General features: G+C 32.7%; 1 protein-coding gene across 3 annotated transcripts; it reads left to right on the forward strand.

The window, feature by feature from the left end:
- The first annotated feature begins 15,600 nt into the window (after positions 1 to 15,600).
- On the forward strand, positions 15,601 to 60,267 carry LOC139511665 (sodium-dependent proline transporter-like). 3 transcript variants are annotated; one of them, XM_071298658.1, is made up of 14 exons: positions 15,601 to 15,694; positions 23,588 to 23,755; positions 40,568 to 40,699; positions 41,427 to 41,679; positions 42,817 to 42,949; positions 47,611 to 47,745; positions 48,268 to 48,371; positions 52,368 to 52,492; positions 53,190 to 53,302; positions 54,293 to 54,421; positions 55,322 to 55,421; positions 55,877 to 55,977; positions 57,953 to 58,123; positions 60,007 to 60,267. In XM_071298658.1, the coding sequence occupies exons 2-14, from the start codon at positions 23,599 to 23,601 to the stop codon at positions 60,145 to 60,147; spliced, it is 1,794 nt and encodes a 597-aa protein (XP_071154759.1). In that variant the 5' UTR covers positions 15,601 to 15,694; positions 23,588 to 23,598; the 3' UTR covers positions 60,148 to 60,267. The 3 variants fall into 3 exon arrangements, with proteins under 3 accessions (XP_071154759.1, XP_071154757.1, XP_071154758.1); XM_071298656.1 differs by lacking the exon at positions 15,601 to 15,694 and adding an exon at positions 23,294 to 23,388; XM_071298657.1 differs by lacking the exon at positions 15,601 to 15,694 and having other exon boundaries at positions 23,477 to 23,755.
- Positions 60,268 to 60,948: the final 681 nt, after the last annotated feature.

Here is a 60,948-nt window from a genome sequence, read left to right on the forward strand (position 1 = left end):
ATATTTTGTGATTTCTGACCATTCATGTCAGTATTTTCATTATTTTTGTTTTCATTCTTATTTGTGTACAAGGTGAAACATGGCTTTAGGTGAGCCCTGTAACTTAAATAGCTTTTACATTTTGTTTAGTATAAATCAACGTGCTTTGATTACTGTTTGGCCGTTGGGGTTTTGGTGCTGAACATTGATTGAATTAACTTTAACGTCTATTATTGTTTTTTTCATATGAAATTGTAATCATTTGCCAAAATTAAATGTTTTATTTTAATTCGTTTTAATTCTTACTTAGCATTTATTTAGTATTGCTTTGCTTCAGTCGTCTCATATGGTTTATATATCTGCGTCTATTTACTTCGAAAGAGCAAATTGTGCTATTTTTAATTAATTAAATAATTGGCGACTGGAGATAAAAGAAATAGACTTGCTGGTACTACTATAACAGATAGTATCCTCAGGATAAACATAGTTTTGTTATTAATTTATTTTATTGAGTATTACGAAGGAGAAATTTCAACAGAACTAAAATTGAGTGGAAATGTGAAGAGAACTATCTCAAGATGTATAAAAAGCAAACGAGTATCCGAGTACTAAAACTGTACTCGAGTACTCGGTCTTCCGAGCGAGTACCCGAGTACTCGAGTACTCGTTGCCATCCCTACTTTATACTGTTCGAATTATTTCAGTTCTTTACATACAGCTAATGATACAACTTGTTATGAATATTATAACGTATCAACTTTACTAAATACTATTTCTAGACATATCAATAAATACTAAAATACTATATATAGCCGATAGCTTAGCAATACTGGTGGGCCCCATATTTTATTAATATAAATATAATAGATATACACAATATACATGAAGCATAAGTATCAATGCACTATAAATAAACTTTCATAAGGAATTCCAAGGGAGGGAATCTACGTCATCGCGCAGGTTGTCGGCGACTGAAATTCGACCACCATCTTGTCGCTTCAAGGTAAGAATTTTACTTATTATGCCAGTTATATGAGGGTTATGATTATACAAAATAGTCCACCAAAGACTATATAAAGTAGGAAAATAAATGAGCCATCGCTCAATATTATTGGTTATCTCAATTTTGCAAACACTTCGATACTAGTTTTAGGAATTAGGTCAAACATGCAGGATATCGGAAAAAAATTTCATAACAACATCTTGATTATCAAGAACCGCCTACTTTATCAACAAATGAACATGTCCAAATTCTGTATTGTACTCGGGAAAATACTTGTTACTCACAAATATCCGTCATTATGGTCGAAAAACGTCTTATTTTTAAAAAATGGAAAAAGGATGTCGGCAACACATCGAATATCAAAGGATGTCGGGGACACATCATATACTATTTTTAACACATTATGTTATTCAACATGTGACTAGATCTAATTTCTTATTTTTTTCAGATAAAACTAATGGTCATGACAATACGAAAATCAAACTTAAACTTGTGCAGGCGGAAACGATCGCGAGTACAACCAATGTTGACCAGCCGACCAGATCGCCCACTTAACCGCCATCCGAAAAAAAAACCCAAACCATGCAAATCCTCATTTGTCATCAAAATAAAAACACCTGCCAATATTATTAAGTTTCACCCATTGTCAATTACTGAAGAAATTTCAACAAAACCACCAGTAGACTTGAGCAAAGGTCACGATAAAGGACCAACAGGGCCATGTATACGATTGTTCAATCCACCATTTTTTTTTCTTAAAATGTCCTGTACCAAGTCAGGAAAAATTGCCATTGTTATATAATAGTTCGTTTCTGTGTTTGTTACATATTAATGTTGTATTTCTGTTGTGTCGTAGTTTTCCTCTTATATTTAGTGCGTTTCCCTCAGTTTTATTTGTAACCCGGATTTGTTTTTATTTTTCGATTTAAGAATTTCGAACAGCGGTATTTTACTGTTGCCTTTATTAAACACCCGGTAGATGTAGTGCCAGATGAAATGTCATCTATATATATAGTATCAAAAAGACTTGGTCCAATAAATGACCTCTGTGGAACCCCTGGCTTAACTGAAACGAAATCAGATTTTCACCTAAAACTTTTTTTTCTCTCGAATATTTACAAAAATTGAATCCTGAAATTGAGTGCATGAAATGGAAGCAAGTAAGGAAAACTAATCCCCCTTTTTTATCGTATCTTCATAATGGTTGATAAAATCAAAGGACAATTACATTAATAATTTATTAGTGTGTCCCCGACATCCTTCGCTATTCGATGTGTTGCCGACATCCTTTTTCCAATTTTAAAAAATAAGACGTTTTTCGACCATAATGACGGATATTTGTGAGTAACAAGTATTTTCCCGAGTACAATAATGAATTCGGACATGTTCATTTGTTGATAAAGTAGGCGGTTCTTGATAATCAAGATGTTGTTATGAAATTTTTGCCGATATCCTGCATGTTTGACCTAATTCCTAAAACTAGTATCGAAGTGTTTGCAAAATTGAGATAACCAATAATATTGAGCGATGGCTCATTTATTTTCCTACTTTATATAATCTTTGATGGACTATTTTGTATAATCATAACCCTCATATAACTGGCATAATAAGTAAAATTCTTACATTGAAGCGACAAGATGGTGGTCCAATTTCAATCGCCGACACCCTGCGTGATGACGTAGATTCCCCCCTTGAATTCTTTAGAAAAACGAGTAAATTATGTTCAAAAATATGGGCTCTGTCATAAACGATCCCGCCGGCTAGGAAAAACCAACAAAAACGAGTTACCTCGGTTCAAGCTCCATTTAAACTGCAGTCAAAAGACTACATTTTAAATAAAGTGGAAAATTTTGGAAACCTGTGTCCAAACCCAAATGCTCGGAAGACCGTCTCGAGAGGTACACTTGGACTGTGTATAACTGAATAAATATACTATATGGAATAAATAATAAATCAAGTTACTTTATAAATCCCTATTAAATACAAATTAGAATAACAATTCAATTGAAAATGAAATTTATTTCACTGTTGTCCAGTCTGATGTTTGGCTAGAAGTGACCAACAAGGGAAATATTCCCGCTAAATATCAGTATCACGTGATAAATGTATGTATATACGTGTACATAAGAAGTACCCGTATCAATAGTATTCACTAGTACCGTTATTACAATAATTTCCCACTATACTATCGAACCGTTGGAAATTATAAATAACAATGCATTTTGATCGGTTCCTTTATATACTTGTGATTTAAAGAATTTTAAGTTTTTCATTCTGCCGTCGATAGCCGAAAACTATTCCTCCCATTATTTATCCCATCCAATATTTATAATCAGTAGTTTCAGTCTCATTTTTTGTGGAAGTTTTATTTTTCAGCGTATGTTCCTTGCTGATGTTACTGTTGATATACGAATTTACAATATAATTGACTGATTAAAGGACGTTGGAGCAACATAGTTTATAACCGATAATTTGGATTCGGATTAATTCGTAATGGTTGAGACGATTAGCATAGATGTCTGGATATAGACGTGCGATCAAAGTGTGGTTGATAAATTGAATTGTCTTTAACGTCTAGTATTGTTTTTTTCATATGAAATTGTAATAATTTGCCAAAATTATTAGTTTTATTTAAATTCGTTTTAATTCTTACTTAGCATTTATTTAGTATTGCTTTGCATCCAGTCGTCTCATATGGTTTATATATCTGCGTCTATTTACTTCGAAAGAGCAAATTTAGATTAACGTAAAATTTTGTAAATAGTCCAAGTATGCGAACAGTGTATGTAATCAATGGATGTCGATGGAATATTGTATACCAAAAGAAGAAAAAGAAACTTCTGCACAGTTTACAAGCTAACTTTGTGTTTAGGTTGGTTTGAAGGGTTCCACTTATTGTATTGGTTTACATTTTGTACGCGATCGTATTTCTCATTTGCATAGAATTTATTTGGCCTTACCTTCAGCAGTGGTTCATTGACTTTGTTTATTTTGCATAGTTTACATGTTTGGATTATAATATTGAAATTATAAAATAACGAGACATGTCATATCTCTTTGTCACCAGTTTATGTTTTATTTCTTACTGTGTTTTGTTGTCTCATAAACCAGTTTAATACGGCGACGTGCCTTTTTCTGTCTATATTTTTTAAACTTTAGCAACGAGTAAAATTATCAGGTCTAATTTCCGGATGAGAAATTTTGAGGTCTAAGGGTAAAATTTACTAAAGTAAAATCCTTACGATAGGACCTGTTTCGAATTGATTTTAGTCTCTGATGCATGATTTTTTTATTTATTGTTAATTGTTTTTAACTAGATTTCAGTGACTGTGAGTACTCTCAAATCGTTCTGTTGTGTTAATTGACACAATTTGTAATGAATTTCTGTAATTCAATGTCTACCTTTTGGATTATTCAGGGAAGATGAGTTTTTAAGTGACTTGCTGCAAGACAGATTTTTGGCTCCATTCATATGTGTTACTATCTGAGTGAACAGTGTGTCAGTTCTTTAAGCAGGGGTTACTTACATAATCAGTTGCTTAATCGTTATGCAATATTGCAATGCTTATTGTAATATAGCTGAGTGCAAAAATGGGTATAATTAAAAGTGATAGGATTGGTGCAACATGGTGCATGTAATAACAATATAACAAAATACCTATACGTAATGAAAGTTTAATAAACAAACTTTTAAAGTATAACTTAAAGAGGCTTGTGAATAAAAAATCACATTGGACTTTCTTGAAAATACTTTCCCAAACTCTGTCGTCTGCTAAACAGGTTACAAAAAACCTCAGGTACGAATCCGGGATTTTGAAAAAAGGAGCCCCCTGGCATGCAAAAGTGTGGAGTGAGACGTGTAAACGTTCTAAGCATTTATCAACTAGATGAAGCTTCTCAAGAGGCGTTTCCTGGCCTCATCCCCTCTCATAAGTCAGCTCTATCGTTTACAATTACGTTTTCATATTATTATATTTTAATTTGGGGTCTTCGATTATAACACACGTATATAAGTTCATTTTTTTTCTTCAATTGTCACGGTGGGTAAGGTTGTCCTTCGAGAGTACATTCTGTGCTGGTGATTCGGTCCTGACGGGTGCTGGTGATCGTTCAAAAAATGTAAACAAAGACGAAAATTATGGTTTTTGACGTTTTCTCTCATAAAAAATGGGGGGAAATAGTTGAAATTTTTTGATAATATTTTTTATAGGTTCATAGGCAAACCATTACAATTGTGACCCTCTGAACTGTTTCAGTAATGCCCGCGTCACACTGTCCCGATTTTTATATACGATGGACACCCGAATGCGAAAATTGTAAGTTCGTACGAAGTTGGTCCCGATCTCGTTAAAATACAAAAAAGTGACCGAAGCAAGTACGATGAATAACGAAGTCTATACGATGGTGCCGAAATTATATACGATAGCAAAAGATGGACATACGAAGGTTAACCGAAGACGGGTATTTAAGCATTAATTCTCAGCCGAAGCCTACACGATGGATCCCGATGCCTACACGATGGATCACGAAGGCTACACGATGGGTTACGAAGGCTACACGATGGATTACGATGTCTAAAAGACGTCGTGTACAGCTTACGATGCATTTAAATTATATGCCGAAGGTATCACGCGTTTTAAATTGTTTGATCAATATTGAATATATATTATATTGTACATTTAATTTCTGGTTTAATCATAAGACGGAAGATCGTGGGCTTGAAGGGGTAAAACAGAATTTCGACAACATATCGTTTCTGTACAAGTCTGCCATGCATGGCGGGAAATCGATCTTTTTGTCTAATTCTTATAAAACTTAGTTTATTATCCCCTCGCCTACTACATGTAAGTTGCGTGTAGATAAAATTGTTATGGACACTCTAGAACCAAAATGCTGAAAACTTGGTATGGTGCTACTCGTTAATAATGTTTTAAGCGCTATTGACTTTAAAGTTCAAAGGTCAAGGTCACAGTGGCAGTTGTAATACAAGGCAATATCACTCTTGTGGACACTCTAAAACCAATATGCTTCAAAAGATTTTAACCACATTTAGTATATTGTTCCTCCTTGTAATGATCTGACCTTTTTTACGTTCAAGGCCAAAGGTCAAGGTCATGCAGATGGACTTGTTTTTTCTCCTTGAAATAGCATAATACACAGGAAATTGGTTGCTCATTTTTTTTACCTGCTTGTTCTAAAGACAATATTAAAGGTATTTCCAGTTACTGAATGTTTTTGTTGATTTCTAAAAAAATAGTTTATGTATCAAATATGCATATTCAATTTACCATTTTCTGCATGTGTCATATACAAATATAGTGTCCATATTTGTCCCCAATATGTTACGTACGAGGGGATGCCACGCTCGGCATTGCCTTGTTTGAACTGTAAAATGTGTGCACTAGTCTGAATAATCACCCATAATTATGCCCATATTTACTGATCTATCTTAAAGGTAAGGTAATGGGTTCGTTGATCCCTTTTATTTAAAAAAGAGCTCTTTCCAGGAGAATATCATAATAATATAGACAAAAGGAAGGATGTTGGGGAAAGCAACAAATGCGGCAAAATATGACATATAGAAAACGAAACGGTTATGGAGTAAACATTCGTGTGACGACAACTCAGACGATACATAAAAAATCAGAATAATGAAGAAAAAGTTGGTTTCCCTATATACGTGTACCTGTAGTGTTGGTGTACGAGGCGCGTTTATGATTTTCATTATGTTACTTGATATGAAAAATTGACAAAAAAATAATAGTTTACTTGTAAAAGTAAATCCTGAGCCTGTAATAGCTGCTCTTCTTGTTCCATTTGAATAAATAGAAACAACGCTGTCGCCTTTCTTGTTCTCATAGAATCATATGATATGAGCTCCATGTTTTGTGAACGTCTTTCTTAACTGTCGTATAAGACTGACCAGTGCATATCGCGCATGGCACTTTAAATGTATTTTAGTGCGAAAATTACCTTACATTTAGCTGAATTCATTGCCGTCGTAGTTCCATCTTGTCGCCTTCGTACTTTTATTCGATGGCAACACGACGGGATTACGAGGTCTTTACGAAGTCGTGTTGCCATTGTAAGACCTTCGGGTAGCTTCGTGATTCATTCGTGTAGACATCGTAATGTCAGAACTGTCCGATGGAAACGATGGAAACACGAATGCAATACGATGTTCAAAGATGCATTCCCGGTGACATTACGATGGTGAGGATGGTGATACGAACTGAATACGAACCCTCAACATCGGACGCACCTTCGGGAATTTTTTAACATGTTAAAAAATTTAGAACCCTTCCCGAAGTTGTCCCCGAAGGCTAGAAAAAGTGGCCGATGGTTCTACGATGGTTAAAGATGACACTACGAATAGCCCGATCTGGATACGATCAGTCCCGATTTTGAAAATTTCCATAATCGTGTTGCCATCGGCGTAAAAATCGGGACAATGTGACGCGGGCATAAGCGTAACACAAAAATTCTCATATTCAGAAAATCGAAAACTGAAAAAATACTCCTGGAGTCCGCTTTCTATACCCAAATCTACACGACAAAATTATTTTGTGAAAAACCAGTGCAATTTATCAAAATTTTGTATTTTCTCAGTTTATTCATGTCCTTATACTGTGCTGGTGTGTCCTGTCATTGTGCTGTAGGGTCCTGATACGGTGCTGGTAATTTTGGATAAAAAGTTGGTCATGTTTGAAACAAATGTTGCAAAATCAATAAAATTGGGCAGATATTGTATTTAATTGGATGTGTGACTCCTATTTTTACTTTTATGCTTTTTTTTATTTGACTGTTTAATAAGCGTTTTCAAAATGATCGTAACTTATATAACATAAAAGGCCAATATCTTCCGTCCAATATCAGATCAGATTAGAAATAGTTTTATTTGAGATATTGAATGCCCATAAATTGATGAGTCTCTAAATAATATACCGACTATATAAAACAGTTTTAAAAGGTGCTTTAAGTTAAGTGACATTTATAACGACAATAAAGGTTTGACTGTTTTATTTCAGTTAAGTATACGAGGTAAGACGATCTTATTTATACTGGTACCACTAATTTCTTCCTAAGTATATGCACTGTCTCCAATAAATTTCGACTGGATAAAAAAAACCAACCTAGATTTGCTTTTCAAACATGACTGATGAAAACGAACTAGAATGGAACAAGATGTGAAAAATTGCAATTCAAAGTATGACCTTCAAAAACAAGCAAAAACCATAACGAATACTAGCTATGAAAATATAAACGATTAAAAAATGAATACCTTCGGCCGGATTTTACCTACAAATTTTGAACAAACTACAAATATGACAGAAAGCAACCATCGCAACCACTTGTTTTGGGCACTCTCGACAGGGTTTAACATATAAAAAAAGAAGATGTGGTATGATTGCCAATGAGACAACTCTCCACAAAAGACAAAAATGACACAGACATTAACAACTATAGGTCACCGTACGGCCTTCAACAATAAACAAAGCCAATACCGCTTAGTCACTAACATGTTCGTTTGCGCTCCACACATCCCTCCCCACCTCCACCCAACCAAACCCTCCTCCTTTCCTCCTTTTTTGGTATAGTGGTGTAACAACACAGCCATTTAGCACATACAATAATAACGAAAAGACACAAATTATTGAACAACAAATACTCGCAGCTACTGAAACCTAGTTCAAAGCCGCATTTTCAACTTATAGATAAACCAAGTTCTCTTAGATAAAATCTCAATCGTACCGATCAAAACATTTCGCAAAACTTCAATTTACATTTTAATGTTTGATAAAGCAGAACTTAAAAGTGTGCAGTGAATTCTGTGCTCACAGTTGTTATTGTCATAATTATGTATACATTAGACATTATAAAGGCAATTGGAAGATACCAAGAAGAATTTTATTGTTCAATTTAATGATCATTTAATTTAAGAGAAATTGATAGTATTTTTTGGCGAAAGACTGTTAACCTTCTTGGCATTAAATTCTAAAAAGTTTTCTTGTTGCCGTAAATGGTTAAATCCTCAACAAAATCTCAATAACTTTGTTGGGACGAATAAACGTTTTAAATCAAATTTTCATGGACTTTGATCCACTTTTTAGCTCCCACCCTGACGAGCCATGAGAGCTGTCGGTATCCTGTTGCACCTAACACACGTAAACTTTCACATTTCCGTCTTCTTTTCTGAAATATTTTACCCAATTCATTCGTGACAGGATTATTATCCTAGTAACTGGTGGTACCAATGTATTGAACATTATTTTAAAAATTTCACAGTACTATATTGTTCTGTGTGTCAATATGTTTAGGGAAAACAAAACTGCAAAATCTTCGAATAAAATAGAGATCTTTCAAATTATATTCATATACATATATAAATTAACAAACTAAAGGTCCATGCAAGCTCCCTGATGAAGACCGTACCTTGACCTATTATGGTTTACTTTTATAAATTGTTGCTTGGATGGAGAGTTGTCTCATAAGAACTCATACCACATCTTCCTATATCCATATAAAGGCTGCTCTGGTATGTTTGAATTAAAAATGATTCGTTGTAACAAGATTAATATTTGTGCTGAATGGTAACTGTGTGGGTCAAAATCTTATATTGCTTATAAATGTTGCTGGGCTACGTTTCGTTTTCTGATCTGAATTTTCTGAAAAGTGCAAGGTAGATAGACATTGGCCTTTTGAATATTTTTACTCAGTAAGTTTTGCTCTAACTGCTTGAACTTTTGCGATATAAACTAAAAACTCGAATACATTTTAACAGACAGTGGTCATGTTTGTAGATGAATATTGGTTTTTTTTCTTGATTCACTCTTGAAAATTCATTTGATAACATTTGGAAAGTTATTTCAGAAAAAGATCTGTTTGTAATTACGAACCCAAGTCAATGTATGTAGCTCACACGGCCCCTCAACACAGGTGAGCTTATAGCGAAACGGGTTGATAACCAGTTGAAATTAACCAGTTTTGTAAAGTGTGTAACTATGGATTGTTTTAATCTTTTATGGCTTTTAAAAGTTAAATGAAGGTGTATTATTCAAGATTTTTTTTCAACCTATAGACATGTTTATACTCAATTGGTAGTATGAAACTACGAGATATTTTAATTTTTCAAAATAAAGGCACATTTAACAAAACAACCGATTTCGGTAGGATTGATCTTAATTTGCATCTCTGAACACCCCCCCCCCCCCTTTCCGGCAACTTTTATTTATGTGGGGATGGGTCTTAAAATGGACAATTGTCTTATCGTCAAGAGACAGTCGAGTACGCAACTTACTTTCAAGGCGTGTTTGAGTTGATTGTTTTGTCCTGAAAACGCATGAATAAAAAAAAATGTTTGAAATATCTGGCTTTAGATTTGATTTTTTTAATAGATATAAAGGCTACATGTTTATATAATAATACTAATAATTAACAGTATCAAAAAATGAAATAAATGGGTGAAGTGAAATACCTTCTAAATTGTATTTTGATTTTTCGGGTCATTGTTGAAGGTCGTACGACGACGTTTGGTTGTTCACACATACTTCATTTGGTTTCTGATAGCAATTTGTCCATTGAAAGACATACCACATCATCTTTTTTATATACTAGGTATTGTATATTTTACACCATTTTTTGGTGATCATGCAAAAGAATCGTATTCCCGAAAATAGTTAACACATTTTCTTATTTTCTTAAAAGGGGACAAGAGGGGTTCCATTAACAGGTCAATAAATAAGATAACAGTTAATTTGAAATACTGATAAACGATAATAGCATTTTAAATCATCTTGAATGAGAAAACAGAAAACAGTAAAACAAAAAATAGGGGCATTTTTTTCATAATAACAGTTAACAGATTCAAAACAATGTCAATTTTAAGAAAACAGATAACACCCAATTAGTCAATAACAGATAAGCATCAATGATCTTGAATATTTGCCACTTTTAACTAAAATATAAAGACACAGAACCAGGACATAGGAGCACAGAACCAGGACCGTTTTTCTAATCACCAGCACATCGACAGGACAATTTCATTTGGCGAACTTGCATGACTTTTACAATAAAAAATTGTTGTACATAATATTCTTGGCATGGTACTTATGACGTATCAGAGAAAAATTAAGCATCAAGACGGTTGTTTTATTGCCATTCTGATACAATGTAAACAAACCAACCAGCACAGAATCAGGACCCACCAGCACCCGTGAGGACCGAATCACCAGCACAGAACGTTCTCTCGCAGGACAACCTTACCCATCGTGATTGTAGTTTAAACATATTTTCTCGATACATTTTACAATAATCAGATGACAACATACTTGATAAGCTCATGACTTATGAATTACCTAAACCGTGGCTGAGGGGCACCATTTTACAAGTAACAAAGAAACAAAAGAAATATTATATAGTCATATAGACTAGAAGTAAGCCAGTGACATCTTGAATTCTCATTTGCTGTTTTCAAGGAAAAAGTGGGAAGATTTGCGAGGGAGGGGACATAGTTTTGCGCCAAAGTGGAAGGCGGATAATTGTTCTAAGATAAGTTTAGATATTCTCAACGTGACAAAATAGCAACTAAGTTTTCAAATGTAGGTCTCCTATTAAAGTAAAAAATTAATATAAATCCATCGAGATGGTGTCAGCTACAGATCCACTTCCATATCCTACAGAAAAAAAGAACCAAGCAAAACATCATAGTGCTCTATATCTAAATTGAATTATAATCAATCCTTATTCAATAGATATATAAGAAGATGTGGTATGAGTGCCAATGAGACAACTCTCCATCCAAATCACAATTTGTAAAAGTAAATCATTATAGGTCAAAGTACGTTTAAAGTTAATATCAAATCAAAGATATTAAATTATTGAGTTATATCAAATTCATGATTGTATATAAAACTATTCATACATTAACCGTTGGCATATTGAAATAAAATACATAGCTCTGTGCCAGTGCTCTGCGTCTACCATTTTATGTATGTATTTTATGAAATATTATAAGCACTTTACATGTAAATATTTTATTTTACTTGTTTATACTCGTCTTTTCGGACTTTGTATACCAACTACACTGCCTCGCTGGGTGTCCACATTTTCAATACATAAATAGTTTGTTGTTGTTTGCATAAGCTACATTTGACAGGTTTATAAATTAATTGTCAAATATGACCGACATTGACCCGGAAAAAGATGACATTGTGTGAAACTGGAAAAATTTGAACACGCACACACAATATATATACATATACACATATATACATATACACAAATATGTGATTATGATATTTCCAAACTTATTGGGATATACCTACTCTAAAATTGCCTAATTGCATAGTTTCCATTACAGACTGAAACAAAACGCTTAACATATTTGTTGAAATAAAAAAGTTTTTGAATATTATCATCAGGATATTCTGTACTGAATGGCGACTTTTTGATTACCAAAAACACTGAATTATTATTTTTCAACAGTATAAAAGAAAAGAAATATTCTGATTAACTAGGTCAAATGTTCCAGGTTCCTGATCAATTACTGCTATGACATGAATTTTGAACGTGATAGAACAATCGACCGTTGCAGACGGTTCCTCAGTATAAATAATGTTGTTTTTTTTTTGCCCTCAGTAACTTTAATACACTTCCACCTTTTAGATGTATTAAATCTTGGACATAATATATTAAGTAAGCACAAACGTACCAGATTAAATACAGTGCTTTAACTTGAACTTTTAGAAAAAATCTAGTTTAAACTTGTTGTAATGAATTTCGAAGTTAGTGTAATCAATCTCATCATAGAAACAAAGATTAAACAATTGTACGGCAGACGACCTACAAAAGATAAAACGTGTCTCAATGAAAGCTGAAGATAGCTTTTTATATTTTTATTGTAAACGGGATATATGTGCATGTCTATAATTATACCACATGTCATGCACTTTTAAGTGGTTTACACATTTACCATAGACAAATACATCTTCTTTATTTAAATTATCAGACTGATTCCCTTAATTAGACACTTTCATTCTTATTGAAACTAAGATATATTAGAGTTTCTGACACATTCATGAAGTGAGCTGTATTCTGTACCGTCAACCTCGTGAACTATTGTTATCCCACGAGGACGCGGTGTGTCAGTGTAAGATCACCCCGATGGCCGGAGGCCAGAGAGTGATCTAACACTGACACACCAAGTCCGAATGGGATAACTATTTTACATCCCAGCTGTTTTAGATTAGACGAAAAACCATTTACAATACATAAATCTGGCTTAGAACGCCACACAACCATTATAATATACTTTATATATTACTATATGATGTATACCCTTTATGAACCCCCGAACACGATGAGTGGATATCAAACAATGTTAACTCGCCCCACTGGCCAATCGGCCCACACTATATCGCCACTTTATAAAAAAAATCGCCCCACTCTTGTTTACCGACTCGCCCCACTTTTGAAAAGGTGTAAAATCAAATTGAACAATCAGCCTGTAAACTCACTAATTAACGAAAAGGGTTTAAACCCCACTAAATAAAGGTCTGCCAACTCGACCCACTTATAAAAATATCTTGCTTCCTTTAAGTATATTAAATTACTGATAATTCGTATCCAGTCATCCTGGTCTAGTAGTATGTGTCGTGGCTTGGTATGCTAAAGGTCTTGAGTTCGAATCCCAGCATGTAAACTGGATTTTTTCTACGTGAATTTTGATCGATAGTCTTTTCCGTACAATTAATTATAAGTTTTATAGTGGATTTGATATTCCCGCCAAAATGTTACAGAACAAAGGAAAGCATGCACAACAAAGAAACTGGGGTGATCTGGTAGGGGTGGATCACAGGCTCAGATCACCCCTGTTAGAACAAAGGAGCTGGGGTGTAAGTCCATGTTACAGTATAACTCACCTGGCTAAGGACCCGGACACTATATCCAGGAAACCTAAGCCGGCCCTTGAAAGGAAACACAAGCCTCCATCTACCAGGAGACGAAATGCCGAGCGTTTCACCCAGTGGATGGACTCTAAAAAAAAAACACACAAAAAAACACAGTTGCTTCCGCTGCAACCCCTGAACATCAGTACAAGCGTATTATATATAGATAGCATCTGTCAGACGCAAGCCAGGGATACAGTTATTGGTATACCACTTTCACGAACAAAATATCGTGGAAAACCAGAGGGACTTAACATCAAGACGGACATTGTCACTAGTCCGTACAACTCCCAGAGGGCATGCCATCGCCGGTAATTTTATACTCCAACCAAACCTAGAAGTAGGCGTTGTGTAGGATAGACTTCACAGAGGGTTTTGACATCGATGGCCCCGACCTACTTCGCACACCATCACATACATGGCCAATATCCTTGCCAGATCCAGAGGCCATTCGAACTGCCTTCGCCTTACTAGAACGGCCAGACACTCCGTACCAACCTCAACCACCAAGCCGGAGCAAGATGGAAGGGAAAGGAACAGCAGATCCAACACTGCAAGAATAGTTTATTGTAGTCCGCAATATATATTTAGATAGCCGGACGTTAAAACCCAACATCATCATCATCATCATTCATGAAGTCAAAAGCGTTTGATATCATATATGAAGCGAGACCGTTCTTTTATTGACTTGTTACATCTTAGCAAAAATACATTAATTTTTTTACTAAATGTACTTTTTCAAGTTGTAACGGAATCGTTTGGACATTATAACTTTACAATAGAATATTGAGATAGTCTTTATGCTTGTATCATATTTTTAAGAAATATTATGATCATTTTATATATTGTTAATTATTAACGATTTGTCCCTTTCGAATTCATTAAATTAATATACTTCTCAGTTTATCATGTTCATGTCGGCCATACCTTTGGCACCCTTTTAACTCTATTGTTTATATCAATTAGGTAGCACGGCAGTATTTTTCAGTAAAATGGAGGGTATTAAATAGCAAAATGAGTGACCTTGACTTTAAATAGTAAGATAAAGCAAACGAAAAACCACATTAGAGTAAGATAGCAAAGAAGAAAATCGAATTAGATAAACTACTTGAAAGAGATTTAATCTTATTAAAATACAATACTGGTACCTTCTTAAGCCGTAACACTATATCACATTCGTTCGTAAAACTGTATTCTTATGTTTTATTTATTTAAGTCAAATATCATATATAAGTTGATTTATATGACAATAAAGTTTGAATTGAATTATTGACTGCTCCTATGTTATACATACTACATGGTGAGGTTGTATTGGTACGAAGAAGGTTTGCATATAAAATATTCATTAGAAAATGTGACGGTCAATGAACCAATCGAAAGAAACAGAAATTTTAAATGGTAAAATATACAGATGTGCCCATCTTCTTGATGTAGGATTAGTTTTTGAGCTTTAGCTTAAAGCTTTTAATTTGGATAAAAGCATCCAAAACTTGATATAAAAGTATGGTAACAATCCTATGTATATCTATACAATTTGACGTTTCTCCCTCACAATGACATTTTACCTTCATGAGCCTGAACATGTCGTAGCGGGTCACATATGATTACCCCGACTGATCAACAACATAAGGTTATTGTTGCCTTTCTGAACAGTGTAGTCTTAATTTGAACTTCAGTGCATGAAGATCATTTTTGGTGTTCATGTACTTTATATGTGGGATTAAAAAAAATTAGCAGACCAATAAGGCATAAAAGAGAGAGAGAGGTATGAATATCTTTAAACAAATTTAATTAACGTGTATATGGACCTTTTACTATTCTAGTACTAGTATATATAAATAAGTATCAGTGTTAAAATAGTGTGTACTTTATAATCATCTGAAACTGTTTATCCTGTATTATTTTACATAAAGAGCATTTGAAATGTTCCGAATAGTTTAATTTCAGAGGAAAAATAAACCAAGAAAAAAATAATGGCATATAATGGGATCCCGCTAACATGTTTAACCCCGTCACATTATGTATGTATGTGCCTGTCCCAAGTCAGGAGCCTGTAATTCAGTGGTTGTCGTTTGTATATGTGTTACATATTTGTTTTTCGTTCATTTTTGATATAAATAAGGCTGTTAGTTTTCTCGTTTGTATTGTTTCACATTGTCATTTCGGGGCCTTTTATAGCTGATTATGTGGTATGGGTTTTGCTCATTGTTGAAGGCCGTACGGTGACCTATAGTTCATAATTTCTGCGTCATTTTGGTCTCTTGTGGACAGATGTCTCATTGGCAATCAAACCACATCTCCTTTTTACCGAAACTACAGAATAAACGACTTTGGTTGGCCAAGGCGAACATTTTCCCCAGAACCATATCGAAAAGAAAAAAAAAAGAAATGAGTTTCGATACTTATCATAGTATGTAAGATTTGAAATAATATAGGTTCGCTTAGTTTCAAAAATGAACAAATAAAAATGTTGTTTGTTTGTTCATTTGTTCTGTTGCAAAGTTTGTTTTAGTTTTTGTTTTTAATTACAAGAGGATAGGATGTCCCAACGAACAAAGGTGGTGATTATAACATGATCATGAACAGACATTTTCTCGTGACAAGCTATATTATCTTTAAGGATGTACTTAGGTGATCTAAGGTAAAATTAAATAAATCAAGAATTCAATATTGATACTCTAAGCTGGAAGAGTATTAGTAAAGGATCAAAATAAGCTAACAATATTGACAGGTCATTGAGCTCCTTTTCGATTTATAAATAAGGCGGAAAAAGGCTTACTCAGACGTTTACCTTATATTTGCATTGGTATTTGGGTCTCCAATCAAAAGAAAGAGAATAAAGAATCTGCCTAAATTTTGCCGAATTACCTTTTATGAGCTCTTTTAAAGTCTTATGTTAAAAGTCATAAGAAACGAGTGAATGGTGGAAAATAATGTTTATCCAATTCTTGAACCAATGCATGTATATATCATAAACTTAGTCCTCTGAGTACGATTTTCTCATTTTTTACGCAAATATATCGTATAATCGTAAATTTTTTTCTCTCTGTCTGTTATGATTTAAGAAATATGGCTGCTCATTAAATTCCGTGTTATGAAGCCGAAGTTTACCGATTGTCACCTAATAGTAAACAAATAACAATAAGCATGGGTACTAGACATTTGCGGAAACTGTTATACACCTACGATTAGGATTACAATTACACTTACAGGTACCATTTAAATCTTGGGTCGTTTCAAAGTGTAAATATAAACCGTCGGTTCAAAACAAAGACTAACTCTTGTGATGTTTTCTATAGCTGAACAACGGGATTTCTACGAAATATCTGTAAAAATGGCTTCTTGGCAGCTTGAGGTGGAATCTAGACAACTCGGACCAGTTTGAAACACTTGTCAGACCAGTAGCTTTTCGTGGTTTTTACGTTTAATATAATTTTTGTTTGTTTTTGTCTGGATTTGTTTTCCTCTCAGTTTCCCCTAACCTACCATCTTAGCTAACTGTGACAACTTGTCAGTTTGATGAATTTCATTAAGTTCTGTTACTATAAATTGTTTTATGACGGCCTAACGAGATCAATAAGAAATATAAAACAACAGATACCTTTCAATGCAATTAAAATATAAAGCATATATATATATATATATAGTATATTCTTCTTTACATTTACGAGCCCGTGTTGTAATAAATGATCCTTAAAATCTTTCAAGATGGTTGAAATGCCTTATTGTGGTTTGTCAAATTATCCTTATTTGTCAGAGGTGTCAATCATTTAATTTAAAACGTTAATAATTGGAAAACATATATCATGATTCGTCAAAATCAGTTGATTTTTTTTTTTTATCGTCATCGAGAAATGAACAATATGTTTCTTTGTGGAGTTTTTGTGGACTTTTATTTGTATTTTCGTCGTTTTAATTTTGCCCACGGTGGGGTCTTTTTTTTTCTTGATTTATGGGTTCTAAATGCCCCTTTTCATCGTTTTCTTTAAAAAAAAAAAAAAAAAAAAAAAGTAACTTGAGTTGCATTAAACATATATCAAGCACTTCAAAGTATAGATCCCCAAGAATTTCGTTTAAATATTCTTAAAGCACCCAAGTTGTCTTTTAAAGTACGCGGATGTCTGTGAACCCAAATTTAGATTTATTGCAAGTCAAAGCACGTAAGTTGTCTTTTAAAGTACACGGATGCTAGCTGTGAACCCAATTTTAGATTTATTGCAAATCCAAGCATCCAAGTTGTTTTTTTTTAAAGTACACGGATGTATGTGAACCCATGAAATTCAAGATTTTTCTTAAACGATGATTTTTTTTTATATTTCTTTAAATATAAACATGATAAATTAGTAATATGTTATCACATAAAATTATGTTACTTCATTCTTGACTTAAATGCTCTTTGCTTGTATAGATATTTGAATGCACACGAATATTAAGTGGATCCGAATCTTAATCAAACACATAACACATCATTTATAACGAGATATTTTCATTTCTCATTAGGAATAAATTATAAGCTGATATTTAAAAAAAAATCGCCAACGCGTTATTTACTACGTCAAAAACACGTCAAAAACAGTATAAAAATACCGTTTATATTATTTGGCAAGATTTGAACGTTTTTGTTAAAACAAACATTCACTGTTTTGTTTGTAGATACAAAAGTATTATCGTATAAAAGACGAACGACACCTTTTTACAATATACCGCTTGATTTTTTAAAGCGATTGCAACTATTAATACGGAAAATGAATAAATTATAAGTGTATTTCACGCATTATATGCTTTTCCCTGGATTCACATTTGTTGTGACCATACGTTTCTGCATTTGTGTGTCGTCGAAAAGACTTTACATGATGAAAATATTATTTTTTTATTTTACTATGTATCTCAATTGGGATTTTTTTTTTTTTTGAGAGGACCCCTTGTTTTTCGTCAACTGTAATCGTAAGTCTAAGTGTAATCATAGGTATAGACCTAGGTTCCGCAAATGTCTATTTAGCACGTGTTTAACATGTACAATCAGATAATTGTTTATTTTAATGACATATACATGCGTATTGCGACCATCTATCCATTTAGTTATAAAAAAAAAATATATTTTTTTTTAATTTGAGGTTTCTTATGACTTTAAAGATAAAAAGGTGTTATGGGGCAAACTATTTTACCTTGTATGGAAAAACACCACGGAGTCCGGATATTTGACACTTATTCCAAAACCTCACCTAAGTACATCCTCAATTAGCCAAAATTTATCGGATTTTTGCTGTGTTTTGAGTCAAGCCGGTTAGGCATTTAGAATCAACACCCTCCCCTACTTTTGTAAAATATAGTTTTCATTTCTATTTTATTTTTATATAATTATGTCTTTTATATCTGAAGAGTAAATATAAAAAATGAAATGATTACCAATGAGACAACTCTTCACAAGAGACCATATAATACAGAAATAAACAACTGTACGGCCTTCAACAATTAGCAAAGCCCATACCGCATAGTCAGCTATAAAATACCCCGAAATGACAAATGTATTTAACAATTCTAACGAGAAAACTAGCGGCCTAATTTATGTACAAAACAATGAACGAAAAACAAATATATAACACAACAACAAACGACTAATATTGAATAACACGCTCCAGACTTGAGACGGATACATATAGAGTGTGTTGGTGTTAAACATGTTAGCGGGATCCCAACCTCTTTCTAACCTCGATCTATTAGTTTGACTGTCCCTCTGATATCTTTCGCCCCTCTTCTGTGACAGTGGTGTAACAGTCCAACATAAGAAAAAGCTAAACAAAATCAGTTGAAATAGGCTTGCTGTTCGGTGTGAGCTAAGGCGCTGTGTTGAAGTGTTGACGACCGTACTTTGAACTATAATGGTTTACTTTTATAAATGTGAGTTGTCTCATTTGCACTCATGCCACATCTTCTGATATCTATTTACTCATCAGATGGATACAAAAAGAAAAACTTCTAACAAAAATACAGTGGACGTGACCGGGTACTTGAACAATACGTACAGATATGAGATTACTCGCAATAACAGACATCTAGTTAGCTTCGGACGCATGAAATTTATATCGTGTTATTGTCATTTTTTTCAAAGCCAATAACTTTTTATAAAACATTCATTCATCTAAGACTAAATTATCAATCAGTACACATCCAACATCCAATTCAGTTTATAAGCAGTAGCTATACATTTAGTTAGTTCACAAAATACAATCTCATTTAGGATTTTTATATGATACATTTATTATATATAATAATATATTTTAGATTTCATTTAGGGAAATATATTTTCATATTTTTTTATCCATTCAATATGTACATTTTTTTCTCTCTATTCAAACGATACGATAGCGTACATGTAGTTGCCAGCAAAACTAGAAGCAAAGTGTTTTCTTAAAAAATACTTCAACATTTAAACATTATTTGATTGAAGCTTTCTTTGAAATTTTTATACTATTAAACTTCATTTAAACATAATTATTTGGATAACATTTTCAAAAAGAGAGAAAAGAACTGATTGTATTGTAGTAAATGTAAATTATTTGAAATTTGTATTCAAATACTTTGTTGGAGACTACTAAGCGCCAATAGAATACAATTATATTGTATTGTATAACACACTTATCATTACGTCAATGTCTAAAAAGACTAATTTTATTGTTATTTCAACAGATAGGTCATCTCTGAGTAGGTCACAATTACATGACCGAGTTTTGTTTCAGCGTGCACTGGAAAAAGAGGCAAAAAGCCAATTTTACACATTGTACCTCAATGAGCCTGGAAATCTTGTGGCTACTCGCATATCTGTTTTATCTTTTTTTTTTAAATCAGATATTCAACATATATCATTTAAATCTGATGGAATAATCATTTATCTGAAGAAGAAAAAAATATTTTCATCATTGTGAATAGATTCACACATTTGTATTAAGTAGGGCGAACTGCTGTGTTGAACGATTGCATCAAGTATCAGTTAACATATTTTTTTTTAACATGATAGGTCAGCTATATATAAACCAAATGTTGTAAAAGGTTAATATTATCAATCAATCGATAGACAACTTTTACATCATTGTTTGGTTTTTTTTAATGATGGTCTAGATGGGGTCCTTCATTTTTGTATTCTCTAGTATTTTAGGAGATCTTTTATATTATTTACATTTTTCTCTATTCTTTATATTTAGCACCCTCCATTTTCCTCTATTCTTGATCTTTTTGTCATATTTTTCTCTATTTTTTCACTGATCTTTTCGGACCATTTCGATTGTATTGATCCATTGTTATTCTCTATTCTTTAAATAGAGAACACATCCAGATCCTCTATTATCTATTGTCGAAACTAGAAAACGTTAGTTATATTCTACTCCAAGGAAACAATGAAACCAATATGTCACTCAGAGGTCATTATAAGGTCGTCAACAAATGATGAATTGACCGTACCAATGTCATGCTCCAAATAGCCTTAAAGTTGGTCAAGTGGTGTATACATTTGACAGTTAACAAATATGACAATAATTAACAAATGTAGGCGAGAGGATGTGACACAAATCGACAATATTTTACAAAGTATGAGAGAATAATATTACTGCGGAACCACACCACCAGACTACGAAAAACTAGTTCTGTCAAGTGTCAATATAGATGTATTAATTGTATGTTAAATCTTGCACTTTAAAAAGGTTCTTTATAAACATCTAAAACTCTTCTAGTTAATTGGGCATGTACAAAAACGTTGAGTGGAGTGGAGTGGAATGGTGGAGTGTTACTATAACAGCATAATTTTAATTTTCGGACATGATCAAAAAGTTTAAAAAGATTATGCCATGAATCTGATGTGCTACATTTCATGTGAATGACAAGATTCTTAAATACAATATTGAAATGTGTAAAATTAACTGATCATCATCGAATTTAACTGTATAATTTATGTCAAACAGACAAAGTTTTGATTCTTGTTTTAAAAATAACTTAAATGAATGATATATTGACCTCCATAGATACATAGATCTTTTATCAAGTAAAAAAGTTCAAATCTTTTTCAATTGAAACATACAGTATCCAAGTGTCGTTTTTGTTGTTGCTAAAGACTGTTCTGTTTGTGCTGTTGTTTCGTATATGCTTGAAGTTTATAACTTTAACTTTGCTTCGCAAGTAAAATTATTTACACCAGAATGTCGTTAACTAAGGTAAAATTGCTGAAAGACCCTCTCCTTAATTATAGAAATATATGATCATTTAACATCAATCATAAATTTTTGGGATGTAAATTAGATACACCTACTTGGACTAACGCCATCATGGTGCATCTTATACATTTCAGGACATCTTTAAATGTGTGTGCGATCTAGACTGCATGTTTGGATATATCACCGTAAATCATACAGCCAAGGGGATTTATATTAGTACAATGTTGAGACCAAACATCCAAATAAATTCTATAATTTTCAAAGCTATCAAAACATATCTTATAAATTGGTTTAATTTTAAATCTATTAACCTAACAACTCAACTGCACTTCATTTCCTTACTCCATATTTTCACTCCCTGACTCCAACACTCCACAACTCCACTCCACCACGCCACTCCACTCCACTCCACCTTTTAGCACATGCCAGTTAATTGTCAGCATTTATTCAAGCTGTATTTATAAACCATATATAACATATAACATATAACATAAGATATCAAGTTCCGCCACTGATTTATAATAAGAACACTAGTTATGATATGCCGTTTTGCTCTCTTTTCGATGAAAATCCAAGTTCTGGGCAACATGATACATCAGTGTCAATCTAAATTCATTGTTCATCATGCTAAGCTATAAGTATATAAACAATGACAACAGAAAAGAAATATTTCTGAAATAAATATTTTCGGATTGAGATGTATAATGCACAGATATTATCGGTTGGGAAGTTCTGTTAGATTCAGATCTATTGTCAATGGATTTTACGGTAACAGGATGACATGTTGGCTGAGCATGTTAGTTTTTAATAGCAATTTGCTGTTTGTAGTTCAAAGAGTGCACTGGCCGCAGCGTGTATTGATCTTTATTGCTGAGTAGGTCAATCGGAACTGAAAGTTGTAACCTGATAACCGTTGTAAAATACAATGGTATGCAGTTGTAAAAATTAGTCATTAGTACAATCAAAGATGTAATACATCTATGATACAATGTACAATGTCGGTTTAAAAATCGAAAATAAACAAATTAATAACGTAACGACCGTATACTTAAGTCTTTGTGACAATAATGTAGAATTAAGATAAAAACACTTCAAAACAAGAAGTTATGACGTCTTATATATAGACCATAGTCAATATTTTAAGATGTTTTAATGATCCTGTATATCGGTCACGCTTGCGCTTGCGCAAGTATCGAGTATTTATCAGTGCAGCCGAACTTATTACAAATTGTCAAAGGTTAAAGATTTCATGTACTAAGTAAGACAAAACTCATTTTTTTTTTTATTAAGTTGTAAAACGGAACATGTTAAGCCAAAATAACTAATGCATGTCTAAATCGATTCTTTGTTTACGTTTTAATATATTTAGTTTTATCAGTGTATCGCACGCGGCTTGTAAGCGGGAATTATTTCACTTCTCAGCGAAGCTGTTTAATAGAGAACCTGGTTTATTACAGGAAAAAACAAAATGACCAAAGACAGTGAAAGTTCTGTGTCTGACAATGGAGTTATAGAGAGGGGAGTGTGGTCGAGGAAGATTGAATACCTGTTATCCGTCCTCGGTTACATTGTAGGCTTAGGGAACCTGTGGCGTTTTCCTTATATTTGTCTGAGAAATGGTGGAGGTAAGTGTATTATTTGTTATGTCTTCTTTGTTTAATGAGGGTCTTGGTGGGAGTCCTTCAATTCTGTTTTCTTCTATTTTTAAGCCATTTTTCTGTGTTCTTTATAAATTTTGCCAAGTATATTATCTGTTATATATTTAAACCCTCCCATTATTCTTTATTATGATCCTATTTTTCTCTATTCTTCATATTTTTGTCCTATATTTTGCTTTATGTGTTTCCTCATTATTTTTCTATTCTGCTTACCCCTTCCGAACCCTCATTAACATGAGCAATTCCAGGTATATTAAGCTGTACACCTTTTGAAAAGTCCATTTTTGATTCAAAGAAAAGTACAAATGCTAAATTACTAAAAATGTCTGGAATTTCACCTATTTGTCTTATCATTTATTTTTCAAACGGTTAAATAGTGGAAATACATTAACTTTAGATACCAGGATCGAAATTTTATATTTATGCATGACGCGCGTTTCGTCTACAACAGACCCACCAGTGACGCTCAAATAAAAAAAATGTTGAAAAGGCTAAATAAAAGTACGAAATTGAAGAGCATTGAGGAACAAAAATTCCTAAAAATTTGCCAAATACAGCTTAGGTAATCTATTCCTGAGGTAGAAAAGCCTTAGTATTTCAAAAACTCAAAGTTTTGTAAACATTTTATTTATAATTATGACCATATCAATATGATCAATGATATATCATGTTGCCTCTAACATCCTACAATCATTGAAAATGGGACGGGGTGGTACAAAAATGTTCCTGACTTTTAATATTTAAATAAAAGAGTAAGGAACAGAAAGTTTCCGTATTAGTAAATGTAGACATAATGTATAGACAATTATATATAGTTCACGGTAAGCCCTGTTTAACTCGTAGTCTACATGTTATCTGATGGAGAGTGGAAATTTTAACATGTTTAAATGTGTTTAATGAAATGATATGGCGGCATAGAAATTATAACCGGAAGAAAAGTGACATTTGGAACTTTTACTATAATTTGCAAAGTGGACTCGCGTTTTGAATTGAATATGTATATGAACTCTCGTTTTGAATAGTTACATGAACTCTCGTTTTGAATATTTATATGAACTTTCGTTTTAAATTGATTATTTCTCGTTTTAGTTTTAAGTTGTCGGTTATAAAAGCTCAGAGAGCTTATGTTTATTTGTTATGTAACATGCCGACTATAAATAAAGCTTTGAATTGAATTGAATTGAAGTTGACATGGTTGAATATTTCTTGTTTTAAATGTTTCTTTATTCTTAAATATAATGTTTCTTATTTCAAATATCCAAAGAGATTATAGATTTACTATTTTACAACTTAATCCGATGGCTGTCACGGCGTTTTGCATTTGCGCCGATCTGCATTTCATTTGCGCCGATTTTTTCTTTCATTTGCGCCGATTTTTTTTTTCATTTGCGCCGGTTTTTTTTACAGGTAAATAACAGGTAAAAACATAAAAACAGGTGAAATGATAAAAGAAGGTGTGGTATGAGTGCCAATGAGACAACTCTCCATCCCAGTAATGTTATTTTCATTTATCATTAAAGACCTCTTCCGTTAGCCAGTTGTACATATGTTATGAATTGTCAATCATAACATGTATAAAACTGTTGTCTCCTGCTTAAAATTAAGAAGTAAAAACCTAAGATAAACTTACACTCAACTTCAAAAGAAGCAATTATCGCTATTTTGCTAAGTTAAGCCGGAGGACAATAATCCGTTTATGATTACAAAAGATTAGACAATGATAGATATATTTCATGAGAACCTTTTATAATGTTTAAATACCCTTATCTTGGACTTAGTTTATATGTTTTGAAAACTGTTGCTGTGGGAGTCTTCCCCTAGCTTTCAAGCTGTAAACTTGTGAATAAATTTGTATATATATTTTATACGGTCTTGCGTTTAAAGCAGCCATAGTGTCGATTATAGACCTACAGACTTTAATGTAACCCGTGCCGAAGTTCACGGACTTATGCCGGAATCTCACGGGGTTATACAATTAACATGAACATCCTGGTCGAGGAGTTTAGGCTGAGAGTTTAGGTCGCTGAATACGGAAATAAATAATAAAGATTGAAAAGGTCGCTGGATAGGGTGTTGTTACCACACTGTCACAAAAGTCAGTGTTTCGAATCCCGTTAGGTGAGAACAAAAATTTGTTAACGCCAATTTGAAGATCTAACAATTTGAGACGAATTACATGTATTGTAAACAGATATATCATGTTAAAGGGAAACTTCGCAAAAAAATCAAAAATTGATATTATGTCCATTCTGTATAAAAATGCTCAAATTTATAGATATTAAAGTTTTATTCCGCTAAATAAGAGATCACCATCGATTTAAAATTTTGAGTATCAGTTCTCTACTCTCCGCCATCTTGTCACCTTCTCCGATGAAAAATCCCGATATGTCAATAAACCACAAAGGAACAAAACTACAGTAAACGATGTAGTCGTAATTGCGTGTCGATATCTTGTCAATCGTACGGTTGTTTTATCTGACTGACTAACTTGATACGGAAAATGGTCTTATATTTTTAAATAACCATATAGTCTGTTATTTTTAAACTGATAATATTGTAATTAGTTAAAAAGTCAAAGTTCAAATCATAAAATGATAAATAAGTGTTCCGTGGAAATTGTTTTCGAAAATCTAATTCGTTCATAATTCTTTCAAGTAATAAACTTTATTTAAATAAATTCGGATCTTCCCTTATCTGATCACCAGCATGGCTAAAGGTATTACTCCCAAAGGTATTGGAAGGGGTGTAAGGTGACACGTCCAGGTATTCAATCGATTTCCTGTCCGGCGGGCTTGCAAGTTCATGCATCGTTTCACTTCTGTAGGTATTGATCAGTGTACACGACCGTTACTTATAACTTTCCATTTTGAACTATCAGGTGCATGTATAATATACATTTTTGTCTTGCATGTCCGAAAGTGATATAATATACTAGTCATTACTGAACTCATACGCTTGTTTATAAATAACATTTCTGGTGTAAAGAATATTATTTATAAAAAAAAAATAATACAAAAAAAATAATTGAAGAAATACAAATCTATTTACATATTTTTCCAAGGGTTAATTTGGGAAAATGTAATATATACTCGTTATCAATAGTTTAGGACAGATTGGAACATACCAGAATTATTGATCTAAAAAAATGTGCGCACTTGTCGACGATTCGTGTATACATACGCCTGGTAGAAAGTTATGGAACTATAGTCAGTAGCGCTATTTAAAATATGTATACATGTATACATTGAACATAAGAAAGAAACATACATTTTGTGTAAATTGTGGTAAAAGTTTTGTAAATAGACTAGTCCATGTATGCCAACAGTATGTAATCAACGAATTCGATAGACTATTGTATACCAAAAGAAGAAGAAGAAAAAAAAGAAACAATTTGATTTAAATACAGGTCAATTTATAACTTGCTTTGGTTCATCGAAGTCAAGAACATAGTAAACTCACAGATTTATATATCAATTAAATTGTTCTCGAATAAAGGACGAAATTCGTCATCATCACAATTGTTCCAACATTCATGTAAAATATATGCAACTGGACGTACACTAATAATCCCCAAGGAATGTGAATATTTTCTAGGTTAACTATTGAGTGTCAATTTCGGGATTTATTTTCTTTCTTGATATTCAATGACAGCAATTTAAAGAATAAACTGCTTGTCGGATATTTGTCCGCTTTAGGGGTATTCTTGCAAGTTGAACAGACTTATAATAACATTCAAAAATAGGGAAAGATAACATTAAATTCGTTGTCTTTTAATTTTAAACATCGTTGATCAAATAGTTATTTAAGTATATATATACGTTGGGAGACGACGATTATTATAGTTGTCTCAGATTTTAATAAGGACGTTCCCCATTATGAATAAATTTGGTTGACGTTTATCACACTTGAAAAGAATATCTATTCGTAATTTTTCGATTCCATTACAAAAATATTTTTTTCTTTATTCGTACATATTATATTCCGCTTCGGTAGAGTTATCTTCAGATAGTTTCATATATTAATTAATACATGGCTTTCAAAAGTCTAAATGTAAGTGTTCTCGTACATTTTTTCGCCTAATAAAGACAAATAAAAATGATTTTATTAGTAAAGCTATTTCTAATTTCTAAGTCCCCCTTTTTTATGAGACATCAATCAAGGACAAGACTTGTATATCATTTCATTCTGACATATGAATTAAGTTTCCCGTCTTTAACCGAAAATTGTGTATTTCTTAGTAAATTAACTTATTTGAATTCAAATAAATAATAGCACCAAATATAATTAAATAATTCCACGGCGACCAATTTTTATTTGTCACCAACTTGAATATGTATTTCTAATGTGTGTATTAAATGCTACCACTGATCCGAATAGACAGTCACACCTGGCAAGGTGTGCCCTAGAGGCGTGGTTAAATACCGAAGTGCAAATAACAATTTACCTTTCAACAAGCCATCTACGAGTATTGCCACAGAACCGTGAATACACACATCGTATAAACCTAGCCATAGCAGAGATAGTAAAAGGTCAATAATAGTACACCAACATATTGTCTTTACAGATTATTGTACTTTAATTTGTTCACCTTATCAGTCCGAAAATACATTTATTAAAAATAAATTTATAACTTTTTGTGTTGTCTACAAAAATAGTTCGAATATATACGTTTAACATAGATAATTTATCTCACGAATGAGTACAATTGAACGTCTGTGCGTTTTATCTTCTTATTATCGGATGGTTATTAGATAAAGCATAAGTCATCGGCGCGCTTACGATTACGTTAAAATATGATTAAAAACCAAGACTTTTAATGATTGTATTTTAAATCCCGGCATGCAAAAATCAGGAGAAAACGTCACGACCTACAGGAAGTAGTTGATATTTTTTCATTAATTATTGAATTTCTCCTTTATTACTGCACATATAGCGATAAAACTTTGTGAATATATATATTATGTCATAATGAACATATTTAAACCATAAGTAAAAAATCGTGAATTTTCCCTTTAAGGAGGGGTATTTGCGAAAAATACCAGTCGAGAGAATGTTAAATTTCACGAGCCGTAAGGCGAGGGAAATTCATTCTCAAGACTGGTATTTTTCGCAAATACCCCTCAAGAACATGATATATCTGTTTAATTACACCGAATGTTAATGTTCTAAAACGCATTGATGATCGTGACGTTACAAGCGTCCAGTCGGATAGAGTATTTTTTGGCAAATACCACGGCAGAGAGGGTAAAAAAGGCAAATCCTTTTTGGCAAATACCCCGGCGGAGTTAAAAAATGAACGATATTCGTTTGATAACAGTGAATTGGTGAAAAATACACTGGCTATCAACCAATCAAAACCCAGGATTCTTACATAAGGTGTAATTATATACAATATTTTCTTTTGAAAGATCAAGTAAAAGAAAAAAAAACACAACATATAATCGAAGGAATTAACAAAATGACATTATAATTGTTGTTGTTTGACAAAAAATAGATGTATACCAATGTCAGTTGTGAATAAATAATTGATGAGAATTTTGAAATCGTAACCCATTCGCATAACACAAGTATTCGTGAGTGTCTTCTACATTGATCCATAGAATTTCCTCTAACTAAAATAATGCATCTTTCTTAGTCCATGCAACTTTTATTATCTTTACACAATACTATGTAGATCATGTAAGTTCGGTATGCCTTTCCGTCTAGTCGAGTTGTAACATTTTGACAGGGATATGTAAGTTCGGTATGCCTTTCCGTCTTGTCGAGTAGTAACATTTTGATAGGGATATGCATCAGATACAGTTGGTATGTGACATAAAGTAAATTCTGATTCTTTATCCACAAATCGCATGTCAAAGATGTGACATACATTATAGACATAGCTCTGAGTATTTTTATGTAGTGGGTCTTTCAGTATTTAACCTAGTATTGGGATGAATAATGAGAGGCAACAGCCGTGTGTTGATGTTCAAATGTTGTAAATCCATAAAAAATGACATACATCAAGATAAACCAAGATGAACACTGGATAGTTATAGGTCTCATAACGATTGAAAATTTGATATCGCTTGATATCAACTCGAGTTATTCAATTTCAATGTGACATCATATAAGTCCTTTTCCGGCGTCAAATATAAATATCAGACATTTTAAAACTAGTTGTACACTTCAAAATGAAGAATATTATTTTGCAATAAGAAATTTTTAAGGTGAAATATGTTTTGTATATCATATTGAAGAAACCACATAATTATGTCCGTTGCCATGCAACGAGGCCCATCTTATCTTTTGAAAGTTATAAATGACCTAACGCATATTTAATGAAATATGAAGGGTCGTTCGGTTCATAATTAAAGTTTGTTCACGTACCCTGGGGTACGCGTAACTGTTTGTTCATGTACCCTCGAAGTACTCGTAACTGTTTGTTCATGTACCCTGGAAGTACTCGTAACAGTTTGTTCACGTACCCTGGGGTACGCGTAACTGTTTGTTCATGTACCCTGGAAGTACCTGTAACTGTTTGTTCATGTACCCTGGAAGTACGCGTATATGTTTGTTCATGTACCCTGGAAGTACTCGTAACTGTTTGTTCATGTACCCTGGGGTACGCGTAACAGTTTGTTCATGTACCCTGGAAGTACTCGTAACTGTTTGTTCATGTACCCTGGAAGTACTCGTAACTGTTTGTTAATGTACCCTGGGGTACGCGTAACAGTTTGTTCATGTACCCTGGAAGTACTCGTAACTGTTTGTTCATGTACCCTGGAAGTACTCGTAACCGTTTGTTCATGTACCCTGGAAGTACTCGTAACTGTTTGTTCATGTACCCTGGGGTACGCGTAACAGTTTGTTCATGTGCCCTGGAATTAAAAATTGAAAAATATCGTTGAGGTGTCAAAACTCGGACCTGAACGGAATATTAAAAATCTGAATGAGCCTAAAATTCCGCTAATATTTTTTTATACGAAAAATAATAAGCATAGACCAAGGATTTGTCTAACTATACAATTCATTGCAAAGACGAAAAATATCGTTGTTAACTACTATGTTCGATGTCATTTTGTCTCTTGTGGAGATCTGTCTCATTGGGATCACACCCTATCTTCTTTGTAATTTTTAATTGACGGAAGAGAATAAAGAATAACATTGTCTATTATAGTGTCACATATTGATTGAAACAAGGCATTCACACAATATTCATATACACACAAACAACAATCAATATCCAGCCAAAAAAATACTTATGAGACACTGATCCTTAAAATCAAAATATATACAACAAGAATGTGTCCAAAGTACACGGATGCCCCACTCCCACTATCATTTTCCATGTTCAATGGACCGCGAAATTGGATAAAAAATATAATTAGGCATTAAAATTAGAAAGATAATATCATAGGGAACATGTGTACTAAGTTTCAAGTTGATTGGACTTCAACTTCATCAAAAACTACCTCAGTTGACCAAAAACTTGAACCTGAAACATGCACTTTCATTTTCTATGTTCAGTGGACCGTGAAATTGGGGTCAAAAGTTTAATTTGGCTTTAGAATTAGAAAGATCATATCATAAGGAACATGTGTACTAAGTTTCAAGTTGATTGGACTTCAACTTCATCAAAAACTACCTTGACCAAAAACTTTAACCTGAAGCGGGACAGACGGACGGACGGACGGACGCACAGACCAGAAAACATAATGCCCCTCTACTATCGTAGGTGGGGCATAAAAATATACTATTTAAACTTGTAAATAATCTCATAAAAGTTATATTCAAAATGGGACAAGTAGCTTAAAATATAAATAATTCTTAGGTTAAAAAGAAATATGTTAACTATGAAGTATGAAATACTATAAAATTTGGTAAAAATCTTATGGTATAAATAAATGCATAGTTCGTGTAACAAGATATAGTGATAATACAATTAAAAGATTAAAGTGAAATGTTTATTTAGACTAATGATCCAACAATCACCTAATAAATATCAATACAAGGTTTGAATTACATGAATTACAACCGGCACACGTTCACTGGGGTAAAGCTGATGACCGTAACTGCATTCACGGTCATCCCAAGATGTCGGATGAAAAATTAGGTCAGTTTCTGTATTGTCTGTTAAAGTGTTTCTATATCATTTTCTTTACAAATCATACATTGAAACGATGTAAATTTATAAAAGAATCACTCGGAAATCACTAATTACTTCTGAGAAATGTGCATGAAACGGGCAATTCGATTTGAAAAAATCGCCAAGATGACCGTAAATCACAATCGAGATGACCGTAACAGAATCAGCGATTCATAACAAGGCTGGCCGTAACTGCTTTTAAGATGACCGTAATTTGTAAATGATGACCGTAACTTTTAACGGATGACCCTCAATACTAAGAAAAATATAACTATCTTTTTGTATCAAATGATTGCCAAAAGACATGCAAATGAACAGGAAGGGAAAACCTGCCACAAAAGCGCGATAAAATGACACCTTACAAGCATAATAAGAAAAAATGGGGTGCACAGCCTTCAACTGCTCGACAAAAGATTTTTGTTTGTTTCTGGGATTCCTTTTAATGACATATAATAAATACACATTTTTAAAAATGCCAAAAAATTGCATGTACACCCATTGATATTATATCGTCTTTCATTTTGTCGTGCAAATAAAATAACAGAAATATTTTGAAAATATCATTCGAATAAACTAGTGAAGGTGAGCTCCAGCAAAGTAGATCCTTAAAATAGTATTGTACGAAAAGCGTATCACAAGGCGGAACGTTGTCAATTTGTATATATACAGAAATGTTATTCATACAGTCAGGATTCTACCTCTTCAAAATTATCTCCCCATTACGCCAGTTCATGCTCACAATCGTAGAAATGGAAGCCATTGTAGGGATGACGCTCTGCCAATTTTGCTCTTGAAAACTGATAAATTTATCCACATAGCACCATTACGATCGATCGTTATATGTCAGTTATATTTTTAAAAACAAATGTATCTACTAGCTAATGAGCATTAGTTAATGATCTTGTCTGCATTGATTCAACTTAAAAATATTGTCTGTTCGGATGTCAGATGGAATTTTTGAAAATTCTTTAGCATTTAAAAAAAATTCTAATTAAATATTTCGTGGAAGGGCAGACTAAACATTTTCAGTAGTTGAAGATTATAAACCCTAGTTATCACACACAAGAAAATCATATTTTTTCGAAGATATCCATTAAAAGACTGTCGTCAAGTACTTTTAGAAAAAATAGCTATTCGAACACACCTACTCTGTTTTTGTGATTCATTAGATAGGTATCTCACTTGACCCATATATTTCATCTTTTCGTACTGTCATTTTTAGCTCACCTGGCCCGAAGGGCCAAGTAAGCTTTTCTCATCACTTGGCGTCCGGCGTCCGGCGTCGTCCGTCGTCCGTCGTCGTTAACTTTTACAAAAATCTTCTCCTCTGAAACTACTGGGCCAAATTTAACCAAACTTGGCCACAATCATCATTGGGGTATCAAGTTTAAAAAATGTGTTCGGTTACCCCGCCAACCAACCAAGATGGCCGCCATGGCTAAAAATAGAACATAGGGGTAAAATGCAGTTTTTGGCTTATAACTCTGAAACCGAAGCATTTAGAGCAAATCTGACATGGGGTCAAATTGTTTATTAAGTCAAGATATATCTGCCCTGAAATTTTCAGACGAATCGGACAACCCGTTGTTGGGTTGCTGCCCCTGAATTGGCAATTTTAAGGAAATTTTGCCGTTATATGGTTATTATCTTGAATATTATTATAGATAGAGATAAACTGTAAACAGCAATAATGTTCAGCAAAGTAAGATCTACAAATAAGTCAACATGACCGAAATGGTCAGTTGACCCATATAGGAGTTATTGCCCTTTATAGTCAATTTTTAACCATTTTTCGTAAATCTTAGTAATCTTTTACAAAAATCTTCTCCTCTGAAACTACTGGGCCAAATTAATCCAAACTTATCCACAATCATCTTTTGGGTATCTTGTTTAAAAAATGTGTCCGATGACCCGGCCATCCAACCAAGATGGCCGCCATGGCTAAAAATAGAACATAGGGTTAAAATGCAGTTTTTGGCTTATAACTCAAAAACCAAAGCCTTTAGAGCAAATCTGACACGGGGATTAAATTGTTTATCAGGTCAAGATCTATCTGCCCTGAAATTTTCAGATAAATAGGACAACCCGTTGTTGGATTCCTGCTCCTGAATTGGTAATTTTAAGGAAATTTTACTGTTTTTGGTTATTATCTTGAAAATTATTATAGATAGAAATAAACTGTAAACAGCATAATGTTCAGCAAAGTAAGATTTACAAATAAGTCAACATGACTGAAATGGTCAGTTGACCCATATAGGAGTTATTGCCCTTTATAGTCAATTTTTAACCATTTTTCGTAAATCTTAGTAATCTTTTACAAAAATCTTCTCCTCTGAAACTGATGAGCCAAATTAATCCAAACTTATCCACAATCATCTTTGGGGTATCTAGTTTTAAAAATGTGTCCGATGACCCGGCCATCTGGGACAATACCCCTAATGCGCCTTGAAATGAGGAACACAAAAGTCATGTGTAAACAAAAAATCTCTGTGTAGTGATATTTGACACATTTCTATGATAAACAAATGACTGAGCTGAACCATAAGTGTTAATTTAGAAAGTAAGGGGACACAGAATAAATGTGTAAAAACCATGGAGCTATTAAATGTGTTCAAAGTATTAAAATTTCAAAGAACTTATTGTGTTAAAAATGGGATTTTTTACCATGAGGAGCCACATCGCAAAAGGATACTCGGGGTTTGCTAAATTACGGAAAAATGAATCACACTTCGTACCCCGAAAATTTAACCACATATGTAAAAATGTCTCAGCTTCGAAACAAGCCATCATACATCTACAAGTTTACGATATGGGCTGAGCAATAGAAGAAAACGTTACCATTACGGCCTATGGAGAAACAATTGCGCATATTGCCCCATCTAACCAAGATGGCCGCCATGGCTAAAAATAGAACATAGGGGTAAAATGCAGTTTTTGGCTTATAACTCAAAAACCAAAGCATTTAGAGCAAATCTGACACGGGGGTTAAATTGTTTATCAGGTCAAGATCTATCTGCCCCGAAATTTTCAGATGAATCGGACAACCCGTTGCTGCCCCTGAATTGGTCATTTTAAGGAAATTTTGCTGTTTTTGGTTATTGTCTTGAATATTATTATAGATAGAGATAAACTGTAAACAGCAATAATGTTCAGCAAAGTAAGATTTACAAATAAGTCAACATGACCGAAATGGTCAATTGACCCCCTAAGGAGTTATTGTCCTTGATAGTCAATTTTCAACAATTTTTATAAAATTTGTAAATTTTTACAAAAATTTCCACTGAAACTACTGGGCCAAGTTCATTATAGATAGAGATAATTGTAAGCTGCAAGGATGTTCAGTAAAGTAAGATGTACAAACACATCACCATCACCAAAATACAATTTTGTCATGAATCCATCTGCTTCCTTTGTTTAATAGTCACATAAACCAAGGTGAGCGACACAGGCTCTTTAGAGCCTCTAGTTTTACGTTATAAAGTCAACCTGTAGCTTTGATATATAATAATGATAGAATCTGAAGCGAGATGCTATATAAAATACTCTTGCTTTGTACGTTTTAAAGACAAAATATACACCCCAAACATGCCCTTACATAAAAAGGTGCACTCGATTTTTCTCTTTTCGATACAATCGTTACCTGTTTTGGGGCATTGAAAACTTATGCAAATGGTGTTTTTAAAATAAGAAAATTGTCGTTTTATTTGTTTCTATTAACTTTTTAAAATTTTGTTACTATATCAAAAATTACAGTTAACATTTATCGCTTTCTCGATAAACACAGAGCTTCGATTCTTTTGTTCTATTTCAAAAGTGTTTCCGCCTGCATATATCAAGACAAATTAAGATTTTAATCTGCTTCCTCTGGAACCATACACATGGGCTCGATTACCAAATATTCATATGTATTATTAATGTTTTTAATGCTCCATTTATTGGCATTATGTTTTTCTGGTCTGTGCGTACGTTCGTCCGTTCGTCTGTTTGTTTGTCCGTTTGTCCAGCTTCAAGTTAAATAAAATTGAAACTTAGTACACATTTTCCCTATGGTATGATCTTTTTAATTCTAAAGCCAAATTACAGTTTTATCCCATTTTCATAGTCCACTAAACATAGAAAATGATAGTGTAGATGAGGCATCCGTGTACTAGGGATACATTCATGTTTCTTCAAATTCTCGTCGTATCGCTGTCAATTTGTGTTAAAATTTTAACGTCGATATCAATAAATATTTCATTGTTTACGAGAAATATGCAATTTACTATCATTGTTATAAATCCTAAATATGGCCAATTATATTATAGTTCAAAACAAGCTGCTGTCACAACGACAGCAAACCGGATTTATTAATATTTATTTGCAATATCACAAGAACCATTACTGATGAATGGTGAAAGTGAAAATCGTCAATATCAAATTTGACCTCCATTTTGTCATCAGTATCAACATCTTAAAATTTGAAAAGCTTAGATTGAATGGTTCATGAGTAAATGCAACAACGTGAATGGAAACGCTATTTCACAATCTTTCAAGAACCATAACTCCTGAACGGTAAAAGTAAAAATCGTCATTATTGAACTTGACCTCTAATTTGTCATCAGTAACAACATATAAAAATTTCAAAAGCTTTGGTTGAATGGTTCATGAGAAAATGCACGGACACGACTGGAAACACAATTTTTCAATCTTTCAAGAACCATAACTCCTGAACGGTAAAAGTAAAAATCGTCATTATTGAACTTGACCTCTAATTTGCCATCAGTAACAACATATAAAAATTTCAAAAGCTTTGGTTGAATGGTTCATGAGAAAATGCACGGACACGACTGGAAACACCATTTTTTCAATCTTTCAAGAACCATACCTCCTGAAAGGTAAAAGTCAATATCGTCATTATTGAACTTGACCTCCATTTTGTCATCAGTAACAACATATTAAAATTTAGGAAGCTTAAGTAGAACATTTCATGCGTAAATGCACGGACACGACTGGAAACTCCATTTTTCAATCTTTCAAGAACCATAACTCCTGAACGGTAAAAGTCAAAATCGCCATTATTGAATTTGACCTCCATTTTGTCATCAGTAACAACATATTAAAATTTGGGAAGCTTAGGTAGAACAGTGCATGCGTAAATGCACGGACACGACTGGAAACTCCATTTTTCAATCTTTCAAGAACCATAACTCCTGAACGGTAAAAGTCAAAATCGCCATTATTGAACCTGACCTTCATTTAGTCGTTAGTAACAACATATTAAAATTTTAAAAGCTTTGGTTGAACGGTTCATGAGTTAATGCACGGACAACATTTGATTGCCGCCCGCCCGCCCGCCCGCCCGCCGTACATCCCCAAATCAATAACCGACATGTTTGTCACAAAAATCCGGTTAAAAAGAAATTTATGAAACATATTTATATCCGCTAACCGAGCCCTTATTGAGATCGACAAACTCAACAAAAAAGCTTTGAATACAATACGGATATTTCTTAGAATCGATGGTCATCCTATAAAAGTTACGGTCGTCCTATATAAATTACAGTCAGTCTTTACAAATTACGGTCATCCTTTACAAGTTACGGTCATCTTTTTACCAATCACGGTCATCCTTGTTTTATGTTACGGTCATCTTAAAAATATTTTGATTATGATTTACGGTCATCTTAACGATTTTTTCAAATCGAATTTCCCGTTTCATGCACATTTCTCGGAAGTAATTAGTGATTTTCGAGTGATTCTTTTATAAATTTACATCGTTTCAATGTATGATTTGTAAAGAAAATGATATAGAAACACTTTAACAGACAATACAGAAACTGACCTAATTTTTCATCCGACATCTTGGGATGACCGTGAATGCAGTTACGGTCATCAGCTTTACCCCAGTGACGTTCACGTAATTAAAACATTCCAATCGACGAACACGCGTCTTTAAATTACATATAGTTTACTGGGGAGGCAATACTATTATTTTCATTTTCAAGTTTAGACCTGCTTTGATATATATTAATGGAGTTTAAGCAAGTTGAATTAGTTTGAACAGAGACATATAATACTATTGTATTATATGTCTCTGGTTTGAATAATTTCGACGGGCAATCTTCTTTTTTTTTTCATCATCAAAAAGGTATTTTGTATTCAAATATGTTCCTGTATAAATATAAAGTCAATCGTTCTCTTCAATAGACTTTTGTCTAAAATGAAAACAAATAGAAAAAACAATGTAGTGCGATTTTAAATACATCTACCCCTTTGATCCATTCATGTCTTTTATTTCCCAGACAAGGTCCGAATTTTGTAACTCAACCATTATATTTTTTTAATTTCGATAAAATTCTTTATCATTTCAATGATATATTATACCTTACCTATAAAAAAAAATCATGTTTTAAGGAGATTGATTGAAAACAGTTAAAGAACTTGAATAAATCTGACCACAGGCTTTTCAAGCAAATTTATGTTATTTAATTTCCCTTTCAGGTCCGAGTTTTGACACCTCAACGATATTTTTTCAATATTTTTTTTAAATATTATCATTATATTGAACATTTTGTTTCACAAAGTCTAAAGTTGAAAGATAACCATTAAGTCTTAAAAAAATATTGAAGTTAGAATTAGTCCGACCATAGATTTTCAGGTCTCTTCAGGTCTTTTCATTTCTCCGTTCAGGTCCAACTTTTCTAGCTTCAAAAAATATTTTTGATTTAAAAATATTTAAATTTTAATGAAATATGGAAATGAACAATTAATAAAATTCCAACTTGAAGAAATTCCATCCAATAACAAAAAAGTTATGGCAATTTGAATAATTTTAGTCGTATACTTTCAGGTCTTTTCAGGTCTTTTCAGGTCCACTTTCAGGTCTTTAGTGTAACCCGTGAAGATTTTGACTTGATATTTGCCACATTGTTTTCACCATGACAAATTATAGATCCATCTAGAATTTTGTTCCAGTGTACTGAATTTTTAAGCGGTAGGGGACACTACAAATATTGTCATGCAATACTCCCAGAATGTTTGTTTAATTATATCATAGAGAATGTGTATTGGGAATACACATTCTTAAACAGGAAAGTGTCTGTACCAAGCCAGTCAGGACTGATATGTTTCTTGTTATCCATTCGTTTAATGTGTTTGAGCTTTTGATTTTGCCATTTGATTAAGGTTATATACTTAGATAGAATAACATGTATTTCTTCCACTTTGACTGGAAGATATTGATTCGATATTTGGTGTATTGTTTATCATGACAAATAATTGCAGATCAAGTTCCAGTTTTCTTCCAGTCTGATGATTTTGTGAAGATTTGTGGTCCCTGAACTAACAAATTTCACTCAAATAGGACGGGCTGATAATAATGAGTATAATGGTCCTTGGACTTCTAAAAGTCACTTTAATAATCAGCATGATCATTTTTCCACATTTTTTTCCCGTCATGCATGAAGATTTTGACTTGATATTTGCCACATTGTTTACACCATGACAAATTATAGATCCAGCTAGCATTTTGTTCAAGTGTACTGAATTTTTAACCGGTAGGGGACTATATATATACTGCCATGCAATACTCCCAGAATGTTTGTTTAATTTTATCATAAAGAATGTGTACTGGGAAATACACATTCCTACATAGGAAAATGCCTGTACCAAGTCAGGACTGAAGTGACAGTTGTTATCCATTCGTTTAATGTGTTTGAGCTTTTGATTTTGCCATTTGATTAGTCACTTTCCTTTTTGAATTTTCCTCGGAATTCTGTTTTTTGTGGTTTTACTTTTTGGATATAGGAGACAACTCTGTAAAAACTGCTTGAAATATGGCTACAACAGACAACAAAACGAAGAATACTGTTTTCGATGTAAAGCATCTGTTGCTTACATTAATGTTTAATATAAATATAAGTATAAATCAATCATTTTGCCCGAGTTTTAAAAGTATAAATCAAGTAATGAATAATATCTTCCAAATGTTATATACTTAGATAGAATAACATGTATTTCTTCCACTTTGACTGTTTAAAAAAATCTTTGAACCAAGTAAGAGTTGTAATTAGAATTGCAATTAACCAGCACAATCCAATTTGAAAGAATATGAAAAAAAGATCAATTATAAGTATACGTCCTTTGTCTTTATTTGTCAATTCAAGGAAGTACATTTTGGTCAATGTATTCGCTAATTACAGCGACTCGCAAATTGGTACTGACATTTATATTTTGATAATTATTTCTTTCGAATATTTCAAGTATAACATCTGCATTGGATACAGAAATAAACAAACATTGCTCGCCTCGTTATCAGTTTTTCACCCGGTTTAAAGTTTATAGAAGAAAAAATGAAAATGCACGTGGCGATACTCGATCTTTAGCTGAAAATGGAAATGGCGATACATCATTTCTAGCTCGATCTTAACTGCAAATCACAGGCATTTGTCTTAATTTTTTTTTTATATATATACCGTAATATAACAAGGTATATATTAAAAAAAGTGACAAGTGCCTGTGCTGCAGATGTATCATGCTATTTATGTACAACTCGAATTTTAATTGAAAGTGTAAATGGCGATGCATGTATGACAGGAACTATAACTGAAAATATGAAAATAGTTATAAAATAATAATAAAAAAATAATCAAAATATTTCTTTTACTTTTAAGGTGCGTTTTTGATACCGTTTTTCATCTGTCTGGTGTTCTGTGGAATACCTTTGTTCTTTCTTGAAACAGCAGTTGGACAGTTTACTGGACAAGGTACACTTCATGTGTGGGAGGTCTGTCCAATTTTCAAAGGTAAGATTACGATCCTTTTTTTCCCTTTAATATATTAGAGATATATTGGCATCTTCTACAAAATCGGAAAAAGTCAAGCGGCGACAATATGTCTTTACTGTAAAGCTGGAATGTTACTCAAATCATGTGAAACACAGTAGACAGACCGCCCCAATAATCCACCAAAACACTGGTAGTAAAAGAAAAATATTTATGACACTTCTTTCCACCTATTCTCTATTATTATCTGCTTATCATGTATAATCTACTTCTGTGTTCTTTGTAAATATTTATGTCATGGATGTAATGACGTACATGCAACATAGTTATGTTGTATTATTTTTTAAATAGTTCTAAAAGAGTATTTATATAGGGCTGACGCTACTATTACATGTACATATACATTGTATTAAGAATAAAGATAGTATCAGCATATAAAGGCATACCATACCTCCCAACAAGTTATATGAAAAATATTTTTTTTTAAACGAGAAATAACGCAAATAATTCAAACATGTTCAGGACGATTCCATGAGCTCCAGATTGTTGTTTAATTATTGATGTTTTTATATTCAGATCTCCTTTCATTTTTATAAGGTGAAGCCTTGAAAATCAAATGTACACGAATTGAAGTTTTCTTCCCGAGTAATTCGTTCTTTAATGCCAAAATATGCCGGAATGTGTCGAATACATTTTCATTTATGCAAATTTCATGATAATTTATGAAGCATTTTATTTTATTTTGCAGGAGTTGGAGTAGGTATGCTCATATCAATGACTATTTTTTGTATTTATTACAATATTATTATGGCATGGTCACTGTATTACATAGCTAGTTCGTTTGCCGTGCCTCTTCCATGGACATCCTGTAATAATGAATGGAACAGCGAGTATTGTACAGACGACCGCAGTACTTTAAATCTGACAAGCCAAGTCATGCAGGGTATTAATTCAACTAACAGCACTCCGAATTGGATAACGGCTCAAGAAGAATTTTGGCAGTAAGTATTGATCAAGTGAGATGTTTTTTCCTCTTCTTCTATACATATTATCTTCAAATCATGGAACACCTTCTCATTGGAATAAATTACGGATGAGGAGTTATAAAAAAGTTCATGTCGCACACATAAAAAGTTTCTGGTAAAACTATGGATATATACACTAAAATCCAGAGTTCACGGATTAAAATCTAAAAAAAAGTGCATTGCTATTCGGAAAAATTTTAACACACCAATGAAAACCTACAACCTTTTACGTTTTTTGCCCCCGCCGGACTAGAGGGGGAATTAAGTTTTACCCTTGTCTGTCTGTCCGTGCATACATTGTACGTACGTCCTTAAATTGGTTTCCGTTCTCATACTTTAGTTTGCCTCAACCAAATGTTATGAAACTTATACACAATACTTATTACCACAAAAGTACAATTTTGGGAACGCCAAAGATCAGTAACACAATCTCGGTTAATACCGGAATCATTCTGCTTGTTACTATCTGTTTTACATACATTTGTGAACATATGAACCTCAGCTTCATGAAATGCAGGAATTATACTTGCTTCGAATGCGAGATATCGTGGGTGCGATCCACGACCAGGTCGAACTTTGTCATTTGCTGCAGTGCAAAGTTCGCTGTCACTCTACAGTCCGTATATAAGCAAGTTAACCAGTACCTTAAAAGTTAGGCTTAGCTGTTGTTTTATTAAAAAGCAGGGTTGAAATTCATATCACATTAACATTATATCGTCCTCAAATACATGTAATATCTATCTTTAGACGTTTATCATCATTATCGTCTTCGTCGTCGTCATGGTCCTCCTCCTCCTCCTCCCCTCCTTTTTTGTGCCCTCCTTTTGATGCATTGAGGTTATATTCCTATAATTGTAGTATTTAATTGGTTTGTGGTCCTGTATAAACACTCCTTTATTTTCGGAAGCTTTTTTTTTTCTAATGATAACGTGCTCACCTCGAATGTCTCGGGTCGTAGGTTCGATCTCTGGACAGGTAAAACCAAAGATCTTAAAATGGGAAACGTATCAATAAACATAAGAAAATCATTAAACATGCATGACAATTTTGACATTGCATTTACTTTAGAACAGTCGTTTAATGAATAGAACTTTGAAAATATTTTTTTTACAGAGAAGACGTGCTTGGTATGTCTTCAGGAATAGAAGAAATTGGTACTATAAATTGGAAGCTGATGCTGTGTTTACTAGGAGCATGGGTGGTTGTTGGGTTATGCATCATTAAAGGTGTAAAATCTCTTGGAAAAGTGAGTGCATATTATTTTTGAAGAAGTGATTAAAAGAACATAGGGATAAAATTTAGATTTTGGCTTATAACTTTGAAACCAAAGCATTTAGAGCAAACCTTAGAAAGGGGATACATTGTTTATCAGGTCAGTATCTATCTGCCTTGAAATTTCAGATGAACTGGACAACTTGTTGTTGGGTTGCTGCCCCCCCCAATTGGTAATTTTTAAGGGAATTTTGCTATTTTTGGTTATTTTCTTGAATACTATTATAGATAGAGATAAACTGAAAACAGCAATAATGTTCAGCAAAGAAAAATCTACAAATAGGTCAACATGACCAAAATGGCCAGTTGACTCCTTAAGGAGTTATTGCCCTTGATAGTCAATTTTTTTTTACAATTTTCATTATTTTGGTAAATCTTGGTAAGTTTTTACAAAATATTTTCCTCTGTAACTAAAGGGCCAAGTTCATTACAGATAGAGAAAATTGTAAGCATACATGTCAACCTCTGACAATGGGAAATCATGTCATGACATGACATGATATGTCAAAAAGCGTGTGAAAACGCGTGACGTAGATGCGGACTTGTTAATATGAATGTGGTAATGTTCATAATTTCATACAAATTTGTGTATATAAAAAAACAATATATATTCTACTATGAACTTTTATTGTATTAAACAGTGGTCTGTTATGTTGCTTTTAAAGCACCACCACTAGGCACATATGCAAAACAACTGCCAGTTTCAAGTTTAGTTACATTTATTTCATAACAGCACACAATACAAATGTAACATAGTCAAGTTCTGATCAGAATTCAGTGTCAATTTCTTTATAATTGAAAATGCTCTCCCACAGTAGGAATTGATATTTGACTGAATAAGCTTCATCAAGATTTGAAAGAATGTCATAATGTTTTGTTTTTTTTTTGGCAATGTAAAATGTCATCTATTATCTCTGCCATTACTCATCAGAAGAAATCTGGTACTATGAGAGCCGATCCAACAGTTCTGTGATATTTTTATCCCCATGGCCTGTAGAAATCTGTTGTTGTGTTGGCTAGATTTGAAACAGAAATTGAAAAAGAAAAATGTTTTATCAATTTGATTTCTATTAGATAAACATGTTAAATGCTTATTCAAATAGCTACATTGTATTTCTCCTCTCACATGTATTGGTTTTTTTAATCATTGCAACATAGAATACACAAATTATGCGTTACTTGTCACTCGATCATTTAAACTCGAACTCCAAAATATAATTTATAAATCTTGAACCTTGCCGTACACATCGTTTTGGCTACACAATCGGCACTTTAGACGACGGTACAGGCCCTGAAAGTGACCTCTTTCTGTGCACTATAAAGTGAATATGAAAGAAAGTCACAAAATCGTTTAAACTAATCACAAATTACTTACCTTTTACTGTTTGTCCATATAGAAAAACAAACAATAAGGCAGCCAAACAATTACTTCGAATTTTTCGGGATTTATCGCCGAATAAGGAAAAAACCCGAGAATAGCGATATCACTAACGACCAAAAAAATGAAAAGAACGAAAAAGCGTGTAATTGCGTGTAAAGTGGTGAAAAGTGTGTACACGCCATGTGACAAAATCCTCGCGTGTAAACCGTTGAAAAAGCGTGTATCGATTACACGCGAATATCATGTCACAATTTGTAAGTATCAAGAATGTTCAATAAAGTAAGATCTACAAACACATCACCATCAACAAAATACAATTTTGGCATGAATCCATCGGTGTCCTTTGTTTAATATGCACATAGACCAAGGTGAAGGTGAGCGACACAGGCTCTTGAGAGCCTCTAGTTATATGAACTTGAGTTATTTCCCTTTGAACATAAATAATATCTTTGATTGATAAGTATTTCATCAACAATTTAATTCTTAAAAGTTATTTGTTATGCTGGTATTAACAATGTACTTAGCTTTTGGATGTTGGACCATAATAGGTAAATGTCCAATTTCAATTTTTAAGTTTTTTGATCACATTCATTTTGTGTCAAAAACTTAATTAGTGTCAAATATTCAATCACTATCCAAATTCAGTGCTCTTTTAATACTTGCTCAACTGTTCAGGGTTCGACCTCTGCAGAAAAGACCGGTTCGCTGTCACTCTGACATCCTCTTGTTACTTGTTATGTTTCACCACTGTCCCAGGGAATGGGATGGATGAATTTTTGAAATCGGATTTGACCCGGCTTTCTATATGTGCAAGTTGGGAGCTTTTAATAATTCATTCAGTGATTATCCTTGGATATTGTCTGTTTCATTTGTAGTTGTTATGCCTTTAAAAACAGGTCATTGGTTGTCTTGTTTAAGGTAGATTCATGATATATCGCCATCTTGGATTGTACAAACGCAGTACACAATCGGTCTAGTTCTTTGTACAAATCTGCAAATTTTGATAAAAAGATTTGCAATCTTTTGGTTAGACTTTCATTTTTCTTAGTAATTAGTAATTCAATGCACTATCCAAATGTTTAAACAAATTCCAAATATTTGTGTTTTTTAGAATCAATTTTCAACTTGGCTATTTAAGGGGAACTCTTTTAGTAAAAACTTTATACTGGACTGATAGGGACACTTTTATTTTTTATTTGTAGCAACAAAAAACCCAAGTTCGGTGACACCATTTTTTCTTTTTATTCTTAAAACATATCTTAAAATTATCTTCTCATATTTTATTTCAAAAGTCGATCTCATAGATTTCTTTTTATACACATAAATGTGTTTTTTTCATGAACAATCTAAGCAAATTAGTGCAATTTTGATTGACTCGTATCTTGAAAATTAACACGGTGACTCATACTTTTCAACACGACGGGTGCCACATGTGGAGCAGGATCTGCTTACCCTTCCGGAGCACCTGAGATCACCCCTAGTTTTTGGTGGGGTTCGTGTTGTTTATTCTTTAGTTTTCTATGTTGTGTCATGTGTGCTGTTGTTTTTCTGTTTGTCTTTTTCATTTTTAGCCATGGCGTTGTCAGTTTGTTTTAGATTTATGAGTTTGACTGTCCCTTTGGTATCTTTCGTCCCTCTCTTTTCAACATATTTTCGAAAAAAAGCTTAGTAAAATCTTCATTTGGCAAAGATTAAAAAAATTCTATCTGAGGAAATATATACCGATGATCTACCTTAAAATGTAGCACGTTTTGTTTTGTCAAGCCTTTTATTGCTGACTATGCAGTATTCATTTTTCTATATCAAAGACCATGCAAGAACCTATATTTGTTAATATCCACGTCATTTAGACTCTGATGGATAGTTGTCTCTTTTATAACCATTCCACTTTTAAAAATATGTAAAACAAATTAATCTAGATTAACAGAAGTTTTCTGTTCGTTTAAAGAGCACGAAGAGGTGGAGATGTGACTCGATTCCTTTAAGAGGAACACACGACTTCCAAGAAAAAGAATCAATTATTAATATGATGACACAATGTTGACTGCTGTACCCCTATTGTTTTTACTGTTTAACCTATTGTGTCTATTTGTTTTGTTCACACATCGTTGTCAACGGTATTTGATGTGACTGTCATACAAGAGAGAGGTTTAGCTAGCTGTAAAACCAGGTTCAATCCACCATTTTCTACATAAGAAAATGCCTGTACCAAATCAGGAATATGACCGTTGTTTTCAATTCGTTTGGTGTGTTTAAGCTTTTGATTTTGCCATTATATTAGGAACTTACCTTTTCAGCTCATCTGGCCCAAAGGGCCAAGTGATCTTTTCTCATCACTTGGCGTCTGTCGTCGCTAACTTTTACAAAAATGTTCTCCTCTGACACTACTGGGCCAAATTTAACAAATACTTGGCCACAATCATCATTGGAATATTTAGTTTTAAAAATGTGTCCGGTGACCCGCCAAACCAACCAAGATGGCCGCCATGGCTAAAAATAGAACATAGGGGGTAAAATGAACATGTTTACTTATAACTCTGAAACCAAAGCATTTAGAGCAAGTCTGACAGGATAAAATTCGAGTCAAGATCTATCTGCCCTAAAATTTTCAGATGAATTGGACAACTAGTTGTTGGGTTGCTGCCCCCTTCCCAATTGGTAATTTTTAAGGAAATGTCTGGTTATTATCTTGAATACTATTATAGATAGAGATTAACTGTAAACAGCAATCATGTTCAGCAAAGTAAAATCTACAAATAAGTCAACATGACCAAAATGGTCAGTTGACCCCTTAAGAAGTTATTGCCCTTTATAGTAAATTTTTAACAATTTTCATTAATTTGGTAAATTTTGGTATTTACAAAATATTTTCCTCTGTAACTAAAGGGACAAGTTCATTACAGATAGAGAAAATTGTAAGTAGCAAGAATGTTCAGTAAAGTCAGATCTACAAACACATCACCATCACCAAAACACAATTCTGTCATGCATCCATATGTTTCCTTTGTTTAAAAAAGAGGGACGAAAGATACCAAAGGGACAGTCAAATTCATAAATCGAAAATAAAATGACAACGCCATGGCTAAAAATGAAAAAGACAAACAGACAATAGTACACATGACACAACATAGAAAACTAAAGAATAAATATGCACATAGACCAAGGTGAGCGTCACAGGCTCTTAAGAGCCTCTAGTTTAATTTTTCGGAGTTCAGTATTTTTGTGATTTGACTTTTTATTTGTTATACTTTTAGGTAGTGTATGTGACAGCTACAATACCATATATTTTACTCACTGTTATACTGGTCCGAGGACTAACACTTGATGGCTCAATAGACGGAATTAAAGTTTATCTTTCCCCAGATTTCAGCAAATTATTGGAACTTCAGGTAAATCGTTTTGTTACAAATCAACCTCTCAGCTGCTTATGTATAAATATGTTCCTTAACCACACATATTTAAGAATATATTTTGTACTGGTGCACAATAGTTTTGTGCATACTGACTACTTACAGGACTTAATGATAAAAGAACAAAACTTGCACATGTATTTAAAAGTAGTTGAGACTTACATGCAGTAAAGAAGTTGTTTTGATCTCTTCATTAAATCTTTGTTACAAATTATCCAGTTAATTCCAGCCTATTTCTCAGAACACACAATCTAAATGGTTACATGTATGTATGTTCTCCTAATATCATCGCTTGCAAATTGAGTACTACCTTTAAGAATTGATTTAAACATCGTGTGTAGATTTTAGATCAATTTCATTGGTATTTGTATACTATTTCATGTATTTGTCGCATCATCGCATGCAAATTGAGTGCTTCCTTTACGAATTTATTTATACATCATGTGCCTAGGTTTTATACCAATTTCATTGGTTTTTGTATACAATTTGTTTTATCTTTAGGTTTGGCTAGAAGCTGCAATTCAAGTGTTTTATTCTCTTGGACCTGGATGGGGACCATTATTCACTATGGCAAGTTTTAATAAGTTTAACAATAACTGTCTTCGGTAAGTATCATCTCATTTTATAAATGTCTTTAGTTGGATGTATAAAAATAGCACAAATATGTTCACTTCAAAATTGAAAACAAAACTTAAATCAAATCAAATGAAAAAGGATAAACTTTTAACCTTCACTGAATTGTGTAAAAACGAAATTTAGTTTTTACAATGCTTCTTAAATTTGTGATTTAAAGGAAAGCAGTAAATTTTCATTTGATTTATAAGCATACACAAATAAAACATAACACATATACACATTGTATCATTTAACTAACTAATTTGCAAATCGGTATTTTTGTCTCCCCAATTTTATCCATCTTCTTTAACATATTTGTGCTTTAATTCACTACACAAACATTACATTTATGGTGATAACATACACGTATTTACTTCTACTACTATACAATGTAAATTCTTAACCAATAGTATTGGAGATGTATCAGCAAAAGACGATTTGTAATTTCTCTGTACTAAAAAAATATTTAAAGCCACCAAATCATGTTTTAAAAAAACAGTTTATTAATAGAATATACGTTTTTCTTTGGTTAAACAGTCCGGTATACAGGCATGGTAAAGATGATTACTAAGTATGTACTGTGTAGTCATGGTACTGATTATTACAGGTAACAAAATTAAATTCTATAATAGCAAAGATAAAACAAAGTTTGAAATAAGGTAAGTATTTTTTGACTCGACACCTTTGGACGAACCTAGTGCAACAGAACATAGAAATAAAGGTTTTTATAAAAAAAGTATGTACTGAGTATTCCAGGTAACAAAATTAATTCTATAATAGCAAAGATAATACAAAGTTTAAAAACAGGTCAGTATTTTTAAAAACAAAACTGGACACAAGACCTTTGGTCGAACCAAGTGTACACAAGAGAATATAGAAATATAGGTATTTATATATAAAAAAGTGTTTTTTTTTGCGTAGTCAAGGTACTGAGTATTCCAGGTAAAAAACTTAAGTTCTATAATGGCAAAGATCATGCAAAGTTGAAAAGAACGATTGTACTTTGAATATTAAAACTGGCCACACCTTTAGTCGAACCTAGTGTAAGCAAACGCAGAAATATTTTTGTACAACCGGAATACTTGGTTGGTTAACTACCCAAAAGAAATACCACAGATGGCACGACAGGCAGTGTAAAGGACATAACTATTTAAAAGTTGTGAAATTTCAAAAAGTCGTTTTGTCATTTAAATTACCTTTAATCCAATAGTTTGTATTGTTGGAAAATGCAAGAATTTGGAAATGGGGAATGCGTCAAAGACACAACAACCCTACCATAGAACAGACAACAGCAGAAAGTCACCAATAGGTCTTCAATGCAGCGAGAAACTCCGCACCAGGAGGCGTCCTTCAGCTGGCCCCTAAACAAATAAGATAATGGACGTCATGTTTTGTGTACAATTTATCAGATTTAGTGAACCAATCAGCATAATTTAATAAAATAATAGCACTGTCAGTGGTTTGTAATATCAATGTCATATTCTAATGACTACATGCTCTTAAAGAAATAACTAAGGCTCTAAACTTTTCTGGAGAATGGAAGTGTATGTAATGTTTCCGATATTTAAGGTTCAAAACTTTCTGAAGAATTATAGTGCATGTATTTTTTTATGATATTTACGTGGTTTTGGTTGTATCCATTTAAATTGCACGTTCTTGTAATTAACTATTGCAGCATACAACATAAACAGATAGTTTCAAAATTACTGAGGAAACTACAGTATTAAAAAGTAAAATCACAAAAATACTGAACTTTGAGGAAAATTAAACAATTCTTTCTATATATATGTAGATAAATTCATTTTGATTTATAACTCTTTTTGCACAAATTTAAAATATTTTCATCGAAAACTATGTATAAGATACCCCATGTCTGTTGTAGTTGATGTTCAGATCAAAATGACCATTAAAGACTGAAATTCGTTCACTAGTTTGTTTTGAATAAGATACGGCTATTTGAATTAAATGTATAAACAAAACACATTTTTGTGAGGGTCCTTGATATGAAATAATCTTTCAGTATTTTGTAAATAAACTCATCATAGATACCAGTATTTGGAATTTTGTATTTGCGCTAGACACGCGTTTGTCTACAAAAGACTCATCAGTCACGATCTAATATGATAAAAGTTGTAAAGCATTGAAGACCAAAAATTCTATAACGTTTTGCCTTATACAGCTAAGGGTATCTATTCCTGATGTAGAAAAGTCTTAATATTTCAAACATTTTCAGTTATGGAAACAGTTAATTTATAATAATGACCTTATCAATAATAATTCATGTCAACACAGAGTGTTAATTAATGATTTACAGACGAAGTTATTATTATACAGGTTGACCTTTTTGAATGATGCTTATCGTCGCTGGGCTTCTAAAATGTCGTATATGACTTTTTTGGCTAAAAATACTTTTTGACACCAATGGTCTAGGCGGGAGGAAATTTTGGTATTACAAAATAGCATACAGTTAGACCAATCAAAATGTGTGAAATAAGACATACTACAAAATTGCCAATGTCAGTTGTTTGTAAAGTTTGCTTCCAAAATGTTGTATGAAAACTTGAAAATCGTTGTAGAATGGCTTTGGGAAAAAAATAATTGTACATTTCTTTATTTCTGCGAAAATAATTTAAGGTCTTGGATAATCCAGAAATGTCAAAGTTTTAATTCACTGCTATTTATAAATATGTTCAAGTTCACATACGACATTTTGGAAGCATGCATTTTGCCAAAATTTTCAAAGCCTGTTTGTGAGATATTGTTTTCTTGAAAAATTTGTAATTTACAACATTTTAGAAGCCCAGCGACGTTATGCTTATGACTACTCCGTAGTTTCCGTTCTCTAACTTGAGTTTGCCTCAACCAAATGTCTGATACTAATACACAATACTTATTACCACAACACAACAAATATTAAGTATGAATTTTGGTGACATCACTTTAACAGTCTTTAGTGATATCCCTTTTTAACGTTAAAAGCAAGTGGCGGCTTCATCCTACGGACACATTCCTCATTTATTTCTATTAAATTTCTTGCTTGAAGAAAGTACAACATCAAATCAGAGTTATTAGAAGTAATGAGTTGTGTACCCTTCGTAAAGATTATTCATTTTACACTGTTAAATTGGTGGAAAAAATGTAAATATATTCTATTACAGCTTTACTTATTTGAAATTAGATTTTTTCCTTTAAAACAAATCATGGCAAATCGTAATCAATCTTAACAAATTATATTTTATGAAGGTTTCCAATCGTGGAAAATAATGTTTTTGTAATTCTCTCGGTCCCCTTTTTTGGGGGATATATAAAAGGAACTTAGCTTGGAACTCCCTTTGATAAAAATACCCCAATCGCTTTTTTGTCCATCTTTGTCACAGAAATTTTTTAAGAAATTCCGAAAAGACGAAGCTTCAATCCCCATTTTTCTCTCTTCGTGGAGATACTGTTTTAACGTCCCTTTTTGGTCATAGAACTTCTCAATCAAATATTTTAAAATCTTTGGCTTTCAAACGTTCATTCAAAAAAAGGTTAGAACGATAAAAATTGATAAGGATATACATTTTACATTTTATACCGTGTTCACACAATACAATCTGCAACCAGACAACCGAGGACTAAAATGGAACAAAATGAGCGCTGAATCATTTTCATTTACTTTTGAAACTTTTGAAGAGAAAGGAAATTTCTATCTATTTTATGTTATACCAATATTGTATTATGATGATATAGTAATTTTTTTTCAAAATGCATACTATCTAAATATTTAACTATGTTTTTACAGGTATTGATCAAATTTAGAATTTTGAGGAAACTCGATATCTAGGTTTATGTTGAATTATATATCAAATTAGATATAGTCTGTCTTTAAAAAATATTCATTATTTAGTTCGACCTTACAGTGTAAGTTCAGCTAGAAACAGCACTAATCTTAAATACTTTTAAATTAAAAAAACATGTACTGTTTATGTTTCTACATCTTTTTTCAGTGATTCAGTACTGTTATCATTAGCTGGCGAGGGAACCAGTTTATATTCAGGATTTATTATCTTCACGGTTCTCGGATTCATGTCAACATCCTTCTCACTTCCTATAGATAAACTAGTCAAGTCAGGTAAATATTAAAAATTGGAAAGAAAATGCAAACACAACCAGATGTTATGAAATATGTTTTATTATATTCTAGTATTTTGTGTTTGAATTAACAATTTACATAACTTTGTCTCAGCCAAGACAACACGGTTAGGTGTTAAATAAAGGTCTCATAGTTAATATGCCATTAAATGAATATGAATAAAATTGTTATTACGGCTCAATGTTTTTCAAAATTGGTTTGAAAGTTTCAATACAATTGTTTCAATTATAGACAACTAAGCCTACGTATTGCATTCAATTTATCAGGAAACATCGGATCATTGTGCAAAAGCATTAACGGTACCAATTTTACTACAGCATATGCCTCTTTAGTGACGATAGACGCAATATATTTTAAAATCTAAAAAGTATTACAAACACAGAAGAGATAATAAAACAAAAAAGGTCCACAAGTGAAGTCAAACCCGGGCATGGAATTAGAACTATACAGCGTCGTCTTGATAAAAGCTTTACCCTATTTACCCGATATAAAATTTGGAAACCATGAAATAACATATTTAGCTGAAAAATTAGTTTTCAAAGTTGTATTTCATGGAGTTACGAATAGCATTAAAAATTTTATACTAGTATTTAAAACATGATGTTGTATAATGTAATAAATGAAATGTCCCAATAATTTAGTTTTTTTGAATTTGAAATGAGTTTAACATTTTCAGGTCCTGGACTGGGTTTTATTGTATACCCGGAAGCATTAGCCCAATTACCTGGACAAAATGTTTGGGCTTTTATATTTTTTGTGATGCTGTTAACAGTTGGTTTAGATAGTCAGGTATTTTGATGTTCTTAAAATAAACTTTAATTATATTCAACTTATTTTTTATCTCTTTGCTGGGTAAAATTATTTTTTTGTAATTTGTAATTGTTTCAATGAAACATTCTTGCGTATACTCGTTTTAAGGTAAACAAGTTTTTAAAACGAAACACATTGAAATTATAGTTCATCGTTCATAACCGATATAGAAACAGTAGGTGAAGACATGCAATTATTGACTATTGAGCAGTTTGTTTTCGCCTATAATAAATAGCTGCTTTTTAAAACAAGAGCCAGAACAAAAACAGAACTGAACTGACCGGCATATACCTTTACTAACGAGTCGTTCAGCTTTCAAAACTTTTAAAACAATGAACTTCCTCCATTAAATACGAAGTGTAATTAAAGAGAGTTGATAACTACGTCACCAGACTGACAGTCAGTTTATATCAAGCCATTTTATAACGTTCCAGTGACCTCTTCCAATTAAAAAAATCATTACCTAAAGTCATATGATATACGGAAAAGACTGAACACTAGTATGTTATATTTACACACAGGCCTTTCACGAACCTAAATAGGCTTAAAGCAAGGGAATGGTGATGATATTGCAGTTTCTCATCACTTCTACACAGTGAAACATCAAACATAGAGCAACAGCTCACATCTTCCTGGCAGTTCAAAAAGGCCATATACATAAAACCATAAGTATTCTTTTGTAGGTGCCAACATGCTACTTGTGCGCATTTGCAGTTATTAGATTGGTTCTAGGCCTACAGCCGGTTTGGTCTGTTCGACGCGAATACAAAATTGTGTAGTGAATGCAAAGGTTCGACTTGACAGTCAAAGAAAAGATCCGTTATATGAGAAAACAGTTTAAACTGTTTTGTTGCATAATTTGTTTCATTATAGACAACATCATTTGTAGTCTTGTCAAATAACAAAAATTTAACACAAGCATGTGGCCAGCACTTTTAGCAATATTTATATAATAATATTATATTTCAGTTCGCATATTGTGAGGCTGTTATCGTAGCTTGTACAGACAAATTTAAAAAACTAAGAAAGAGAAGAATCCTGTTTGTTGTAGCCTTTTGCATTGCAAACTTCCTTCTTGGTTTAATCATGGTTACACAGGTACTGACTATTCTTTTCATACATTTTTTTTTTATCACAAATGAAAAATAAAAAAAATAAAACTGGCTTCATAAATTTTACTTTTCTGGATTTAATTTTATCAAGAACGCTTAAGCCGTCACATATTTTTAGCGAAAGATAATACAGAAAATACCACTGCTCAAAAGTCATAAATCGGTTGAGAGAAAACAAATCCGTTTAACAAAGTAAAACCTAGGGAAACACATCAACCATAAGAGGGAAACAACAAAACAACAGATACACTGAAGTGCAACAAAAAACAAACGACAATGCAATACCTGAACATAGTCATGAATAGTATATTTTCCGAATGTTTGATTTCTTGTGGAATTGCAACGTCTTCTGATAAAAAGAATTTATAGTATTCGTTCTCATTTCGAGTTGGCATCATAAGGATATATCAGTAGGCAGGAAGGAATGAGAGAGTAAAATATGGTATTACATACAATTTAAAATACACTGCAAACATAACAAAATAATAAAATAATAAAATAATAAAATAATGATTTTTTAAAAGGTTTACTGATTAAACTCGTATAACTATTTGCGCTGTATGTAATATTCGTGATAGCCCCTGTAAACATGTATATCATACTGTAGTGACTTCGTTCAACATTTATTATCATTTTGATCTTTGTATTTCTTCACAGGGTATATGGGCTCATTTACTTTGTCAAAGTAAGCAATCATAATGCAGCATAACCCGGGTTATGTAACTAAAGTGTAATGTATTTTATTAATCTTATCTGTCTGTTGATGTTGATTGCCAATCACAATGAATTGTAAGTCGGACAAACATTAACATACTTGTTTTAAATTTATTCATTGTATTTTGATAGATAATGATCTTTTAAAAAGACTTCTTTGACACTTTTATAGGGAGGCATATTCGTTTTCCAGTTGGTTGATTGGTACGTAGCAGCATTTTCTCCGGCTGTGTTTGGACTCATTGAGTGCATAGTCTTTGGTTGGATATACGGTAATAGCAATAACGTAGTCTGATATTTCCAGACTATACATAGTACAGAATAACATTTGTATTGTTTTACACAAAGAAGTTTATTTAAGATGATAACAAAAAAAAAACCTAACAATATTTTTGGAATCAATGAAATAATAATAACACAAAAATTAAAAACAGTAAACATCGTTGCTGCTTGTACATCAATATAAGATGATTTCTAACTTAATGATTGCATACTTATTTTGTATTGTAGATTAATATAAAATTCCCTTTCCTTTATATGTTCGGCTTTGATAAATGTACAGACAATGGATACTTGTATGTTGCAAGGGGGATAACACAATGAAAAAAAAGAGTAAACAATTTAAGACTTACAGATGTCTTTTCGTTATTAGTGTCAAGTTTTTGCTTTCCAATTTACTTATATACTCTACAAATACTTGTATTAATGTATTAACTGTTATATTTAGGATTTGACAGATTCTCAAAAGATGTCCATTTAATGCTTGGTAGGGGGATACCAATGTTCTTCAGAATCTGTATTTGCTTCATAACACCTGCCATTCTGTTGGTGAGTACAATTCAATCTTATAGAACTACATATAGGTAGAATGATAATTTTATGATTTTTGTATAGCTTGCAGGTAAACATTAGTTTTGATGAATTAGTCCAACATTGTTGGTATTAAAAGGAATTAATATAATCGATACAAATATGTGACCTGCCTTGACATTTGCAGGCTTATGGAGGTAGAACGTCTTTGTTAGAAAAATTATAAACATGATAAATATCGAGATTCAATGAAATACGTATTTGTGAAGAAAAGATAAACACTTTCCTTGGCTTCTTTTTTGCGGACGCCGAACTATACATTATATATGAGTTTTGAATATTTATTACTTTATCGTTTAAAGTGAAAAATATTTGAATCTACATTTTAAATTGTTATAAAAAAAAATCAAATTTCTGCTCTATAGATTTCCTTTCATAAATGAAATCTGAAATATATCCCTAACAAATGCACCGTATAAAATGCATAATAAGAGAATACCTACTTATAAACTGTTACGCGTCACATACTAAGTATAGAGACATGCATAATAAATCTAAATTAAAAAAAGGAATAATAAAAGCTTACTTTGACAAAGTTTAAACTAACTTCATTTCAACAAGTTTAAATTACATGTTCTAAAAAAGAGCTACAAAAAAAAAATGCTCTGCTCTAGAAATTTTCTTTCATAAATGAAGTCTGAAATATATCCATAAAAAATGCAGTGTATCAAGTGCATATATATGAGAACACCTACTTATAAATTGTTACGCGTCGCATATTATGTTTAGATACATGCATGATAAATCTAAATTAAAAGACGAATTTAAAAAAAAAGGAATTCTTAAAGCTTACTTTGCCAAATTTAATCTAACTTCATTTCAACAAGTTTAAATTACATGTTCTAAAATGGAGCTACGAATTGTTTGTATTGTAGTATATTTAAGTCTTTGAAGTTTTATTCAAATACGGTATTGAACATTACTAAGAGCCAATAAATACAATAATTTTGTATTTTATAAATATAAATTAGTGCCTTCAATAAATAAAAGTCGTCATAGAACAGTCTCATTTTCATACCGGTATTCGAAATGACTCGTTTCATTGCTATTACAATAATAACATGACAGAGAGTTTTGTTTCGGAATATTCTAGATAAATATACAAAAAGCTAGTTTTAGACAATGTACCCTCCTAAGCCTGGAAGTGGCTAGTCAAATATTGTTAACGACGTTTTTCTCACAATGATGTTCTACCTCCATAAGCCTGGATATGTCGTGGCTGGTCACATATCTTGTTTCAGAAAGGGACATTTTTTTTTATCTTATATGATTTGAACGAAAAATCTGTGAAATTGATATCATCAAGATTTTTCTTGGTTCTTTTAACAAATAATTTGTTACGTTTGGTAAATGAGTTCATTTTCAACAGACAGTCTATTCCTATAAAAATAAACTCATCATAGATACTAGGATTGAAATTTTGTATTTACGACAGACGCACGTTTCGTCTACAAAAGACTTATCAGTGGCGCTCGAATAAAAAAAAAAGTTTAAAAGGAAACTCGCTGATCTCCTCTTCTTTTGATAGTTGTCGATCGTCTTGTAGCTTATTTCGTATGAGCCAAATTTTGAACAGGGCAAATAGGGACTATAAAAAAAGAAAGATCAGATTTTATTTAATCCTATTACTTCGCGATATGCTATATGTCCTCTCAATAAATGGCTGAAACTTGCTTCCAATGATTACATATGACGAAATACTCTCATTTTATCAGTAGTTACAATGTTGTCAAAAATATGTTGACCTCCCAAAATGGCTACCCGAAACAAAAATTTGGTCAAATCGATTCGTGATAGCATTAAAAAATTTACCAAAATAATATGTAGTGAAAAACAAATTTGTTTGTCATTTTATCGAACAGGTTAATATTGTAGCTGTGGTTATGCTCTATAATTAAACCATTGGTCACATATTATCATTTTATCTTTCCAGGGATTGTTTGTTTACAGCTTAACATCATATAAACCCCCATCATACGGGTCTTACGAATATCCACTTTTAGCAGCAGTGTTTGGAACATTTTTGTCAATCTTACCGTTAATACCAATACCTATTTGTGCTGTTGGTATTGTTTTACATGCACCTGGAGACACCCTGAAAGATGTTAGTATTTTTTTGATATTTGTTTGAAAAATAAAAAAAATAAAAATAAAAAAAACTGTGATCAAAACTCATGAAAACTAATATCAAAGTTCTTTTGAAAGGATACATCTTCAAGGGGCTAAGATAGTAAAAAAAAGGTTTTATATTCAAATGTTTTTTTCTATGTTCACATCAAGTGATACTTTGATGCCGTTCAGATTGACCGACATCTTATACCACAGTTTTCGTTGAAGCTCGATAGGAAATTATATTTGGATTTTTTTTCAAGCCAGATGAAGTCAAATGAAACCGTACAGGTTTTTATCAAGTGAGGTTACTTTGGTCATGTTGAACTTTGGGTATTGCCTTATTTGATCAAAAAAAGTCCAACTGGTGAATGAACTCATCAAAGGATTAAACAAAATTATATACGCGAGACGCGCGTTTCGTCTACAAAAGACTCATCAGTGACGCTCGAATCAAAAAATGTTTAAAAGGCAAAAATAAATGTTCTTCAGAATTGAATACCATGTCAGATGTGTTCATATGAAGGACATTTTTATGTGTTCCTTAATGCAATTCAGATATTCAATATATCCTCGGGGCAAAGTTTATATCGAAATCGTATGGAAAAAAAAATTTGACATTATTTCGCAAACAATGATCTTTAAAAGTTACTTACCAAGTGCTTCTCTTTTGATTCTAATGAAACGTGAAATGAGGCTTCAAGGTGCTCCAAAAATGGGTTACAATGATCAATTTTTTAAAGTTCCAATGTACCAAATAAAACGAAACTTTAGAGGGATGTTTCGAAAACATATCACAAGGGTTGATATTTTCCAAAATTTGAAAATGACGCTTACAGAGGTCAAAATGTTCTTGAAAACGCAATGACATATAATTATTAAATTTATGTTCAAGAACAGATGAAAAAGAAATTAAAAACAACCCATAATGTCTGTGTCATTTGGTCTCTTGTGGAGAGTTGTCTCATTGGCAATCATATCGCATCTTCTTTTTTATACATACAGAAATCTTAATACGAAGGATACTTTCCATCTGACATTACTTTGATAAAAAAACAAATTTTGAAGCTGTCTTTGTCTTTTCGGAAACGATTGTCTGAAATTCTATCAAAATCCTGTTGTACCTGACTTGTCACCAGCTTCATTTTCGTGACCTCATACTTGCCCTTGCGACGCACAAACAATGAAGTACAATGTTGTTCTTAGTTATGTCAAGATTTTTTAAATTTTTTGTACTCAGGTATTCATCAAGTTACAATATGATGAGTACGTGTATATCCATACTTTTCAGGAAAATTATATTTTGAAAATTACATAAGTTGTGCATGGTGTAAGAAATTATCTTTTATAAAAACAGGTTCAACTTTAATAAACAACAGCTGGATAAAAACCATGGTATTGCATAATACAATGCATTGTTTAATTTCAACGTCATATTACAAAGCAATTTTGACTCTTCAATGCTCTCAAACGCTGTGATTTCATATTTTTCTTCATGTAATTTTTTTCACAACTATCTGGTCTTGTGCCGCAAATGTCCGGTGTTGTGGTTGCAAAGACCAAATGAGATAACGACATTATGTTCTTATTTTTGGAAATTAGTATGGTGTTCATTATCACTGGACTAGTATATATTTGTTTAGGGGCCAGCTGAAGGACGCCTCCGGGTGCGGGAATTTCTCGCTACATTGAAGACCTGTTGGTGACCCTCTGTTGTTGTTTTTTATTTGGTCGGGTTGTTGTCTCTTTGACACAATCCCCATTTCCTATCTCAATTTTATTATATTGGTAAAAACATGTTTAAACAATTTCCAGAAATATAAAAAACTGTTTTGAAGTACAATATTTACATGTAAATTGTAATCGTTTTCATTTCAGAAAATTGCAACAGCGTTGAAACCAACTCCGAAATGGAAGCCTGTCAGTAAAGAACTTCAGGACAGTTACTATGATAGTGACAGTGAAAGTAGCAGAAGCTTGATTGAGACAATAAAGTTGAATGTTATGGGGCGAACATAATATTTCGTCAAAGACAATATTGAGATTTAAGACACGTTAAAATATGAATGTAGTGTAAAATAATTGATTATTAAATATTTTTTTACCGCTCAATGGATATAAAAGTTAGTATCCATCAAATGTGTTTGTTATAAAGATGTTTAGTTTATTTCATTGATATTTAACATAGAGAGGCAAAAAGATACTATAGGGATATTATAAGTTATATGGTTCGCTACTGACCCCTAGTCCAGCCCTGCAGGCCTCGGTGACTAAAATTTTTTGGTCACTGAGTCCAGCTCGCCCTCCATTACCTTCAATGGTGCAAGCTCCCGGGTAGATTACCCGGGGACGATTTGGACGATGTCAAACGCTCAAGTATGAAATATGTATAACTCAGTGACAACAACAAAAAAAGTCACTGAGGCCAGGGCAGGACTATACTGACCCCCTACGGATCCATAGAGGGTTAGTAAAATCCATGGGGGTAAGGCTGGATTTTTTTTACCTTTATGGATCCGTAGGGGGTCAGTAGTTAACCATAAAACGAATTTATCGCACGCTGGACTTTTTCTGCTGCGTTTTGTTGAAAAATAAACAATGAAACACAACAACATTACTAGATGACGTCATGAACCCCCTGTGAAATTTACTAACCCCCTACGGTCTCATAGGGGGTCACCACGTGTCGGCGTGAAACCAAACACAACGTGATAATTTACCCGCGGCCGATTTCATCCTTATGTGTTTAAATCAATGTGTCAATGAACAAAGTTAATGAATTGATGAAACTGAATTGAGTAAAAAATCTATATTTTATAC

Source organism: Mytilus edulis, chromosome 2, assembly GCF_963676685.1.
Source record: "Mytilus edulis chromosome 2, xbMytEdul2.2, whole genome shotgun sequence".
In the NCBI taxonomy this organism is placed as follows: Eukaryota; Metazoa; Mollusca; class Bivalvia; order Mytilida; family Mytilidae; genus Mytilus; species Mytilus edulis.

Bases quoted from the DNA above. Each gene is read 5' to 3' on its own strand.
- LOC139511665 (XM_071298658.1), top strand. From the start codon at position 23,599: ATGACCAAAGACAGTGAAAGTTCTGTGTCTGACAATGGAGTTATAGAG. The intron at 42,950-47,610 runs GTGAGTGCATAT...TTATACTTTTAG, and splicing joins GTGTAAAATCTCTTGGAAAA to GTAGTGTATGTGACAGCTAC. The intron at 55,978-57,952 runs GTGAGTACAATT...TTATCTTTCCAG, and splicing joins TAACACCTGCCATTCTGTTG to GGATTGTTTGTTTACAGCTT.